Raw genomic sequence first — 70,676 nt, 5'->3', positions numbered from 1 at the left:
ACCCTTGTCTCCCAGCCAACAGGTACTAGGGTTCCTTTAAGAATTTTCTCACTGTTGGGGCGCCTGGGTGGCGCAGTGGTTAAGCATCTGCCTTTGGCTCAGGGCGTGATCCCAGCGTTCTGGCCCCCATCAGGCTTCTCCACTAAGAGCCTGCTTCTTCCTCTCCCACTCCCCCTGCTTGTGTTCCCTCTCTCGCTGGCTGTCTCTCTCTGTCAAATAAATAAATAAAATCTTAAAAAAAAAAAAAAGAATTTTCTCACTGTTGTCATTTTAAGAATAAAAAGGATAAAGAGGCAGGCAGCAGGGGCTTCCTGGTGGTCTGGGTCCTGATCCCGGGAAATAGGACTCTAACCCCAGTGGCCCAGGGCCATGTGCAGGGCTAGGCCTGGCCCCAGCTCTGCAATGCACACCCTCGAATCTGTGCGAGTCCCACAACCTGTGAGACCCAGTGCTTCGGCCATCAGATGCCAGGCTGACTCCAAGCTCCTTCCTTCCAGTCCATCCAAGACTGGGGGTGCTTCTTGTGCCCCCCACCCCCATCTCATCTCCTCTTGCAGCTCAGTCTTCTTCACACCCACTGCCCCACTGCCCGTGACCCTGGGCCACTCGGTCTCCCCGCTCCTCTCCTCCCCAGCCCACTCCGGCCTTACGGGCCCCACCTGGGAAAACCAAGGGTATACATCAATCTGCTAACTTCCATCGCTACCCACACGGCACCCACCTCTCCACACACCCCACACACCCCGCCGAAACGGCAGGCGTTCCACTTGGGGGAGAAATCATCTTCCTGCTCTTCTCTGTGCCCCTCGCGAAAGCGTCTGCTGCCTCCCTTAGTGACTTAGGGCCACGCTCATTACCAAGGCCCCCCATGGCAGCGCATGGTCAGGCTGGAAGACTGCCCTATGTACCAAGCAGACTCAGAGGAAGAAGGGGGCACCGGTCACACACCGTCAGTGGTCCACTGTTAGTAAACCCGTGTGCCCAGGGGCCAGGGGTCTTTACACCAAATCTCTGGAATTTCTGAAACTCCAAGACTCGTTTTTACAGTTTGAACTCTACTTTTGACAGCGTTGGCCATTTCAGGTTCGTAGCAGCGGTCAGCAGAAGGGAGCATTAATAAGCTCGCCCGCAGGAGCCCACTTTGCCAGCAGCTCAAACGACCGCAAATCCATTTGTTCCAGCCTGCTCCCAGGTTAGGCTCCCTTGGTGTTCATTTCCTGCTCCACAAGGCTGTGAGTCATCACCCTGCCTCCTCTCCTGCTTTAACTATTGCTCTGAGACCAGAGTCTGCAGAATGCGAGGTCACATGGAACACTGTATTTAGTACGGAAGTCCTCAACCTGGGGGAGGGGGAGCACCACCAGCAGGGGCAGCTAGAAACAGCCCCCAGAAGCTTCTGAGAGCACACCTGAGCTGACCAGCTCAGGACAGTTAGGAATTCCTGGACTTCTCAGAGGTCCACTGACATTCAGGACTCTGGAGCACTCACTTTGTCGCCGGCTAAAGGATGCCTTGGCGCTGAGATCAAATTAGCGAGCTGGCCTGCAGCTCGCTGCTGGTAAAAGCCAGACAGCCCAGGAAAGTATCCCCGCTTTAAACTGTGAGTTGTTGCCTTCAAGGAAAGGGATGCTGTCTGCCATGTGTCCACCAGGTGGCGCAGCACGCCTTCCCCGCCAGCTCCATCAGGCCGCGGCGTTTCACTGTCAACCCCGCAGAGATGAAAGATGAACGCGGCAAACTGGAAATGCCCCCAGGTGCAAGCTATAGCTTGACCAAATACCGCAGCAGTATCATGTTTTCATTAGAACTAGGTTCAGCTGAATTTAAAAGAAAAAAATACAGCAGTGGCTTGATGAGAGGTTTTATTTGTTTCTCTGTAAAAAGCAGCCCAGGGCTGGGATAGGAGCTCCATGAAAGTGTCCAAGATGCAACCTCCTTTCTTTCCACTGCACCCACCTCAGATATGGCTCTCAGCTTTCTAGTCCAAAGTGGCTGCCAGAGCTCCAGCCATCGCATCTGACTACCAGGCTGTAGGATAGAGAAAGGCATGGCCCTACGCTCCAAAGAACTGTCCCAGAATTCAGAGCCATTACTTCTACTTACAACTCATTGGCTACACAGGGAGGCTGGCGCCTGGAGTCTTTTACCTGAGCATTGCTACCCCCCAAATAATGTCAGGGATCAGTTTGGAAGAAGAATGTGAGAATGGAGAGCTGAAAGGAACTAGCAGTATCAGCCACATAGTGTATGCCACTGAAAATTCCTTTAGACCATCAGAGCTTATTTTCCAACCCCTGGAAACTGGGATGACTGAGGACTCCCTCACTGCCTAGCTTCATTGATGACTCCCAAATGCATGTTCCATGTCCAGATTCTCCTCCTAAACTCCAAGATCTGCATGTCCGGTAAGAACCTCACCTCCAACATGTCCAAGCCAGCTCATCCCTCCCGGCCCCATGCCCCAGCCACCTGCTCCTTCTGTGCTCCTCGGCTGGAGGATCTCATCGTCATGTCCCTGTCACCCAAGCCAAGAACCAGAAGCTGTCCAGAGCACTTCCCTCCCCTCCACACTCCATCTCTTTAGCCTATAGACCACCTTGTTAACGTTTCTTGAATTCACACCACCTTGCCTTTCCCACGGTGACTTCCCACTCACCATCCCCAGCCTGAGGTGTGCTCCTGTCTCACCCTCTCCAGACCATCCTCAACTGTGCTCCCAGAGGGATCACCCTAAATCCAAATCAAACAATGTCACCCTTCCGATCGAAGCATCAATAGCTCCCCACTGTCCTCGGGGAAAAATCCAAACACGAAAATCTTCAACATGATTTATCAAGACATTCGGGATATGTCCTGTCCTTACGTCCTCCCAATAATGGTTAGCACCTAATGAGCCCTCACTACCATGTGCTCAGACAAGTCCTGACACCTCTCATCCCACAGCAACTCTCTGAGGCAGTGGTACTAGCTGGGTAATTATTCAGCAAATATTCACATTCCTCCAGGATGCACTCCCCCACTCCACTGACACTGAACTAGACCACGTGACGTGCGTTGGCCAGTGGAATGTTAGTGGCCTGAACATAAACAGAACCATTAAATGTGCTGGCTCCTTGCCTGCTCTCCGGAAACCCAGGGTGATGAGAGCCTCCTCCAGAACGCCTTTAGCCTGTGTCTCAGAACTGACAGGGGGGTCACACCTGAACTCAGTCCAAACCCAGGCTACCCACAGCCCACCCTGGATCAGCCAAACCACAGTCATCTGAGACCCCTGAGTTTGAGAAGAAAGACTGGTTCTGCTATCAGTCACTGAGTCTGAGGACTATTTGTTATGCAGCATTGTTATGATAATAGCTGACTAATGCAGGTAGGTATTAGTATCTGCATTTTCCAGCAGGACCAAAGCCTTGGGCCCTTTGTACCTTCCATTGCCTCTCCTGAGTCTGCCTCCCATGGCCTTTTGAGTAGCTGGTCCTGTCCCATTCTTTAGGTGTCAACTCAAATGTCACTTCCCAAGAGGCTTTCTCTGTGGAAGCCGCAGCTCGACACACTGTCAAAGCAGCCTACTTTCCTCATCCTCACCTTCGGAAAGTACCTACCCTCCTTTCTCCTCCTCGGTCTGCGTGGGCCTCCCGCCCCAGGAGAGCGGGGCCTGGAGAATGCCCAGCCCTCTGCCGCACTCCCTGGGCAGCCCGTGTTTGCCTGGCCACTCTCACCACGCAGCCCCCGTTTCCTGGCCTGCTCAGCTGACTCGTTGCTAGGCTGAAGCTCAGGGCTGATTCTGCCACCCTGGGGGACCCCTCCCAGGGCTGGAACAGAGCAAGCACTTAATCGATGATGAATTTCCACTCTGCTCTGATGTCTCCAGCTCAGTGATGGGCAAGATGGCTCCTTTCTGCGCTGGAGGGAGCTGCCCACCTCCTCCTGACCCTCAGGCTGGACAGGGGAGTCCCCGGCTTAGAGATCTCTCCAAAGACCAGACAGCTCTTACTCCTAAGGATAATTCCCGGCCCCCAGCTCCAGGGCCTCCCACCCAGGACAGGTCTGTAACAACAAAGCCCCCGCAGAGTGTTAACCCTGGTCCTGGCACTCACAGCATGCCCGGCCATGCCCTGGCTGCCTGGCCACACAGGGCTCAGTGGCCTTTCCTTCCTTCCTGAACCCCGTGGGTTCCTTTGGTATTTGCAGAGAGCTGTGGCATCCTGGCTCTAAACCACACTAGAGGTCCCAGCCCTTGAAGCACGCGTGGCTTCGTGGGAAGCACTGATTTCTGAGGAAATAACTGGAAATCACGGTAGAAAGGCAGAGACTCTTCCTCCCCAGGTATTTGGGTGCGGCAGGGGTGCAGCTGGCTGTGAAGGAGGGTCTGGCAGAGAGTGTCTCACTGACTAGGCAGAGCAGATCAGGCAGGGAGGGAAGGGTCCAGAGGGTGACAGCCTGAGCAGAGACCCAGAGGAGAGAAACGTCACACTCTGAGCCTCTGAGCAGGGAACTGTAGGAACCGGTGTGATTGTGGAGGCTGGGAGGCCCATGGCCTTGGTCTCGGGATTGACCCGGGGCTGCTGGGGTGCTTGGCAGAGCCCTCCCCAGGGCAGAGGCACGATGGGATTATAGAGTCTCACTCGGGAGGGTGGGTTTGGGAGGAACAAGAATGGAGGCAGAGAGATCATTTAGAAGTCTGAAAATACTCAAGCAAGAGATGACGAGAGACTAAATGGGAGCAGGGGTGAGAGGCAGATTCCAGAACAATCCAGAAGGTAAGGTACCTGGGTGTGTTGAGGGGATGTAGAGAAGGAAGGAGAAGGAGCAGCTGTTGGGGCTTCAGCTTGGGTCTGGAGGTGGTGCCAGCATCCCTCCGGGGAGGGGAGGTCTGTTGTTGAATATTGGGGAGGTGGGAGTGGGGGAATTGACCCCAGATGGGAGAAAGTGGGGCTCGGGAGTGGAGGGTGGCAGGTAGGCTGGGCAGGTGAACTGAGAAGCGGGGGGACCCAGGGGACAGCGCCTCTGCTTGGGCAGAGGAAGAGGCAGGTGGAGAAGGGACCTTGAAAGGAGAGGCCGAAGTCAGATACTGGGTCTGAGAAAATGAGAGAGAGAGAGACAGAGACAGTGACAGAGAGACAGAGAGAGAGCCAACAGGGAGAGCGCACTCTAGCCAAGGCACTGGCCCTCTAGGGGACACATCTTCCACGAGGTCCTTCACAGGCCACCTTCTCCCCAGAGCCTCTCATCGTAGCTCTTCTTTACCGTTACCATCTGTCATGTTGCGTGACTCAAGACCTCTTTGGCGGCAAGTGATAAAACCAGCCTGAGCAAGGTTAAAAAGGAAGAGACGGCTTTGAAATGCCATTTGGGCACCGCTCCCGGGGAAGGCAGGTTACAGGACCAGCTGGTAGAGAAGGACAGATGTGCTGTCTTCCAGAGCCCCGGACCTGGCTCTCCACTCGCAGGGCTCAAGGCCCCCGGGGGGTGCTGCGGGCCCAGCACAGAGGGGGTGATTCTGTGCCCGGTGCCAGTCTGCCAAACTCCCCTGAAGGACACCCACTGGCCAGACCCAAGGACCCGGGGGCAACGGGCAGGATCTCTAAGAATTCTGTGTCTCCGACTCAACCTCTAGGTTGGGTGGGGAAGCGCAGTGTCCGGAAGTACTTCCGTGCCAGGCATCAGGCACGAGAAAAGCAGCGGATGAGCCAAGGTGAGACGGGCTTCGACAGAAGCCCCCTCCCCGAGCTGATATTTCTCTCCCTCCCTCCGTCTGTCTCTGACTCCCTCCCCATCTCTGCCTCCCTCTCTTCTCTCCCCTGTCTGGCCGCCCACCCGGCTGGGGCTCCCCTGCGGCTCCCAATCCCCGTCCCTGCTCAGCCCTGCTTTCCTCTAGATTTAGAGGCCTTTGAACACTTGGCACGTTCTTGTTCGGCCGTGACATTTAAGGTCCCCATGGTTACCTCTGCTCAGGGCAAAACAAAACGCCGATCTCGACAGGGTCTGGCCGGTGTCAAACCCTGCGGGTGTACCTCGGACTCCGAACACCCAATTCCCGCGAACTCGGCCAAAGACCGCGCAAGCCTTCTTGGCAGCCTGGATGGCTGAGTCACACTGAATTTTTTTGTTTCCATAAAACATGTTTTAAAGATTATAAAAGTAATCATGGGCTCATTGGAGAAAAATTTGAAAACACAAAAATATAAGCAGATCATTCAAAATCACCTATAATCCCTCATTTCCGTATATTTCTCTTCAGTCTTTCACTTATGCGAGTTTCTAAACATTTTTATACTGATGTCATCTGTGTGTACTTGCCCTTAACCTTCTATCAAGAGCATCTTGCATGTCATTAACAATTCTGTCAAACTACTACTTGAAGCGTGCGAACGTTCCTTCTCGGGGTTACTAAGACAATAGCTGACAGCTTCCTCTCTCTGCTGAAGGCTTTTGTGGATTTCACAATTCGCCCTGGCCTTACCTAAAAAGCAGGTGCTGGTACTTTCCCCCATTTTACAAATGAGGGGACTGAGGCTTGGAGGGGTTACGTGGTGCACCACGGCCACACAGCTAGTAAATGGCAGTCCCAGTTGTAAACTCAGGACAGCCCGATGCACAACCACATTCTCTCACTGCCGCCCTTGGGTCTGCACCCCATATCCCTCAGGTGTGCGCCCGCGATGTCTGGGTGCAACAGGCAGGTGTCACCTCTCTCCAACAGGGCTAAGCCAGGTCCCTCCAGGACAGTGATGGAGGATGCTTCCCATGAGTGGGGACATCCTATATGTAAAACCCTGTATGATTTTTAAAACCTTTACGTCATGAAGTAGCAGTGTGGGGCCAATGTCTTGAGTGCGCATGCGTTTGGGCTGCAGCAGCTAGCCCACAGCTTGTGGGGCGAGGGTGGGCAATAAAGACCCTGTCTTCCAAACATGGGGGCTCTGTGCTGTGATCACTGATTGCTGCTTCCAATCAGAGTGCAGACAAAGAGGCAGGTGGCCCTGTAATGTCCCACCTCCCCCCGGTTGTTGCAAGCCCAGCCCCCTCTAGCTGAAGTGACTTTGGGAGATTTAAATGGTAAGTCCCACTCCCCTACCACCACCCTTGATTTTTCACCTTTTTGCCTTTCGGGAGCCAGACGTTAAAGACGAGGACATTCAGAAACAACTGGTATAGGGAAAATTAGAAAGTGACAGTACATGTCCAGGGAAAGGCTCAGAAAAGACCTGAGAAGACATTAAGTTGACACCTCAGGCTGATCCTTGGTACAGGGTCAACCTACAACAATCAAAAAAAACCACTAATGAAATCCAGCAAACCCTGGAGATCAGGAGATTTCCAGAGTTACCATATTATTAGATTCAGACATCCAGTGTTCCAGGAAAAAAAAGGAAGGAAGGAAGGAAGGAAGGAAGGAAGGAAGGAAGGAAGGAAGGAAGGAAGGAAGGAAGGAAGAAAGAAAGAAAGAGAGAAAGGAAGAAATCAGGAGGTATACAAAGAAATAGGAAGTATAGTCCGTTCAAAGGAAAAGAAGAACCCAACAGAAAGTGTCCCTGAAACAGCCCGAAAGGCAGACATACTAGACAAAGACCTTAAAACCACTGTCTTGAAGATGCTGAGGGAGTAAAGGAAGACGTGGGGAAGGGTGGAAACTGGTGTGCGAGCAAAATGGAAAAGCTTCACAATACTGATTTTGGCACTGGCTTCTTGGACAGGAAGCCAAAGTCACAGCCTTACAAGAGAAAAAATAAACCAATTGGAGTTCATGAAAAATTTTTAATTTTGTGCATCAAAACACACTATTAACAGAACAAAAAGGTTCTCCAGAGAATGGGAGAAAATATTTACAAATCATATATCTGATAAGGAGTTAATACCCAGAATATGTAGAGAGCTCCCCAAACTAAGAACCAAAAAACAAACAACCTGGATTAAGGACTGGACTAGATGTTTCTCCAAGGATGCAGGACTGGCCAGTAAGCACATGAAGAGATGCTCTACTTCGCCGAGCATTAAGGAAACGTAAAAAGAAACTACCGTGAGGTACCCCTCACACCCATTAGGAGAAGATGGGAAACAGTAAATCGTGTCAAGGGTGTGGAGGAACAGGAACCCAAGCACTCTTGGTGGGAACAAAATGGTGCGGCCGCTGTGGAAAACAGCATCGTGCTTCCTCCAAACTCAAAAGTAGAATTCCTCTAGGATCTGGCAATTCCGCCCCTGGGTGTGTACCCAAAAGAACTGACATCAGAGTCTCGAAGAGATTTGTGTGCATCCATGTTCCAACAGCAGCATTACTCACAGCAGCAAAATGTGCAAGCGACCCAAGAGTCCGTCAACCAAGGAACGGATAAGCAGAACATGGTGTATACATATGGTGACCTAGTATTCCACCTTAAAAAAGAAAGCCGTCCTGACACCTGCTACGACAGGGATGAAGCCTGAGGACATTGTGCTGAGTGAAATAAGCCAGTCACAAAAAAGCAAATACTGTGTGATTCCACTTCTATGAGGCACTTGAAGTAGTCAAAATCATAAACACGGAAAATACAATGATAGCTGCCAGGGGGCTGGGGGAGGAAATATGGGGAGTTAGCGTTTAATGGAGACAGGGTTTCAGCTTTACAAGGTGAAAGAGTTCTGGAGTGGGGGGGGGTGACGATTGCACAATGTTATGACCGCATTTAATACCACCGAGCAGTAAATACACTTAAGATGTAAATTTTATGTTATGTGCATTTTACCACAATTTTTTAAAAGAGGAAAATGCAAAAGAAAAGAAAATCTCCCTTTGCTCTTATCCAGGAAGAAATGAAGGGAGCTGATGTGCCAAGGACAGGAGATCCTGCAGAGGCGGTGGGTTGGGGGATGGCCGTTGGCCATATGCCAATGACAACGTTTCCTTCCCCCGTGAATGTATGGATTTTGCAAACCGTGGCTGAGAGAGGCTGGTACCCCCAACGCCTAGGCTGCCATTCCACAAGATACTTACGGCCGATGAGAGCAAGCAAATACCGGGGGCACAGGGTGCTCTTCGTCTTAATGTTTTACATTGTGTCGTTAGAAACATTTGCATGCTAGCTGCTCTCCAAAACTCTGAGCGAACAGAGGAAGACTCCTTCTCCGTTTCCTAATGAGGACAGGGACACTGAAACCCATTGTCATCACTGTCAATCACCTTGGGCAGAAAGAGAGCAGGCAGCTCGCCTTGCTGGACAGAAGCCATGGTTATAGCACTGAGGGTCCTGCAGACTAACCCCTTTCTGTCTGCCTCTCCGGAGCGGGGAGGGGTCCCGGGCTCACAGAGTCCTCCACGACAGAGGGGCTGAACACCGATGGCCACATCCCGTTGTTACTTAATGTACCCTTAACTGGAAAATAAAGGGGCTTTCTTGAGAAAATCCATTCTGACTACGGTCTCCCTCCGAAAGCTGAGCCTTATAAACAGAGCCCAAATTGAGCCGAATTGGGGTCTAAAATGAAGGAGACCTCTACTGAGAGTGGTCCCCAAAAAAGGGGGGATGGGGGTTCTCTTAGCTTCCTGCAGCCGCCATAACGAAGTGCCACAGACTGGGCGCTTTATACACCGTTCACTACCTTACATTCCAGAGGCTCGAGGCCCGAGATCAAGGTGTCGGCAGGTTGATTTCTTCTGAAGCTTCTCTCCTTGTGCTGTAGATGGCCCACTTCTCCCTGTGTCCTCACGTGGTCTTGACTCAGCGTGTGTCTGGGTCTTAACCTCCTCTTCTTCCAAGGGCACCGGTCATATTGGACTAGGGCCCACGCGTATGACCTCATTTTGTCTCAATTACCTCGTTAAAGGCTCTGTGTCCAAATACAGTCACATTCTCAGGTACTGGCTGTTAGGATTTCAACCTACTAATTTGGGGGAGGAGGGATGCAGTGCAGCCCATAGTAGGAACTTAAGAAACCTGGTGGAGGGGTGCCTGGGTGGCATAGCGGTTGGGCGTCTGCCTTCGGCTCAGGGCGTGATCCCGGAGTGATGGGATCGAGCCCCGCATCAGGCTCTTCCGCTATGAGCCTGCTTCTTCCTCTCCCACTCCCCCTGCTTGTGTTCCCTCTCTCGCTGGCTGTCTCTATCTCTGTCGAATAAATAAATAAAATATTAAAAAAAAAAAAGAAACCTGGTGGAAACTAGAACAACTGTTAGGGCATGTCTCGGAGAAAAGGCAGTGATGAGGCCACCACAGAGCTGTGTCAGCGTCCATTTGAAACGAGAGAGCTTAGACATGTAGAGGATAAATCAGCAGAGAGCAGTGACCTTCTCCAAATGACCTTGAGATGCAAGGATCACACAGCGGCAAGCGGTGTGCCTGGACGGCCCAGGTGAGGCCCAGGGATGTTGTCCGATTCTCAGAGTGAGCACACCCACTTCTAGGGATTTCTCCTTTGAAAATAATCAGAAAAGTGCTCAAAGATGTTTACCCAAGAGCTTTCACTGCAGCCCGGTACATAACATCAAAAATTAGATACCGGGGCCCCTCGATAGCTCAGTCGGTGATGCATCCAACTCTTGATTTTATCTCAGGTCATGATCTCAGGGTCATGAGATTGAGCCCCAAATCGGGCTGCATGCTAGGCTTGGAGCCTGCTTAAGGTTCTCTCTCTCTCCCTCTCCCTCTGCCCCTCCACTCACACTCACACTCTTTCTCTTAAAAAAAAATAGATACCAATTGAGGATTAGTTGGCTAAATTTTATAGTACAACTGATTAAATAATAATATTTAAATATCAAAATAGCTAAAATTGGTAATGCAGGTCTGTATGTAATCGGACAGGAGTAAGAATTGGTTTTCTTAACAAAATTGCTGAAAAGATGTCCACAACTGTTGAATAATGGTAAGTTACAAAATGCAATCCCATTTATGCAAAGAACGTATTATAGAGAGAGACCCATGGATATCTGGGAAGACTTCACTACTGTTATCTCTGGGAGGCAGACTTGAAAGTGATTTTTTTCTTTATTCTTTATGATTTACTGTTTCAACTGAATTTTCACAAAATATATGAGTTATATTTATGATCAGAAGTAAAAACAAGAGGTAGCCTCAGGGGATTGTTTCCAGGACCCGAGGCACAAACCCAGCTCCGCACTCCCAGCTGACCAGGTTCGGCCACTGGCCACCGACAAAATCCAAAGGCAGAGGGCCGAGCAGTGGTGACACAAGAAATGAGTTTATTTCAGTGAGGCCGGCACCAGGAAGACAGTGGACTGATGTCCCAAGAATTGTCTCCGAAGTGCTAGGAATGGTTCTGAGTTTATAGAGGGGAAGTGCAGAGCAAAGGTCAGTGGGTGTGTGCGGCTTTGCAGGAAAGGTCAGGTGGATCATTGTCTCGGGGTCAGTCACTCCGGGTCTTGCTGGCGTCAGGGCAGCCGTTAACTGCTTGACGGGGTGGTTTCGGTTCCCATCACAGGATGTTTTGCCTGCCGGTTCCTCGTTTGAGTTAAAAGATACACTGAAGAGAACGGATCAATGAGAGGTACAGGTACAGGCTGGAATCTAAATGGAGGAGGTTAAAGCGATAACCGGATCGTCTCTCAGGAGGACAACCAAGAAGCATCATAACCGCATCACCTCGTGAATTAACCACGTTCTAGAGTCTTACTCTCAGCTTTGCTAGCTCAGAAGCTCCACTTAGAAACTGTATTACTATTCTGCTGTAAACAGTAGAAACCCCTACCAACCTTGGCTTACACACATAGGGATCTACTCTTCTAACAATGACCGAGGGAAAGCAGTTCAGAGCTGGTGCGGCAGCTCATGGATGGCATCAAGAAGCCAGACCTCTCTCTAGCTTCTTGTCTGACATCCTTGGGAATGACTTTTGTCCTCATTGTCACAAAATGGCTGCTGCACTTTCAGGCCTCACACCCATGTCCTAAGTAGAAAGAAGAGGGAAGGAAGGGCAAAAACGCTTTCTCCTAGTTAGGCTTTCTTTTTGTTATCTAGAAAAGGAACACACACACACCCCTCTCCAAGGACTTCCATCTACATTGCAGTGGTCAGAACTGTGGCAGCAGCTACCTTTAGCAGCTAGGGAATCTGGGGAAGGGAGTATTTTTAGCTGCACACATGGGACGCAATTAATAAGGAATAATGGAAAGTAGACAGGGATGACAACTGTCAGTGATGCACAGTACCCATGGGTGATGACCAAAATCCTAATGTTTCCCACCAGAACATCAGGGAAGCCAGGAAATAAAATAATTCATCTAAACCTGATGAACCTGGAATCTGATCCAAGGCAGGCAGGTAATAGTGGAGGCTATTTTTGTGATGAGAACTGATGGCTATCCTTGCCCAAGCAGACCAGTTCTCTGTGACCTGATTGCTCATGTCACTCAGATTCAAAGTCCCAGTCCACCAATTGTACTGGACAGACACTGTCAACCTCCGTCTCTCTGACTCCCCATTTTGTGGTGTGTCTCTGCCCAAATCCCCTTTTCTTTCATCACATTCTTTCTTTAGCTCTGCTAATGACGTCTCTTTGGCTTGTGTTTGGCCCAGAGGTGCTTGTCTCTTACCATTTGTGTTGATTTTATTGGTCAAGCTTTCAGAATCTTGAGGGGCCCCTATTTCCTCCCTACAGGGGTGACCAAGCGTTGAAGCTCTACAAGCTAATGAAACCCGCGACCTCGGGCCAACCAGTGAGGGTGGCAGTGCCATTTGTTGTCAACGTCTCAAAATCACGTCCTACGAGGAGTGGTTGAAGTATTGGGGGTTGTTGGCCTGGAGAAGAAAAAGCTGAGAAGAATGAGCATCTACTTAGCACCCTGAGTCATTGTCAGGGGGTTGGACGTACGTGGTGGCCGACAGAAGAGACAGGACCAGTGGATGGAGCTTGCCAGAAGACAGATTTAGCCTAATAATAGATATTGTCCAATAAAGGAGAACAGGCCCCATTCCTGATCAGAGGTCCACCCAATCTGGGATACGGTAGAGGGAATTTTTGTTTTGTATGGATTCAATGGAATATTCTGAGGGTGAGCAATTTATATTTACACTAGGCCCACTTCTTTTCCACTATCTTAAAAACTGTTTAATTTCTCTAACCTCTTTCTTATTTCCTTTGTTTTTCTACAAAATTTAGTAATGTCTTTCCTGCTGCCAGCCTCCCTGCCACATCCTCTAGGGGACTTCTGGTCCTCCCCTCAATCCTGGCCTGAGTGTGAAGGTAGGAAAGCCTCCTTCCCTGATATGACAGCTGACACAATGTTGGGGCACACGAAAGGGATCGTTATGAGATCATAATTCAAAGGAAAATGCAGAGGCGAGGATTATTTTGTTGACAGAGTGAAGAACTGAGATGTGTGAGTACATAGCTAGTGCTCATGCCCCCTTCCTTCCCCAGCCTCCTGTGTTTAGGTGGGGCCAGGTGGCTAGCTCCAACCAAGGCACGAAGAGCTGATGTGCCTCTCTCGGCTCTGCCTGGCAGCAACTCTAAAGACCATACAGTAGAGGACGGAGCCACAGCAATCCAGACCCTGTCGCAGCACAGGGCAGAGCTGCCTAGACTTTGAACCAACAAGAAATTAACCACTGTTGGGTTATGCCTGTGGGAGTTTCAAGTTTGCCTGCTCAGACAGCTAGTATTGCTTAACCTAACTAATGCTTTGCCAAACTTTCTTACATATCCTTTGCATTTTCATAACCACACATGGGGAGGCAATATTACCCCCATTTTATAGGTGCAGTCACCGAGATTCTGAGACTTTAAGCAACGTCCTTAGGATCACACAATCAGCACACATTGGAGCTCATATTTGAACCCAAACCCATCTGACTCCAAAGCAAATGTTTTCATCACTCCCTTTCTTAGACGAGTACAGTTCTGAAATGATTTTGTTTGCTGGGAATTCTTTCTCCACTCTTAAACCCACCTCCACAACTTCCTATTTACATTGAGTGGGAAAAAGAAAGTTGAACAAAGTCATTTTTTTAAGTTTTATTTATTTAAGTAATCTTTACACCAAACAGGGGGTTTGAACTCACGGCCCTAAGACCAAAAGTCACATGCTCCTCCGACTGAGCCAGCCAGGTGCCTCACAAATTCATTTTTTTTAAGTTTGCAAGGTTGATTTTTGCTAGCCTGGAATGGCCCAGGACCCTAACCCTCATGAACCTGCTGAAAATATCTGGTTCAGGAAAACTTGCTTGCTTCAAAGAAGGGATAATATTTAGATCTGTATAAAATTTATACAAGAACTCCATAGCATAAAAATAAAAGAAAGAATGGCAGACGAAGACACACTTACCAAAATTTGTGCTGCAATGAACAGATGAAAATCGTAGCTAAATATTTTGCCATGAATTTTTTAAACTCAATGAAGCAACAGCTCAAGAAAGATGTGAGAGAACAGAAGGATATGAAAAGTGAGCTGGCAAAATTCAGGAAAGAGTAGAATCAGAAATAAAATCATCACAGTAATGAAGAAAAAACCAGAAGCAGCACAAGAGAGAATAGACATCTCTGAATACAGATAGGGACAAAGGACATACATTAGAAAGGGAAGCAAAATGAACAGCAAATAAGGAGAGAATGTGGTAGATCAGAAAGAAGGTAAAAGAGCTCCAACCTACACATAATTGGAGTGTCTGGGGGAGAAAAAGTAATAAAACACAAATAGTTGAACGCATAATTCACTTGTATTTCCCTAATGAGATAAAGCACTTTTTTCTATGTTCTTTGGTCATTTGGCGTTCCTCTTTTGTAATGTGCCTGTTCGTTCTTTCAGCCATTTTTGTATTGGTTTGTCTGCTTTTTTTCTTATTGATTTTTAAGGATTCTTTGTATACTCCAAATGTGAGGCTTTTGTAGTTTATACACATTGCAAATATCTTCCTCTACTCTGTGGCTTGGCTTTTTGCTCTCTTAAAGATGGACTTTTTAGTAAACTTTTTATTTTGGAGTACTTTTATATTAACAGAAAAGTTGCAAAGATGATTCAGAGAGTTCCAAATACTCTTTAGCCAGCTTTCCCCAATCTTAACATCTTAAATTACCATGGTACGTTTGTCAAAATTACAAAGTCAAAGTTGTTACAATACTATGAATTAAACTATATGCTGTATTCAGATTTCACCAGTTTTTCCATTCGTGCCCACTGAGGATACCACGTTTCACTTAATCCTCATTCTTCCTTAGTCTTCTCTAGGTTGTGAGAGTTTCTCAGTCTCTCCTTTTTTTTCATGATCCTGACACTTTTGAAGACTACTGATCAAGTATTTTGTAGAATGTCCCTCAATTTGGGTTTGTCAAATGTCATCTAATGATTAGACAGGGGATCTGTGTTTGGGGGAAGAGTACCACAGAGATAAAGTGCCCTTCTCATATCTGGAGACACATGAATTCACCATGACTTAGCACGGCAACCTTAACTTTGAACATTTAGTTAAGGTAGTGTCTTTCGGGTTTCTCTGCTTTAGGGTTTCTTTACCATTTTTGCACTGGGTGTTGTGCCTGCAAACTCATCCTCAAGCCTAATCTCCCATCTTAGCAGCAACTTTATAAGCACCTAATTCTCTGTCTTGAATCCCTTTCTGATTGAAATAGCTAATTATTTCTGTTGTCTGCAACTTATGTCTGCCTGATCCCTCTACTAGAGAAAGGAAGAGAGGGGAAGTAGACTAGACAGATGCAGTTACCAGAGGATGAGGAGAAATCAAAGCGGTAAGGACCACATCCCAGAAGGAAAGTGAAGGATGGACGAAGATACACAGAAATGAATATATGCATGCGTGACAGATGCAAATGCCCGAATGGTCCAAATGCACTGTTCATTCTCATCCCAAAAAGATGCTCCATTTAAGAGTAAAAGGAAGTCAATAAGGCACCTGGCCTTGGGTTTCTGGGGACACTGGTAGGAGGTTGGGAGGTAGCCGGTTGCTGGTGTGGACCTGGGAGCCTAACTTGTTGTCAGATTGATGGGAAGTCAGCGTGATGCTAGTGGACGATGAACCAAAAATGTTGAGAACAATGAAGGACAATGTGGGGTGGGCTAGGGAACTGGGACATCCAGGGAATAAATGGCTAGCTCTACCATATCAGACTACCTCAGGTCTCCAACATCACAACTTCCAAGTGTGGTTTCCAACAGAATTAAAATTCCTGGAAAAGATTCTCCAACCCTTTAAAAATGATACATACAGGCAAAGGACACATTAATCAGGCATAAGACCATGTCAGCTAGCTAAGAAATCTCTCCCAAGTTCATTGTGAAGCAGCTGCAAAAGCTCTCCAGACAAAACACTGTCCAGAACGGAGTGGAGTCACTGTCGCTGGTGTAATAGATTGGTGAGAGGTGGACTTCTAGAGCAAACAAGGAAAGTGTGACTGCAACCATTCTCCTTGTAAGTCAAAAAAGTTCCTTGAGAAATTTCTAGACTACTGAGAATTTGGCAGGCACCCCATGCAAGAAGTAGGACCCTGAACTCTGTACATCCATTTAATTAAATAACCAATGCATCCACCTGGACGGGGGAATGTGACTGATTCACTTTGAGCTGCCAAGTGAGTGCCTGTAGGCAATGGAATAATGGCCCCAGACAGACAGAGAAAATTTATAGCTCTTGGCACCTATTCTGACTCCTTGTTTCCTTCTCCGCCTGTGTGAGGGTTTCAGGCTTTTAAAAAGAATCTCATTTGTAGGGATTCAATGGTCAGAATAGGGAGCAGAGCACTGTCCTTCTTTCCCACACCCCACCACTGGGTCCAGAGATAGAGGGCTTCTCTTTGGCAGCTTTTTGGGCTTGCGGACCTCCTAAAGGGATGGCGGAGCATTAGGGTCTCTCTGAACCAAACTAAGCCTGCAGCCTGGGGCCAGGTCCACGTGGGGATTAGCCCAGAGGAGACATCCAAGGGCACAATGGGACTTCAGGGGGAGCCCCAAGCTGACTGGAGAGTGCTCGCCACCAGTCACCACGGCCATGGCTGACCAACAGGCCACATGCCTCCTGCTTGAAGCCAGAGATGGGAAGAGGTGGCCTTCACGTTTCTGACTCTTTCTCTTCAGAGAATTCTTGTTCCTCTTTATCTAGAAAATCCTCCTAGGATGCATTCATCTGGCCTAACACCCTTGTCTTGGGTTGAACAGTGTCCCCCCAAATCCATGTCCACCCAAACTGTGAATGTGGCCTTTTTTGGAAGAGGGCCTTTGCAGATATCATCGTGTTAGGACAAGGTGCTATCAGATTAGGTGGTCCCTAACCCAGTGACAGGTGTCCTCATAAAAAGAGAAAAGATACAGACACACATAGGCAGAATGGCACGTGTACACAGAGGCAGGGATTGGAGCAATGCTGCGGGCAGCCCCCAGACCCAGGAGAGGAAGAGCCATTCTTCCCTGGAGTCCCCAGAGAGAGCGTGGCCTGCCAATACCTTTGGACTTCTGGCCTCCAGAACACTGAGAAAAATTAATTTGTGCGGCTGAAAGCCACGCAGTTTGTGGCACTTTGTTATAGCAGCCCTAGGAAGTGTTAAGACAACCTTAAATCTTTCTTAGGTTTGCTCAGTAGGTGGCCTTTGGACACATTGCCCTGAATGGGACATTTCCAACACATAGGATACAGAGATTGGTTAGTGTTTCGTTAACCCCACCAGGTACATACTTACACTTCAGATTTTTTAATAATTTCAATTCGTAAAAAAGCAGATGAATATTAATGAATAATTAATGAATATTAATGGTGGTGGTCATTTTTAACACCCCCAAATCTCCACATAAAAAGAGACCAGCACTAGAAAACAAAACCCAAAGCCCACAAACCACATCCACAGCAGACAAGGGACAGTGGATCCCCCTAAACCCAAAGCAAGGATGTTTAAGAGCAAACTGCTCACAGACACAAGATCCCAGAAGCCAGTGTTCAGGACGAGAATAAGGAAAGACAGCTGGCCCCTTCTCTCATGGGCCTGAGAATCACAAAACGGCAGCCAGACTGGGGAGGGGCTTGAAGGCTGCAGGTCCTGGGTGAGAACAAGGGCCTCCATATGGTCAAGCTGGGCCCGAGCATCCTGGCCCCGGAAACTCTCAGACCAACACAGCAACGCTCCGTCCCAAATCCAAACCCAGCACCGAGGAGGAGCTGCTCAGAGAAGAGGTGCATTTAAGAGGCCCAGGACAGTGGGGGCATAGAAAGAGAAGGCCCCACATGGTGGGCAAGGGGGTCAGAAAAGACAGGTGTCAAGGAGCAGGAGGCTGTGTCTTCTAAATTTTATGAAAAGAACAGAAACAAGAACTCTAGAGTCATGACATTCCAAAAAGTGATCTCGGCCCAACCTCCTCCTCTCCAAGTACAGAAAATTCATTTTACTTAAACATGAGCAGCCGAAAGGAATCTCATTCAAATACCATGCCGAGTCGGTCTGCAAGAAAAAGAGATGAAGAGCGCTGTAACTGGCCTCTCAGCCCAGGGAGGCACCCCAGGAGGACGTGGCCAAAACACAGAGGAAAACCAGTCACTTAAGATGTTGAGATGAGCAAAAATAAATAAAATGACAGCAGCTCTGAAAGATGCACAGACTGAAGGGGAGAATGAAAAGATGGGGGAGTGTGGGGGGGCAGGGACACAATAAAAACCATCTTAGAAATGAGTCCCCGCCAGGGGAATCACAGATGCAAACACACACGATGGATGCTGGCTCCCATGAGATGAAAAATGAAAAAGGCAAATGTTTCCTTCCAAAGGAATGAATGAGAAATGAAAAATAATTCCAGAGAAAGTAACAGGAGCCAGGCAAGGATCAAACACTTATAAAACAGGAATTACCAAGAAGAAAATCCTAGCTATAACACAAAATACTACACCAAGGGGAAGTGTGGAACATCTTTTCCTAAATTAAAAGTACTTACAGGTGCACTGAACGGGCACTCTGCATGCTGAGACTGGGCTCGTGGAGCCGTCAGGGTTTGGGAAAGAAGCCCACCTTTGTACATTGGCTAGAGAGTCCAAGTTGCTTAGAAAGGAAAGAGTATCAGGTTGCATGTAGACTTCTCAACAGCCACACTCTATGCCAGAAGACAGTGGAGTGAAATATTTAAGATACTCAAGGAAAGAACATGTGAGCAAGCCACATTGAAGGACAAAGACCATAGACAGACAGACTACTATGGACACTCAAGAGCTCAGGGACTATTGCTCTCTTGAGCCCTTCCTAAAGAATCCTCTAGAGTACAAGATTTGAATAACAAAATGACTGGAAAAACAGCACTGTATGGGCGGGCAGCAAGCTAGGTGTCAAGACTAAGAGACACTTGTAAGGGAGGCCATAGAGAAGGCCACGCCTGGGTCCAGACTCTGCAGGTGTAATACAACTATCAGAAATGGGGGGAGGGAGAAGGTGGGGAAAGGACATCAAAGCATAATCAGCTTGCAGATGGCCTCACAGGTAGAAACGGAAGGAAAAGTGTGTTACTTCAGGTTACATGCCAGGTGAGGGGGAGGGGAGGTGGAAGAAGTTACTAGCTCATTTTAATACTTCTCCTAGTAGGAAACTCATAGGAAAAAAGGCAAAACCAGGGCACTAACAGTACCATGTAACAATGAGCACAATAATTCAAACCTCCCTAAATATCGAAAGAGAACACATAAAATAGACCCCATGGAGACCTATCTGTAATTAACCAGTGTGACTGGACAGAGGCCAAGCATATCAATCATATTGATAAATGCAGTGCGGCTTAACTCCGCTATTAAAAGAAAAAAACATTCAGATTGGCTTGAATGGCAAAATCTAATACCACGCTACATATCTGGGACCCTTCTAACACAAAGAGATTCAGAAATGTTAAAAAATACATGGGTAGAAAAAAAATTAAAAGTATTTAAAAGATAGAACAGGCAAATACAAATAAAAAAGAAATCCTGAGTTGCCATCTTGATATCTAAGCAAGGTAGAATTCAGGCCAAAGAGCATTAAGTGAGCCAAAGTAGGACACTGTAAGCTTTGAAGCCCAAAGCTGGCAATTCATGATGAAGATTTAACAGTAATACTGTTGCGGCAGGCAATGACTTAGCAACAACGTTCATAAAGCAGAAATTGTAGGAGATGACAGGAGAAATATACAGAAACATAATTTTTAAATACCAACAATATCTTGTATCTCAAGTACAGATCAATGAGCACATAGATGATAAACAGATGTAGTTAGAAAACAAAATCACGAAGGCAGATCTTACAGGTGGATAAGAGACAAAGGCAGGTGCTGTGACATACCAACCAATTTCCTTCAGAAATGAAAAATTTATTCCCCTACCTACTGCGAGTGCCCTCAGAAGATGGCACTAAGCTGTCAGCCCTCATGTGGGTTTGCCCCAGCAGAAGAAACTGCTTCGTCCAAGGCCACGCCTTTTTCCAAGCAGCCCACATCCTATGGTGGGTTAACTCGAAGCAAGAGGGGCCCCGCCCGTCACCCCATCCCACCTCCAGAGCTCCCAGGGTAGGGTACTCTTGAAGTTGTTCAACTTGTCCCTCTGTCCGATCCTACTCCATTCCTGTCCCTTCCACAGGGGTTCATCCAAGAATCATTCTTTAAAAAACACCTTGCCTGGGGCGCCTGGGTGGCACAGCGGTTAAGCGTCTGCCTTCAGCTCAAGGCGTGATCCCGGCGTTATGGGATCAAGCCCCACATCAGGCTCCTCTGCTGGGAGCCTGCCTTCTTCCTCTCCCACTCCCCCTGCTTGTGTTCCCTCTCTCGCTGTCTCTATCTCTGTCAAATAAATAAATAAAATCTTTAAAAAAAAAAAAAAGCACCTTGCCTGCTAGTCTCTATCTCAGAGCCTGCTCCCCAGGAATTCGACTTGTGACAGAAACATACAGATTTAAAATGCACTGAGAAACAATTTCTCACCTACCAAATTGGGCACGAAGCCAAAAGTGTGACAACGTACTCTGCCAGCAAGGTGAGGGATAAAAGTACTTTTACACCACTGGTGAGAAATCTACTAATATCTTACAAAATTACATACCAGTAACCACTGACCCAGAAAATTTGGGAATCTATCCCATAGACAAACCAGCAGATACTTGAAAAGATGGGTGCATGAGGCTATTTATTGTAGCACAACTTTGTAATAAAAACAAAGGACTGGAAACATAACAATGAACAAAGGACTGGGTAAGTAAACAAAGTCTGGCCACACAGTGAAGTATTATATAGCTATGAAAAGGAACCAGGAATATCTCTTTCTACTAATGTGGAGTGCTCCGCAGATAGCAAGTGGAAAAGCAAGGAATAGAAAAATGTGCCTGGAATGCTTTTATTCATCTAAAAAATAGAGAGAGAGAGAGAGAGGCTCCTAGGTAGTTCAGTCAGTTAAGCATTGGACTCTTGATTTCAGCTTCAGTCCTGATCTCAGGGTCGTGGGATCGAGCCCTGCATCAGGCTCCATGCTCAGCGGGGAGTCTGCTTGAGATTCTCTCTCTTCCTCTCCCTCAGCCCCTCCCCTCTTCTTCTCCCTCCCCTTTAAAATAAATAAATAAATAATAAAATTTTTTTTAAGTAGGGGAACTAGATACATATACACATTTGCTAGCTTAAAAAAAATTGGAAGGACAAAAATAGCTGAATGGTTATCAGTGAGGGAGGAAGGGATGGAACAGCAGAGACAGGGATAGAAGCTAGACTTCTCTGAATACCTTGTTTGAAATGTTCAACTTTGGAATTAAGCTTAAAAAGCAAGCCCTAAAAATGAAAAGGGAAATTATACAAATAAACCATAATTATGTAACGTAACCACCAGTTTGTAATATAACCAACCAAGGAATTATTCCCAGTGACTTAAACACAGTAATTTGACTCTATATCCCTAGTGGGATATGCTGTAAGGACAAAAAAACTTCAAAAATATCACAAGCTGTTTCCTGTAATCATGTTGTTAGCTGTGGTGGTTCGTGGTGTTACTCTGAGACTGGTGTGTGTGTGCTGGTTTGGGGATAATGCAAACGAGTGATTATGGTGGTACCATTATGAGTCAGGATTTTCAGTGTGGGGAAAAGGAGATTAAGACGTGAGATCAGTGAGGTTCAGTTAAAACTCTGTAGTTCTGCGTGTGAATAAGTAATATCATCATGAACATGCTATATATTTTATCTCTTAAAAGCAGTACATATGGGACGCCTGGGTGGCTCAGTCAATTAAGCGTCTGCCTTCGGCTCAGGTCGGGATCCCAGGGTCCTGAGATCGAGCCTCATGTCGAGCCCCATGTTGGGCTTCCCACTCAGCAGGGAGTCTGCTTCTCCCTCTCCCTCTGTCCCTCCCCCGGCTCGCGCATGCAGGCTCTCTCTCGCGCTCTCTCTCTCTCATGCAAATAAATAAATAAAGTCTTTAAAAAAAAAAAAAGCAGTACATATTTCCTAGCTATAGCTAGGTCTGGTAGGACCTAGAGACAATGAGCAGTCTAGCAGCAAAGAACATCCCCGTCTGTGAATACATTTCCCAACAGAAAAGACCATGACCCATCAGAGAAATGGTTATTCCCAAGACCAGACAAAATCGTTTGCTTCAGAACATCTTGTCAAATCATAAAACAAGGAAGATGCTCCGGTCAAAATAACTCAGGAGCCAACCTGAGTAAGTTCCACCAGCCAAAGACGAAAACATGCGAGCATCGATAAGGAGAGTAACTACAAAGGACTGAACACTTTTTTCCAATCTGTGAGTTTATAATGCTAATAAAGAAAACCCATTCTTCACTTTTCGGCCATGCCAAGGAACTATATTTTAAAAAACTGGCAAATAAAGGGAAAGAGTCAAGCTCTGACAGTGACTTCATTGTATGAATTGCAGTTCTGAGTAACTGAAGAGTCTCAGAGACTAAGTTTCTTATTATAAAAGAAGTCCAGCCAATAAATGGAAAAGGGGAGGTAGAATTAGATTGTCGCCATTTTGCAACCCTAAGGAATGAAGGGATTTACGCAATGTCGTTGATGCCTGCTAATATGCGGAGAGAGAAGCAACCAGGTATTTATCTGCCTCCTGACGGACTAACACACCACCAGCAGGGAATGGTTCTGCCAAAAATTTAAACATGAGTCTGATAAAGATTTAACTACCCACTCGTGAGAAATATAAGTAATGGGAAAAAGTTTAGGGTGACTGACCATCCTGATTTGCTCAGGATTTCCCCAGTTTTGGCCCCGAGCAAATTGGTTGGTTGTCACCCTAATGTTAAGCTACATCACACAGAGGAAATTACCAAAATCCAGGTGTGGAAAACTCTAAAAGATGAACAACCTAAATCCTTTGACCAAAACCCAAAACGCAAGGAAAAAATATGGAGAAAGATACTATAGATTAAAAGATATGTAAGAGGGGCGCCTGGGTGGTACAGTCGGTTGAGTGAGTTGGTTGAGGGACTGGCTGTTGGTTTCAGCTGGGGTCCTGGTTTCGGGGTCATGAGATCAAGCCCTGTGTAGGGCTCTGTGCTCAGCACGGAGTCTGCCTGGGATTCTTCCTCCCTCTGCCCTTCCTGCTTAAAGAAATAAGTCTCTAAAAAAAAAAAAAAAAGAGTCCAAGTACCAATTGCAAGGTTTGGACTTTATTTGGTTTCTGGATTTGGGGCTTAGTTGGATCACTAGCTGGATATTTGATTATATTGAGGAATTATTAAATTTTAGGTGTGGTTATGCGATTGTGGGCTTCGTAAAAAGTCTTCATCTTTTGGAAATACTGAAATACTTACAGACGAAACTACACGGTCTCTGGGATTTGCATCCCAGATTTGCAAAATCATCTGATGTCAGGGGAGTGGATGGTATGGGTGAAACAAGATTGGACACGAATTGATAATTGTTGAAGTTAGATGATAGATTCATGAAGAGAGGCGGATTATCCGAGTGGGACCATCTCCTCAAAGACAGTAGCACCTCTGGAGTGGCCTCAGCACAGCCCCGCCCCAGTCCCAGAGAAAGGCTCCCAACACAGGCTGTCTGACGAGAGTCCAGTACGTTACCTTCATGCCCCAAGAACAGCCTGGGTTGTATGAGGGTTTGTCCTAAAGGTGGGAAGCTCATGAACTGGGCATCTGGCAAGATAGAGGGACCAGAAGCCCTGTGTGCTAGACCTGGCATTGACACTGATATCTGTGGGACATCCAGCAAGCCCCATGTTCTCTCTGGGGCCCAGTGGCTCGGTCTCTGAATGGATGGAGCCACGCTGTACCCCAAGTCTTCCAGCTCTGACCTTGTGGCCCCATGAGCCTATTTCCATGCCTTTCCCGGCTCCTTCTCTATCACTCGTGGAGTTTTTCCACAGCCCACTTTTCCAGCCTTGACATTTTCAATCATCCAACCAGCCTGCGCTGAGCCCAGCCCTGTGCCAGGCTCAGTGACAAGTGACAAGGACAAAAATGGACAACATGAAAATGTGGAGCTTTTGTTTCCCACACTCAGGGACAGGGGATGCAGGAGTCAGGAAGCACAGCTTCTCTCTGGTGAGAGACTTGCCCTCCCGTCCTGTCAGCTTCAATCTCAGCCCCTCTTCAAGGAGTTTATAGTCGTGTCAGGAAGACAAGATTACACAGATTTCTATTTCATTTGCCAAAGGTGAAAAATGCCACCTTCTCCACAACAGCAACCAGTAAAATGTATCCCCAAAATAACCTTGTTTATATCAGGTCTGTTTCATAATTTTTAACCCTTAACATGGGCTTTTAAATCCTGCTCTAACTATGAAAAGAACAAATCCATTTATTTATAGCTCTTTCTTCTCTGGCCAAGGAGCGCATGGCTGTCTGGTGTCCTGCTACAGCGGGTCCGTTCTGCCACGAAGTGAATGCTTGTGTCCCCTCCAAAATTCATATGTTGAAACTTAATGCTGAAGGGTGATGGTGTTAGGAGGTGGGGCCTTGGGAGGTGAGCAGGTCCTGAGGATGGGGCCCTCAGGAAGGGGGTCTGTGCCCTGATAGAAGAGACTCCGCTGTCCCTTCCGCCATGTGAGGACAGCCGTCCACGAACCAGGAAGCGGGCCCTCACCAGACACAGAAACTGCTGTGCCTTGATCGTGGGCTTGTCAGTCCCCAGGACTGTGAGAAATGAATTTCTGTTGTTTGTAAGCCACCCGATCTGTGGTATTTTTGTTACGACAGCCCATAGGGACTAAGACTCCTCCAGCACCTCATACTCCTCTGGGTGCTGGAGCCTAAACTCCTGTTGGTAGCCCCTCTCTCTGGCAGAACGCCCCCCTCCCCGAGCCACAGCTCCTAGCGGCCCCTCACGACTGTGCGGGTCGCTATCATGTGTGAGTGTGTGATTTACTTTGCGTCGTCATCAGACCGGCCCATCTGAGGAGCGGGGGCACAAATGGGACCTACCAAATTCAGATGTCATATTTGTGGATTCCTCCCCTAAGTGGGAAAGGATTCAGAGAATGATGGGGCGTTGCTGTGACTACAGAAGCCCCTTCTCAAGGTCCCCTCTACAGGAAAGAGAATACCGTGTCAGCCCAGAAAACTCCTGCCCCAGCCATTTCTTTCTGAGCGAGAAATGCAAGTTCAGCCCTTGCTAGAGTCATCTGGGGCCCACCACCTGGGAGTGGGAGCGTGGCCACAGGTGAGATCAGATCTCAGGTAAGCGGGTGGCACACAGGTGGCTCTGAGCAGAAATGGCTTCTAACTCGAGTTTACCTGGGTCCCAAGCTGTCATTCGCGTGGACCCCTGGTCCGGCAGGGGGCAGCTTCCAGCTTTCTTGTAGGGAGAAAGGATGACAAGGACTGGAAGCAGACACATCACAGTCAGAGGGAGCCTCCGTTACTGGAGACTGAGCACTCCCCCCACATTACAAGCTGTCCTTGACCAACACAGAGATGGACAAGGGGCAAGGTGCTGACACGCCTCCCCAGGAGTCAGGAGACGTCCTGCACTCAGGGGAAAACCCAGAATTGAGAAAACTGGGAAGTGGTCACAGGGCAGATAGGCTAAATGAGGGGCGCCAGCTCTTTTTTGCCACATTCTAGACAGTTCAGCCCCGTCCCCTCCCTGGAAACCCCACAGGTAGCCCCTCTATGCAGTAGAGCTGAAAGGACGTGCCTGTCATCAGCCAGGAAGTCTCAGAATGGACATGTCATTAGCGAGGAGAGCATCTCCATCCACACTAGAGAGCTGTTCCTCTAAATTCCAGCTCGGCTTGGCCAACACAGTTCTCACAACCAAGAGCTGGCCCAGGACAGAGGAGCATGGAGTGTCACAGAAATGTCACAGAGGGTCACTGGCAAGTCTTCATGGGGAAGGCCACCGGCGAGGCCAATCTTGGAGGACAGGAGGACTCGACTCTCGGTAAAAGAAGTTCTGCGGCCCCTCACAGGAGTGGGGGCTTGCTTACCCCTCACGTTTCCCTCCCGTGTTTGCAGCTGGACCAGGAGAGGCTGAAGCGCATGGTTGGGTCTCACGCTACCATCCTTGCGTCCAACACGGCTCCTGGCCTGCGGGGGGGCTAGCCCTTAACACGCGGGTCTTTGGCAACTTCGGGCCCCATTCTCCTCCACTGAAACTTGAGGGGGATAAACTCTGTTCTCTGCGGGCCTATCCTGGCTCTCTGCCATTCCAGGTGGAGCTCGAGAAAAATGCTTGAATTGAAAACTATTGTGCTCTTGGTCGAGCTGTAAAGTCAAGACAGGGGAGCCTGGACTGGCGACTGCTGCAGACAGTCCAGTCTGCTCGGCCCAGAGTGAGACGGAAGGGCAGGCAGTCCAGTAGCACTGGCCCCGGCTGCCGGGGCTACACCAGGGTGTGGAGCCGGGGAGATGCTGTCCTGTGAGGTTGGTGTGCAGAGAGGGAAGTGCTGGTCCCACTGGCATCGGTTACTTCCAAGCCACCAAGCACTGAGTCAGACGAGCTGCCTCTCTACCAAAGCTACTTGCAACTTTTCCGCATTTTATTCATTTCCAAACCACTAATTTGACAGTGACCCAGACCATTCAACGTTTGCCAGTCAGCTGGCAAAAAGCTAGCGGGGAAACCATGAGTCCATCCCCGGCAAGCAAGGCTTTGCCCCCAGCCCTGCCTCAGGACCAGGTCTGATGCGACCTGGGTCTCTAATCAGCAGTGGCACTTACAGTCCCTCCCAGACCCAGTTCCCTCACCAAACACGGGAGGTCCCAGGAGAGTGACCTCGGCTGGAGCTGTACTTTGTGCCTTTGCAAGAGGGAAGCTAACTGGCTCATGAACAAACTTTCCTAAGACCTGGACTGAATAGCCTGGACTAAAATCAAGCACTATCTTCATGTCCTTCAGGACTGCCTGTGTGGGCGGAGCCGAGACAGCCTCAGATCCGGACCACGCTCTGTTCTCTTGGGCTCTTTGCCTCCCGTTCTGCCGTGCATGCTCTTCGCCATCTAAGTGCCCAGCTCTAGAGCTCAGTGCCTCATTAGGAATCACTAAGTGTTGTGGGAAAACTGCTCTCTAACCAGGAAGGAGGGAGGGCAGGGATGAAAGGAGGAAGGGGGAAGGAGAAAGGAGGAAGGAAGGAAAGGGGGGAGGGAGGAAGGAAAGAAGGAAGGCCGGCAGGCTTTACTGCAGCCACCTCTCCTTTCTAGGACCATGGTTAGTTCATCTCTGGGTCCCTCCGATGTATATCTGGATAGCGTCCCAGGAGCTTGGAAGGGTCTCTTGGAAGGAGAAGTTTAGAGCCTTGGGCAACGTCTGCTGAGAGGAGCCTGGAGAGACATGAATGTATCTGCCCAGACCGTTGAGGGGAAATCTGAGTGTCTGGGAGCAAGCCAGGGAAGTGGGAAAAATAAGAGGCAGAGAAGTGTCTTCAGAAAAATGGGAACCAACCAAGAGGGTCTTGGAAGAACTAGGAAGGAGGTCAGCCAGTGAGAAAGGCACTGGGAAGGAGGCAGCCAAGAATTTAGAACTGGAATGTCTGAGATCATCTTTTCGGTTGTTTTCCGGGCTGTGCAGTGAGATGACTCCCCCCAGCACCCACGGCAACCCCACCGCCTCAGTGATCATCTGCTACACACGACAGCCTTCGTAGTGGTGCTTGGGGACAATGAAGCGGGTCGGGGGATGTGTCCGGCTTGAGTCAGGGTGGCATGGGGGAGACTGGCAGCAGACATTGGGGTCCACAGCATGCTTACAAGTCAGGTGCCTACAGAGACACGTATCACAGGGGGATTAACCCAGAGCAGAAGCCTCACCCCTCGGACCTCCACAGAAACATGGGGAGACACTGGGCTTACCCTTCTCTCCACGGGATGGGGCATGACCCATTTCTCATCATTTTAAGGGAAGCGCTCCCCGAGAGCTGGCCGACAGAGGACAGCTGAGTCAGGTCACTGATGGCTTCTCAACCAATCCTCATTTCCCCACGCTCTTCGCACCAGCCCTGAGAATAACTCTTCTTTATGATCACTCGGTGCCCCACATAAAACCAACTTCCCTGCAGGACAGTCACAATTCCAAGACGCCCAGGGCAGTCTGACATTAAAATGAAGCACTCTGCGGTCATTTTCCCATCTGCTAAGAGTTTTATTCCACTCCGGCTGCTTAAGACCGCGAGAACAGCCTTATTTGACCTTCCTAGTGTCCCTAATCATCGAGTTCCCTCTGATTCTCTGGCTGTCAGCTTCTGGTAGAGCAGGAAGGGGAAGCAAAGCCGTTACACGCGGTGGCTTGCTGTGCGAGCCCTCTCCAGTCTGTTTCCCTAATGACTGATTTTCTTGCCAGTTAGCATCTAAGTCTTTTGCAGCCAGACCTTATGCTAGTGCTAATTTTAAAATAATGGTAAGACAGTTGTGCTAAATTCTTCTGCTCTGGTTTCTTAGCAATGGCTCTTCCAGACTTCCGACTCACTTACAAGGTGTGATTATAAAATAATGAAGCCGATTAGTTAAACAAATGTCTGAGAATATATCCTCCTTTAATTTGGAAGACAGAAGTTAACAAAAAAAAAATCAAACTGTACTTGGACTTTTAGAAAATAGGGTAATAGGAATCACTTTATTGAAAATGCTCCTGCATTGATACGTCAAGAAAAATTGAGCTTTTGTAGGGTTTAATATCGCGCACGCATGCAGCTTTAAGAGAACTGTTACTATACAATCTTTTACTAAATCATCTTTAACTTTCACACCAGCCACTCTTTTATGACATATAATTATCTAAAAGTGTCTCAAAATAATCACCTTAGAAGACTCTGTGCTTCAAATTTGTTTCAGTATTTTTGAGGACTTGAGATAGACTGACCCCCTGCGTGTCCTTCGTACGGTCCCCATGCGGTGAGGCCAGCAGGACGCCAGTGAGGAAGACGCCTCTTACCAGAAGCAGGTAAGGTCTCACCTGAGCAGCGTTTGAGTTCTTTACAGTTCCCACTGGACTGTCTGCCACCTGGGAGAAATATGTGTCCCACGGACCAGAAGTTAGAACTGAAAAGCCCTAGGAAGCATCTCCCTCAGCCTTGACCATCAGAGGACTAATGGGCAGCCACATGGAGAGCAGTAGTGGGAGCCTGGAAGTAGTGGGAGGTCAGCTGGAAACTGGACACACTGGAAGCAAGACATGCTGGCAAAGTCTCTCCAGGGCCACGACGAAGGCGTCTTGGAGGAGATGTAAAGATGACAATATTCAGCCCGTCCCCTTTTGGAAAATAGACAAAACAACAGGTGGGGTGTGGTGGGGGCTCTAACAAGGTCTGAGGCCAGAGCTATAAGGAAGCTTAGGTCCACAGAGAAGCCCAGAGAAATGTCCTGCAGGAGGCAACATCTGAGCGAGGACTTGAAGGATGGATGGATTTCCCTAGACCAGGAAAGACAGAGTCTGCATTCCAAGAAGAGGGAAGGATGGAGCAAACGCAGGGGGGACCCGAGCACAGTTAACAGGACATGATTTCATGTGGCTGGAGTGTCAGGCACAGGGCAGGGGAAGTATAAGGGCAGGCAAGTCTGGAAAGGACAAAGGGCCCTGTGTCATCTCTCCCTTCAGGGCCTGAGCACAGTCTGGTCCATGTGCTCACGCAGCGTGGGCAGGTGAGTGGCAGAAAGGGCCTGACATCAGACCTCCTTCCCTGACCCTGCAGAGAACAGACCCTAGAAAAATCAGCCAGGCTGTAGGGCTGCCTCTGAAGGTTTGGCCAGATTCGGGTCACGGCACCCGAGAGGGTAGTGCTGAGAAGCAGAGCAGGGGCTCCCCAAAGCTCAGGATAGCAGTGGCCATCACGGGATGTCCAGATGTGCCCTGAGATGCCCACCAGCAGGGATTCCAGCCCCAGAGGGCACCAGACAAGGTCCCTAATTGTAACGCAGAGCAGGAACCCAACCCCAAGTATTGAGCTGAGCCAAGCGAACAGGGTGGAAGACGCAAAGAACGTGGACGCTTAGGCGCCACCTCCTGGGTACCAGATCCATGTCTGCTCGTAGCTGGAGAGACTCAGGGAGTGCCAGAAACCCCGAGCTGCTTGCTCAGCCCTCGTGCCCCAAGCCTAGAAGACACAAACCCCTAAAGTCAAGCATGCAGGCCCTTTTGACGTTAAGGATGTTATTGCTAACCGCTACCCAAATCCAGAAATGTTCCTTTAGGAAATTGCTCAGTGTCTGTTCTGGAGAAGCCGCTTTGCTTGGTGCTGGGCGGAAACAGAGACACAGTGTAGCCAGAGACAATAAGCCCCCCCCCATCTGGCAGTCCAGTGTAGGGAGGGGAGAATGGGGAGAGGGGAGGGTGCTGCAGTAGCACAGAGGGGCCCCCAGCCCCAGGGAGGAGGTGATCCAAGTGTTTCTTCCAAGAATCACCTAAGGACCATCAGGAATTCACCAAACAAAGGGCCCTCCAGACAAAGGAGCAGAAGGTACAAAAGTCTGCAAGGGAGAGAAGGTTCTCGAAATCCCAGACCCTTGCAAAGACACCGCCCTTAGAGCAAGGGCTGCAGTGCGCCCAAGAGTTAAACCAGCAGGTAGAGCCTTGGCCCCCCAGGTCCACACTCCGCTCCACTCTAGAGCTGAGGATGTCTGGCAAGTGACTTCAGCCTCTTGGGCTTTGGTTGGAGGCAGTAGGAATAATTCTCACCACAAAGCATGCTCAAGGCTCATTGATCACTCTTATTTGTTCATGAAGTGTGAGGGCTGCCCCTGTCTGGGCTGAGCAGGGGCGAGAGTCCAGAGAAGGCCAGGTAGGGGGCAAGCTTGCATCTGGACCCTGAGCAGTGGCTGGATTCCCAGGCAAGGACACACCAGCAGGGCCTCACTTGGCTCCTGGACCGTCAGTTGCAGAGGCAGAGGTGGGGGGAGGCAGCCTGGTCCCATCCCGTCTTCAGGTCCTATCCCCAACACTGACCACATTCCAGCTCCAAGCTCTGCTACCTGCCTTCCTGCCCAGATCATTTTCCAGCCTCTTCCGCCCCAACCCCACCCTTCTGGCCCTCTTGGTTTGGAAGAACCCTCAGCTCTGGACCACAAATCCCCAACACCCGGGTGCCCAGCTCTGCAGGAGAGGAGGGGACTTTACTCTCACCTTTGCCTCTCCCTCTGCCAAAGTCCAGGTGACAGGGGAAGCCAGGGAGCGGGTCTGGGGCAGTGAGCAGTTGCCACAGAGCTGTGTCGAGCAGACGTGAGGACTGGCATGGGGGAGAACTTGGTGACGGGGTGGGGGGGATGGGGAGACACAAGGTGAGAGGAGAGCCCTGGGAAGATGCCTTCCTTCTGCTTCTGCCAGCCATGTGAGACCTCCCCCGGGCCTCTGCCTGTCCAACCCAAGGGTCTCTGTCCCAGAGAGGGCGGCAGTGTTTGCATCTGTCCGTCCATCCATCCATCCATCCATCCATCCATTCAGGAAACACTGAGCACATCCCCATGCCAGGCATTGTTCTAGGCCCTGCAGAACGAACAGGCCCCACCTCCATGGAGCCGCTGCTCTCTATCTACTGTCTCAGGCTAGAGTGGAACAGCCTAGCGTGTAGAGGGCTGTGCAGCACTCCCAATGCCTCCTTCCTTTCTCTCTTTCTGGGCTCCAGGAGTGATATTCCTTAAGCACCCCTTCTACCAGGCTCCCAGGCTACTGACTTCTGATGGCCCTTCATCTCCCTTCCAAAGCATTTATACTGAGGGTTTCTACAAAAAATAAAATAATAAAACAAAAGGAAAGGAAAGGAAATAAAAGAACAAATAAGATGAGGTGGGCATTGAAAGAGTGGGCGATGCACAGAGAGCAAGGGTGGCCCAGGAGGGATGCAGCCTGCCGTTAGGCTGTACTCCCAGCTGGAACACAGGAGCTAGAGCTCCACCCACCCCTCTCCAACACACCTGAGAACCCTCAGGTCTCAGGGACGCAACAAGGACCCCATAAGGTGCAGCCAGCTTGGCGCCAGGGCCCCACTCTGGGTGGCCATGGCCGCCTCTGCTTTGGGCGGACCCTGCCCCAAAACTCGACTTTCCTCAGCCCAGCAGAGAGCTCCAGGGCTGCAGGCACAGCGGTGGCTTATGGCACTACTCCTGTGCGCTGGGCAGAACAGACCCGGGCTGGCAGGAGGAGACGGGACGGCCAGAGCAGGCCGGGAGCAGGAGCTGGGGGCATCTGCATGCAAGACTCCCAAACTGGGCTGCACTCCCAGTCACAGCACCCCCGCCTGCCTTTCAGGCCCCACTAGGCCCAGGTTTGAGCCTGCGCCCTGTGGGTAGCGAGTGTCAGCCCCGCGCTGTGGCCGGAGGGTCGCTGTCCCTCCTCCCACGCAGTCTGAAACTGTGCACTGTCACCCGTCAGCAGTGGGAGCACCTGCCAGGCACTGACCATGCTGAACCTTCATCTTCCCACTTGGTACCCGTACACCTAAGGGTTAAATGACGCACACCCCAAGCACCTAGCTGCATCTGGATGGGTAGAATGATCCAGTAAATGTCCTCCACCCACCATCGAACCTCAGCAGTAGCTCCCAGCAGGGGCCTGGCACGGAGCATCCTAACCACACTGGCAGCTCCCCCATACAGACTGAACCAATTGACCCCTGGGACGTCCATGTGCTTTCATCGCAGACAAGCGCCAAAGCCTACACAGGGCCAGTGGCTGACTGCGGGGGCTGGCATCGTGCTCCCTCCCCACCAGGTGCTCACCAGCACCAGTCCTGACTCACTGGGACGGCCCCCAGCCCCTCCCCAGGCTCCCCCAGCCTCCACCCCTGCACGGGGGCAGAGTGGTATGAACCGTAGCTGAGTTCCAGGACAAGGATACTCTAAGGCCAAGGGCAGACGGTAACAAGGATGGAGCCAGCAGCAGAGTGCACTCTTGGCCCAGCTCGTACGGACCCAGTGAGCCAGGTGCACTGAGCTGTCTGGACATTACTTCTCACCAGTAGCTGCACGGTCACCTCTGCCTGGCTCTGTCTCTGCCCCGTACTGAGGGGGTCTACTCACCACCCCCACCCCCACCCCCAACATTGCATACATCAACCCACCAGGAAGCCCTGTGTGTGAACTCCCAAGGGATGAGCAGGTGCGGCAGATCCCGGGAGGGGAGCCAGGGCCCTGGGGCAGAGTCACCTGGACAGGGGGAGATTCTCTCCCTTCTCCCCTCCCTGCCCTGAGCACAGCAAGAACCCTCCAGGTTGCTCACAGACCAGGGTCTCTGCTCCCAACACCCACCCCACCCCAGGCACAGACAGAACAGCCACATTTGATTTTAAAGCAAGGTTAACAAACCCACTTCAAAGGGTCAGGGGTTGTGGGGATTAAGTGGGAAACTGCTCCGTGGGCTCCGGAGGCCTGAGGCAGCACTGTTGCCTACAAGCAGAGCTGGCCACTGCCCATCGGCTCCTCCTGCTGGCCAGCAGGTGCCTGCCACGGTCACGGCCAGCCACTGCTCCAGGAGGCTGTGTGTCTTCGCAAGACCAGCAGGGTGTGTGTGTGTGCGTGTGTGTGCACGCACAACCCTTCCCTGGCCCCAGGATGTATGTTCTGACTTGTTTCCCCAGTAAGGCAATGAGCCACCCAAAAAGTTCCACCCTCTCTAGGCAGCAACTCTGTGATCAAGGGTCACAGGCGCTCAGGAGATCATAGTGACCAAGTGAGGCCCATGTGTCAGACACCCGGAGCTCTGGCCAGGGCTGAGAAAAGCAGTGTGCCCACACTTGGAGTGCTGTGGGGGCCCAACTATACAGGGTCTGCGTGAGTCTGGGTTAAGGTCAAGATAAGGCCAAGTCAGGGGATAGGGGGATATGGACCAGAATGAAGCAATACAGCCCCAGGTTAGGGTCAGCGTGGGCTGGGATTGTGAAGTGTGTAAGGCGACAAGCCAGTGTACAGCTGCGTTACCAGCCCGTGGGGCCAGCTTTGGGAGCCAGTATGCCACCTAGCAAAACACGACCCTGAGGGGCTGGACCCAGGACTGCATCCCATTAGGACGTCCTCTCTATTCAAAGCAATCCAGGCGGTTCTTTGCTATCCTGAATCCAGGGCCGCAAGGAAGCAGGGCCCCACAGAGGCAGGAATCCCCGGAGGTGACCCTCGGCAGCTCCCAGGGAGCACCCCTGTATGCACACTCCACACCCAAGTATCCTGGCAGCCCCTGCAGGCCCCGTACACGCAGACGCACCCGATCCCCAGAGACCCCGGTGCACGTGTGCACACGTGTGTGAGTGTGAACACAGGATACAGCCTATGCCGACGGCCCCACCCTCCCAGCACCGCTGGAGTCTCCTCAGGATAATTATTTATTATTCATGGTCATCAGCATCTTCATTAATTATTCATATGATCCTTAATTATTATCCTTAACAGTAAGAGCAGTAAATAGCAGAAAAGTCCTTGAGGTGCCTAAGGCCCAGGGCCGGGTGCCTCCGGGCAGTTAGACCAGCTAATGCCCCCAGGGCAGTGGGGAGACCACAGACCCCCGTCCACTGCCCGGCCCTGTCCCTGCCCCTGCCGCTCCCATGGCGGCCCAGGGGACTGCAGGAGGAGATGGTCCCAAGGGCTGGGGGAGGGGCTGTGCCTTCATGTTCCTCTCCCCTTTCTCGGCCAGGGCCTCCTGGGCAGGGCCTCTGAGGGGAGGGGCCCAGGCAGTGCGCTGAACCCTGGGTGAGCCACGTGTCCACACCGGGCAGCCCCACTAACTGCCGGGGTCTGAGCCATGTCTGTGCAGGGGCTGGGAGGTGAGGGCCCCCAGCTGGCCCGGCAGGGAGAGGCGTCGAGGGGGGCCATCTTGGGGGAGCTCCGGGGCCCCCGGGGGGAGCTCCTCGAACGCCATGAACTGGGAAACCTGCAGAGAAGACAGTGTGAGCAGACGAGGAAGACTGTGGAAGGGGAGGGAGGGGAGAGAGGGGGCTGTCAGGGGAATAAAGAGGAGGGTCAGAGGACAGAGAAGGTCAGGAGAATTTGGTGACAGAGGACTGGAGGACAGAAGAGGGTCGGAGGTGACAAGAAGAGCCGAGGCACACAGAGCAGCACTTGGGGTACGAAGGGGAGGCGCTGAGGTTGCAAGCAGAGAAGTGCACTCTCCATGGGCAAGAGCCAAACCGGGCAGCCGGGAGCCCTGGGAGCTGCCCCTGACGTAGCGGAGAACTCCAGGCTACAGCCACTCCCTTCCCCGGGGAATATGGCAGATGAATCCAAACCCAACCCAGAAAAAGGGGCCCTGAGTTGGGGCAGAAAGAGAAACGAGGCTCCTTCCTCCAATCTAGAAAGAACTCGGGGACCTAGAAACAGAGGCAGGCTGGCGGCCAGGCCTCGGAAGGCCAGGGAGAGTGCCAGGGCAGGCGGGAGGGGTTTGTGGATGCTGACGAGTGTGCTGTGAGATCTCCGCGGGGGAGGCCGTGAAGGGAGACTGGCACATTTGCTGACGTGGGCCCTGGTGTCTGCAAACAGGAGCAGGCAGCATATGGGAGGGGGAGCAGATGCCAGAGGAAGGGGGGGAGCAGATCCCAGGCCACCTCTGGGAGCCAGAAGAGCCCCCTTCCTGGGGCCCAGGCACAGCTGTCTTGTCAGAAAGCTGGGAACACACATGTCCACTCAGGAGAGGACAGAGTGCAACGGCAGCCCACTCCAGCAGAAGAGCAGAGATGCAGGCCAGAAGTGCTACCCTGGGGCTTCGCCAAAGCCCTCCAGACAGCCCGGCAAGGCAGCCAGTGCGAGCGCCATCGGCTGGCAGTGGAGCAGGGGCTGAGCAGCGCCAGTCACGGCAGGGAGCCAGGACCCTGTCGCAAAGGTGCGCTGGCACGCAGGCCCCACCACCGGGCCCCAGGCTCACCCAGTCCCCTCCTCGAGAGACCCCTCATGGCCATGACACAGACACCTTGGTGGGTCTGGTCATTTAGGTGACACCTCTCAGCCTGCTGTCTTCCTTGGCCCAGCTTTTGGGGGGCTTTGGTTTGGGGGCCTGCAGCTCCTGAAGAAGTGTTCCTCCAGGAGTTCGGTCCAGGACGAGGGCAGAGACGGGGGTGGGAGGAAGCTGAGGCCCAGCGCCGAGCGAAAGGACAGCAAAGCAGGTTTGGGGTGGAACCGGGTCAGAGAAGGCAGGGCCAGGGTGCCTTGGGCAGGGAGGGGGCTTTGGAACTTACCTGAGAAAGCGAGTCCAGGGTGAGGGTGGGAATGGGGCCGACAGGCAGCAGAGAGGAGGCGGAGGTGGGACCAGGCCCTGGGGTGGTCACAGCACTGTAGGCGGGTGGGACCAGAGTCATCTGCCTCTGCAGCAGCTGCAGGACAGTGGCCATGTCCGCACTCAGCCGGGTCTCCAGCCTGGGGCAAGAAGGAGGAGGGTGCTCTGGCTCTCGGGGACGTGGGGACACCAGTCACTGGGACCTCGGGACCACCTTACGGACCAGCCAGCTGGTCAACCCCAGGCTCCCTCTTCACTCTAGGGGTGCGGCCCGGGTCTCGGCACTGAATGGAAGGAGGAGGTCAAGGTGCGGCGCACACAGACAGGCCCACACAGAATACACCCCCCCCTTCTCCGAAACACGGCCACAAACCCGCAGATCACATACCCCCTGTCACGCTCACCCCCTCGACCATGGCTGGGGGCACAGCACGATCCCAGGAGCCACCCTCACCTGTTGAGCTGCCTCTGAAGGGCATCCAGCCTGCTCTCCACGTCGCCCCGGGGCCTCCGGCACGGGCTGGACAGAGGGATGTTCAGGAGGCTGGGGGTGGGGGCAGGGCAGCGAGGCAGCTCCTGGTACTGGCGGCCCCGACTGTCCCCCCAGAAGCTGAAGATGTTGGACACTCCTGAGAAGGCCCCTGGAGCCAGAGAGCTGGGTTGAGGCCTCGTCAGATGCCACGCCCCACCCACCTGCGATGGCCCTTACCCTACCTGACAGCGGGTTACAAGTGTCACTGCTCTTCTCACCATCCTCCGTCAGGGGCTCCCCACCCGGCGGCTCTCCGGGGGGCCTGGGGCTGGAGAAGGGCACCAGGCGGAGGGGGCTGGAGCTGCGGCCTGGGCCCTCATCCTCACTGCTCTCAGGGCTGGAGGGGCCACTGGATGGGCTCTCCCCCCACGGCCCCCCTGGCCGGACCCGGCTACTCGGCCCTGCCCCCGCCCGGCCCGGCCCCAAGGCCGACACCTCCCCTGGCTGTTCCGGGTCTGTGGGAAACAGAGAAGGGCCTCAGAGAAGGAAGGAGGCGCAGAAGGGGAGGGGAGGGGACTGAGCAGGCCTGGGACAGGGCTGTTTCTTCTGCTCTTTTCCCCATGCTCAAGAGGACTGAGAGCAACCAGGAGCGGGGCCAGGTCTTCTCCGGCTGCTGACTGAGAAGCACGGGCAGTGGCACTAATGGGCGGGGCTCTCTGGGACCCCCGTCGTCGCTGCTCCCCTCACCCTCCTCTGTGCTGTCTCTTCGCCCCATATCAGTTCAAGGCAGCGCCAGAGACACCAGCCGCTTGGAGCCCAAAGAGGCCGGCACTCTCCCGCCCAGGAGGGTGGAAGGGGGCCTCCCGGAGGAGGTGCCAGTTCAAGTGGGGATTGGAGAATGGACAGCATTTTACGCAGGTGGGGTGAGACAGTGGGGATCACTGAAGGTAGGGGCGCGAAAATCTGCAGAGCCCAGGCGCAGCTGACACCGCCAGACCCTGCGCTCTGGCCCCCACCCCACCTCACCTGGACCCCACCCACCTCGCCCCGCCCCACCCCACCCCGCCCCCGCCTCACCCTTGTCGGTGCGCCGGCGGAAGGACAGCTTGCGCTTGCGCTGTCTGTTGAAGCCGCTCTCCAACTCCGCGCTGCCCGGAGACCCGGGAATCATGTTCGTCTAGAACCAAAAGCGGTGTCAGGGCCCTTCTGCGCCCACCTGCCCGGCCCGGGTCAGCCCACACCCCCTCATTAACATAGAGAGAAAGTGGGGCCCAGAGCATCCGCTGTGAGGAAGCGCTCCCACACAGATGTCACCCCTGCCCAAGGGGGAGGGCTGAGTGCGGCTGGGACTTTGACACCATTTGACAGGCAGGGAAATAGGCCCAGAGAGGTCGCACAGCTGGGGGCAGCCACCAGGGCGAGGCCTGCTCAGGGCAGCGCACTCACGTCCCGCAGGTTGAAGGTGATCTCCAGGCTTGACCAGAAGTGGTCGGAGAACTCAGGGTACATGTCCAGCACCTCCAGCAGGTCATCCCGGTGGATCTTGTGCAGGTCGCAGTAGGTGAGGGCCCGCACGTCCCCGTTGGACTTGCCAGGCCGAGCGTACAGGTTTAAAGGCTCTCCAAAGATGTCATTCTTCCCTGGAGGCCACCAAGAGTGGAGGTTCAGCCCCTGGGCAGCAGCACAGGCAAAAGGCACCTGTCTTCTGGGCCTTCTCACCCTGGGCTGGGGGCCAGGGGCCTCCCCTCAGTGGGATCACTCACCCACCAGCCCCAGCCCCCAGAGCCAGGGAAGCCTCAGCCAGCCCCATCTCCCCCCTGCGCCCAAAGGCAGGACCTATGAGGCCTGGTCTCAGTGCCCTGGGGTAGATGGGGGTAGAGGGCTTGGACCTCCCTGCCTTCTGACAACTGGAAACAGCCAGCAGGACCAGCCTGGATACCCCCTCTCTGCCCATGATCCTGGCTTCCTTGGGTTCTGAGTCCACTTTTACCCCCCTCCAAACCCCATGTCCCAAACACCCTCCTGGCCAATCACTGCGCCCTCGGTGTTCTTCGAGCTTAGATCATAACACAGTAGGGAAACAAGACCGGCGTTTTGTTTGCCAAAAAAAAATAGGCTAACATAACTGATCATAGCGCAGGACAGATAACACCAGAATGTATCACACATAGTAAAGTTAAGTGTTGTGTGGTGAACCTTTGGTTTTACTTGTGTTTGGGATGTCTGTGGAGTGAGTATAGGTATTTGTGCTGAACTGAGAAATAAAAATCGAAAGTGGCCCATTGTGACACATTTGCACTAAGGTGCAGCTGTGCAGGGGCAAGGGGAGGACAGGCAGAGGGCAGGAAGGCCCTTGCCAGGCACCCCTGCTCTGTGGACAGGTAGGATGGAAAGTTAGGATGGGAGGAGAAGAGGGGCAAGGCTCCCTTGCTTTGGAGATGGTGCAGGCTGGGCTGGGCTGTGTCCCGTGAGGCTGCAGGGGCTTAGTAAACTTCCTTAGCAAAATCATATGCATAACGTCCCTCCACTGCCCACCTTGGAATATCCGGTTTGGTCCTGCTTTAAAAGGAAGCAAGAGTGTCACTGCCTGAGGGGGAGCAGAATCCAAGAACCCCCCTCCCCCGAGTTCAGCAGCCCCACCCCATCTAGGGCTCCTCTCCGCTGTCCCCCCCCTTGGAGGGCCTAAGCTTAGGTGAATTAAAGGAACTCAAGGTCCTCTGCAGGCACTCCTGGGTCCACAGCCCCAACGACTGTGTCCTCGGAGAGCTCAGACCTCTCTCCAGGCCTCGGCAGGCACTTCCAGCCCAGCACCCGGTCCCCCCTGACCCAGCCCCGTACCCAGGATGGCCACGACGACGTCCCCCCGCAGGATTTCAATGGAGCCCCGGGAGATGAAGTAGAGGGCGGTGAGCAGGTCCCCAGCATGCACCAGCGTGTCCCCTGGCGGTGCATGGGTCGTCTTGAACTTCATGGCCAGGGCCCTCAGGCAGCCCTTGGTGGCCCCTCGGAAAGGCTTGCAGTGCTGCAGCAGTGAGCGGTTCAGATGCAGACAGATGTCCGCCTGCAGGCACTCGGGGAAGCCTTTCAGCACCTGGGGGTTGTGGGCGGGCTCAGCACCCTGTCTTCAGGCCCCCGGCCCTGAGACCCTGGGAGGAGCATCAGAGGGTCCACCCCTTCTAGCCGTGCGCTCGCGGGCATGATGACGCCTTGCTGCTCTCGGCTTCATTTTCTTGGGTACAGTGTAGAGACCGATCCCTGTCTGGGGCTGTTGGAAGGTTTCCATGCTTCGCCTACGTGAAAGGGCCTGCTTTGGCCTGCCTCGTGGTGTGAGTTCTCCCGGTAAATGAGCTCCATTATCAAAAGGAGGAGCACACCTCTCTCAGGGGCCTTCTGAGCACTAACTCGACCACCTGAACCACAGAGTGTGACACTGTCAAGGGTGCTTCCTGCATCCAGAGAAATCTCTGTGACCTTGCTCCCTCCAGCCCGCCACCAGCCCTCCTCGAAGTCCAGGGGCCTCACCGCGTTCATATCGATGCCGTTGGTGTAGGACCAGGCGTGCTGGAAATACTCCTCCAGGCGCTGGCGCAAGGGGTTGGGGATCTGGTGGAAGCGGATGAACTCGCGCACCCGAAGCATCTGCGTGTGGTAGCGGGCGGTGCCCGAGTACAGCCTCTGGATGATGGCGGACACGTTGCCGAAGATGCTGGCGTACATGAGAGCTGGGGGCGGGGGTGCGCAGCCCGTCAGCGCGCGAGGGACCCCGCCCGCCCCGGCGCCGGGTCAGTGACACACGCAGGCACACCTCCGCATAAGCACACGCGAGAGACGCACAGACACAGAAGCCCAGGTCCACGTGCCCTGGTGTCCCAGTTCCCAGACGTGTCCCGATGGTAGTCCCGGGAGCCTCCACGTCCCGGGGCCCCAGTCTGGCCCATGTGGCATCCTCCCTCTCCTCCATCACGGGCTCCTCCCAGACTCTAGCCGCCGCCCGCCCCCAGGGACACACTCACAGCCAATGAGCATGACACAGATGGAGAAGATCTTCTCAGAGTTGGTGTTGGGGGAGACGTTGCCGAAGCCCACGCTGGTGAGGCTGCTGAAGGTGAAGTAGAGGGCCGTGACGTACTTGTCCTTGATGGAGGGGCCGCCCAGGCCGCTGCTGTTGTAGGGCTTGCCGATCTGGTCGCCCAGGTTGTGCAGCCAGCCGATGCGGGAGTCCATGTGCGGCTGCTCCATGTTGCCGATGGCGTACCAGATGCAGGCCAGCCAGTGCGCGATGAGTGCAAAGGTGCACATGAGCAGGAAGAGCACGGCTGCGCCGTACTCCGAGTAGCGGTCCAGCTTCCTGGCCACGCGCACCAGCCGCAGCAGCCGTGCCGTCTTCAGCAGCCCGATCAGCTGGGGGTGGGGGGCGTTCAGTGTGGGGGCTAATGAGGAGTCGTGGGGCAGTGCAGCCCTCGGGGTCACTGAAGTAAAATCCCCAAAGACTTCCCCCAGAACCTCCCAGTGATCAAAGCCCCTCCCATTCCCTAAGCCCAGCACGGAGTCCCATTCATCTCTGTGCTAGCTCTGGGACAAAGGGCTCACGGGGACCCCTGCTGAGACCGGGACTCAGAAGGGCACAAAACCCACCCTAAGGGACCTGGACAGAACTCCCACTGGTTCCCAGGCCACTTCTACGTGCTTAGAACATGGCGGCCTCGTTCGATAGACAAACAGAAGAAGGCGGCCCCTCCGGACCCCTACCTGGCGAGCGGCTCATGTGGACGGGGCGGCAGCCATGGGCTAGCTGGGGCACCTGCCATGCCCCCTTTCTCTCCCTACCCCCTGGGCCCCACCACCTCCTCTCCTTTTCCAGGTGCCCTCCCAGCCTCTGCCTCCCTGCCGACTTACCTCCTCGGAGCCAGAGCCGAAGATGAGCAAGTCGAAGGGGATGGCGGCCACCATGTCGATGAGGAACCAGCCCTTGAAGTAGTGGACGGCGATGCGGCCGGGATGGCTGACCACCTCTTCGTTGGCATTGACGTAAGTGGTGCGGAAGTTGATGAGGATGTCCACGATGAACATGATGTCCACGATGAAGTCCACCACGGCCAGGGGCTGGCAGGCATAGCCACAGTCGGGGGCCGCGGGGCCCTCTTCTGTCTCCTTGAGCAGGAAGGCAGCCGAGTAGGGCGTGAAGACGGCCGTGTAGATGACGAGCAGCAGGATGAGCCAGTCCCACACGGCCTTGAACGGGCTGTAGTGCAGGATGGTCCAGCGGTGAATGCGCGGCGCCTGCAGCTTGTACTCCGGCAGCACGTCGGCGCCCAGGGACAGGACCTGGACGGGCGGGGGGGGCGGAGGCGATGGAATGATGGCGCCCTGGAGTCCGGGGCCGGGGAGGGTAGGCCACGGGCTCTCCAGGGTGGGAGCAGGCGTCATCTCTGGGGGGGCCTCCGGAGAAGAGACCGAGCAAGTAAGGGAGAAGCTAACAAGAGTCCATCCGGATGCCCATCCCTCAGCCAGAGGCCACAGCCCCTGCCTGCCGGGGCAGCCAGGCACTCCTCTTCCCCAGGCAGCACGCGGACCTGCTGTCTGGCTACCTGAGCTCAGGGCACCAGGCAGTGACATCCAGAAGGACGGCTCCCCACCAGCCACGTGCACCCGTACCTCTGGTTATAACTCCACCACACGACCCTGCCCACAGCGCCCCCCAAACACCACACAGACACCACACACACACACTCACACACCATGATTCCAGTAGAGAAAATGCTCCAAGGGCTTAGACTCCAAGCCTGGGTGATAACCCCTGGAGCCATAGCTTCGACACATAAAACGGTGGTGGTCCCTGCCATTCCCATAGCAGTGCCATTCCTGGTGGCCCAGGGACTGAGAGCCTAAAGGTCCGTTTGCCACTGGTGCAAGGGTACCAGCCACCCAGACTCAGGCCCCTTGGCCTCCCTTGGGAAGTGACCAAGACACACACCCCCGCCACTCCCCAGGCCCCCTGTCCCCAGACCTCAAACTTTGCCCTCCCACACTCCTACAAAGGCCCACAGAAAACCTAAGCCAGCCACAGATGTACCCACATGCACACAGACGGACGTGCACGCAGGCGAATGTGCAGAAGTGTCCTACCCAGCCCTGCACAGGCTCAACGGTCAGGCAGAGGCAGGCCTGCCATCCACAGCAAACAGCAGCAGCCGTGCCATTCTCCTCCCAAGCCAAACTAGGAAGAACTGAGGCCAGCTTCCCCGTGCTGGGCCAGGAGCCTGGCTGTTCTCCGTTGCCTCCCCCTGCCCCCTAGAATCCTCCCTCACAGACATCTGACTCAACCCCAGACTCTGTCCCTAGGCCCTCCAGGCCTGGCGCTGCCATCCCCAGGCAGCCAAACCCAAAGCCTCACCCACACCCTGAGAACCAAGGTTCCTGGCCTCACTCCAGAAGCACTGAGTGCCAGGGCCCCACATCCTCAGGTCTCTGGGCTGGGAAAGAGTCGGGGTGGGTGGAACCCCCAAAGATTCCCATTCATACTCAAGCCAGGGATCCCCTGGACCCACCATCCCCAGATGGACTGTTTGGAGAGCATCCCCTCAGAGGAAGTAACTGGAAGTTAACGCGGGCCATGGTTAGGGGTTTGGCCACCCTCAGGGAGTCATGGAAGCTCCAGACACATCTGATGGCTGGGGGAGCGGCTGGGGCCTGGGGAGGGGAGGGAGCATGGGGGCTTCCAGGCCCCCACTTCTGCCCTGCCTTCAGCCCAAGCTGCTTGCTTCTTAAGGCAGACAGCATGAGGCAATGGCCTTTCAGGGGTCAAGTGAGGACTCCAAAAAGAATGGACCAAGGCTCCCACAGACAACTGCCCCTGGATGGGGCTCCTCCCCGAGCCCTGGGGGCTGTGTGGGACCACACCCACAGCATGACCCTGCCCCTCCCCGAGTCTGCACCAGCAAGACCAGCACGGTGCCAGTGCACAAACGCACACTCGTGGGACAAACCCAGGACTCAAGGCCTGGATCCACAGACCTCAGCTTACAGGGGCCAGGCCCTGCTCTGCGACCAGCTGCTTACCGTATGGCCTTGGCCCAGGTTTGTAACCCCCCCTTGACTTCCTGTGCCAGAGAATACTGAAGCTTATTTAAGCCAAATCCTGGGTCCTCACCTGTGGGTGGGATTCTCCCCCGCACACACACACACACACACACACCTGTTCCCCAACTAGGAGGAGCGCAGGGAGTTCAGGGGGATTCTCAGACACACTCCCAAACCACCTCCAACTGCCCTGAGCTGCTCCCCACTACAGAAGCCCCTGGGGGCAGAGAGGTGACTCCCAGGAGAAGCCTGCAGAATAACCAGCGGGGGGGGGGGGCTATGCAGCCACCAGCACCTCACACCCCAGGGAAGCGGTGATCCAGGTGGCTGAGCTCCACCTGCCCTCATCGCCATCCGGTGGCCCCTGAACTCACACTCTCCTCGGCCTCAGTCTCCAAATCTGGACCCCGGAAGCAGCCCAAGCCTCCCTCCCCCCACACGGTGTCCACGCCAGCCCACGGCAAGGAGCATTAGGGTCCCAGAGCTTTTCTGGCAGGCTTCTCACTTTCCCACCATGTTCCTCTCCTCCCCGTTCACTCACCGTCATCCTCTCTGGGCACCCATTTCATCCCTGTTCTCCCTCTCCTTCTTTTGTATTTAGAGCCAGGACTGTGGGCCACGGAAGCCTTGGGAGAGGGGAAGCCCTGGCAAGAAAAACACTGTCCACCCAGGCCCAGCAGGCCTGGAGGAGAGCGATCAGGGGCCAGCAGTGGGATGAGCAGAGCTGCGGACCCCACGGCTCCCCAACCCGTCCTGCTTCTCAGAAGCCCTCTCCCGGCCCGGCCTGGGAGCCAGGGTCCTCCAAGCCGCACCCAACTTGCCAGCGCCTGTCTCAGTGCCCCAGCCCAGGGAGGGAAAGGGAGTGGCTGGGGGGGTGGTCACCTACCTCCTGGGCCACCAGGCTGGAGATGCGCACGGCCCGCCTCACCCGGCCTTTCTGGGCCCTGGGCTGCAGAGCCCCTGTCCTGCTCGCCTTCCCTGCTGGGGCCGCCATGGAGGACTTGGCTCCCCCCAGCCTGACTGCCCTGGAGCCCGAGGGCCCGGCCAGCGCCTCACCTGCACCCCAGCAGCAGTCCCAGCCCAGGCTGCGCCCCAGAGGCTGGCGGCCTGGCTTCCAGGGCAGCCCCTGGCATGAAGCCAGGGTTGCTGGGGCTGGGCCCTGGGGCCGGGGTCACCCTGGCAGTGAGTGTGGACAGCAGCCCGCCTGGCTCGGGCTGCCCATGGCCCCCTGGTGCGGGCCCCGCTGCCAGGGTGCTGCGCTCTGCCCGCCGCCAGCCCAGCAGCAGCGCCGCGGTCGGAACCTCAGCTCCTCAGCCAGCCCCTCCTCCCAGGTCCCCACCCCCCACCCTGCCACACTGGGCTCCCCCGCCCCGCCCGTGCTGGCCAGCGGCCCCCTCCCCCGCGGCCCGATCAGGGCTCCTGCTGCAGCCGCTCCCGCAGCCCGCGCCCCTCCCCCTCCCCCCCCCCCCCCCCCCCCCCCCCCGGCAGCCAGGCCTGTCACCGCAGATTAATGGTCTCCCCGACACCCCCCGCCCCGCCGGTCCAGTGCCCAGCCAGCCAGAGTCAGACAGACACCCAGAGATGGAGAGACCGCCTGGTGACAGGCAAAGCCAGGAACACACACGCATGCCGCTACATACAGACCACGCACAGACCACACCACGACAGGCACACGCTGCAGGCCCCAGCAGCAGGGCAGACACCCAGGCTCCAGGTGGAAAGAGAGGCAGAGGCAGGAGGGGGAGAGGGGTAGGCAGCCAGATACGGGGCTTGGGGTGAGGGGGAACATTCTGGAGTCAAGGCCAAGGGGCTGGAGACCTGGCAGGAGCCCAGAGAGCCAGAGGCAGTGGGAGCAGGGCCAGGAGGAGGGCCGAGGAGGCTGGCAGCGACAACAGCGAGCGAAAGGGGGGCAGCTCCCTCGCCCGGGCCAACTCAGGGAGCTACCGTGCAAGGGGCAGGAGGGAGCCACGGAGACTGAGGCTCAGCAGGTGTGGGACAGTGGCCCCCACTGTCCCAAGCTCCTCACCTACTGCAGGGATCCCCACTCCTGACCCTCTCCCCTGACCCCACCCCGAAAGCCAGGACATGAAGAAGGAGTTGGACCGGGCCGCAGGGGTGGTGCCAGCAATCTTGCTGCCTGGAGGGGCCAGGAGACCAGGCCCCAGACAGCATTGGGCAATGCCCCCAAAGGCTGGCGGTCTTCTCTGGCCCTGGATTTGGGGACCTCATCCCTCTGTATCTGTGCGCCCACCATCATACGCTCCCCTCCTGACATGGGAAGACAACTCCCCTGTCCCATGGTTTGGGGACAGGGATGGGCACCTCCAAGCCATTCTGGCCCTAGCATAGGATCCCCACCCTCCACCTAGCTTATCACGTTGGCCTAGAAGAACTGGGGGCCCTGACCTTGACCTCCGTGGCCCCTTCTAATTTGAAGTCTCCCATAGGTCTGCCCCTACTCTGCCCCATACCTCCTTCACCACACCCTGTGAGCAGACCCCATCACACCCCTGTGACTGTCTTCTCCAGCCCACCCTGCCTCAACTGCCCTGTCCTCCCTGTGCCCCATCAACCTGTTCTCTGTATCTGTCCTGTCCCAAGTTCCCTTCCCTTCCTCTCTTTCCTTCCCCTCCCCTCCCCTCTTCTCCCCTGTAGTCTCCCTTTCTCAGGACCTCTCAGACTTGTTCTCTCTCACCCCAGTTCTGGAACTCCCCCACCCCCACCTCCAGCCAATGGGTCTGCCCACCCTCAAGAGGCCATTACTGACTGGAGCCCTCCACCACCCTCCTTTGACCACAGCCCACTCCCACCCCCTCTAAGCTCCTCCAAGGTGAGAGGAGAGGCAGGGAGCCAAGCACCTACCTGGGTGACCTTCTCAGTGACATTGTGGGTCCGCTCCTTTATCTTGGGTGCTATGATCTCCCGGTCACTGGTGGGCGAAGCCAGGAAAGGGTCCCCCTTGAGGTCCACAAAGTTGAGGGTGATTTGGGGAATCTTGCTAATGGTACGGTAGCGCACGAGGTCGGAATCTGACGTGGAGTTAAGCAGGCCGCCGCGCAGGGGGTGCATGGCCCCTGGAGTGGTGGGGAAAGTCGGGTCAGGGGGGCAGGCAGGGGGTGTATAGCCCAGGGGTGGAGGGGAGAGTCGGGTCAGGGGGGCAGGCTGAGACAGAGACCAGGCCCTGTGTGAACCAGGCCACAGGATACCGTGAGTCAATGAGGTCAACTCAGGAGACAGGCCATCACTGAGAAATAAGGCCAGAGTCCTGCCCACTGGAAGGAAGCATGCCATGGTGCAGCTAGGAGAGGACGGAGGGAGAAGACCCTCCACAGGATCTGTTCAGTGGGCACTGGGCGCCGGCCAGAGGGCCCGGTGGTACCCGGGGCCCCAGAGGCCTCTCCTGCCCTTCACACTCCCCATGGCCATCCCTGCTCCAGGCCATGCTGGGAGAGCAGCTCCACCAGCCAGCAAAGGCTCTGTGAGTGGAAGAATGTAATGGGATGAATGGACATTTAATGGAGTAAAAGGCCACTTAATGGGATTAAGTAAGTACTTAATGGGATTTCCATCTCCCAGGCACACAGGCCGGGGCTGAGAGGGGGAAAGCTGAGGGCCCCGAACGGGGCAGGCCTGGCGGGTGGGGAAGCGTCGGGGCAGCTCCCGCAGGCTCAGGCTCACCGGTGCTGGCGTGGCGCGGTGGCGGGGGCAGCCCCGCGCGCATGGCTTCGATGTCGTCCGCGGACGAGGCGCGGCGCACGCTGGCGCAGCTTTCCCGGGAGCGCGTCCGGGCCAAGCTGCAGCTAGAGCCCGAGGCGTCGGGGTTGAGGCTGTGCGCCCGGGGTGACGGGTGCGTCTCGGGCGCGCTGGCAGGCGGGGAGCCGGAGCCCACCAGCGCGCGCCGCTCCTCCGCGGGCCCGAGCCCTGCCACGTGGTTGTCCATGGCCGGCACCTCATCCAGGGCCAGCGACTCACGGCTGGGCGCCGCAGGCGTCAGGTCCACGTCCACCACCACGGCCCCCGGGGCGCCCGCACTGCCCGCACCGCCTGGCCGCACCGAGGACTCCCCGGGCGGTCAAGGCCAGCAGCGCAGGCAGCTTCAGGCGGAAGGTCTTGGCTCGGCCTGCGGGGAGAGGAGAGGCACGTGGCCACGGGACCGCCAGGAGAACAGCCTAGAGCAAGGAAGCCTGGGAGCTGGAGCCCCCGCCAGGAGGGGAGGGAGGTGGGGAAGCGGGAGCCCTGGCAGCTGGCACCCCTTCACCCCAACTCCCACTGCACAGAACTCAAGCTTCAAAAAACCTCTGGAACACAATCTCATCTAAGGCCCGGACAGCAATAAACTACCATTTCTTGAGCCTCACAGGTCATGGTGGGCTCTCCATAAACCATGCGTGACTCACAACTGTGCTGGTGGGTATCATTCTCCCCAGTTTAGACTCGAGTTGTGTTGCGACCTAGAGGCCACACAGTAAGTGGCAGGGCCTGCATCTGCATGGAGGAATAATGCTGTGGCCTTCCGGCCATAGCCTGCCATACCCCGCCGCCTTGTGACCGGTCCCTGGAGAGCAGGTAAGGCCGGTGTTGTTAACATGGCCTTCCTGGAGCTTGAGCAACCAAGAGGTGAAATCTTTCGTCAAGACTCTGACGGAAAAATCAAAATTAAACCCAAAAAGGATGTCATGGGGGAGGAGAGAGCCTTTGTATTATGGGAGAATGAGATGAGGCCTCCGTGTCTCCAGCCATGGTGAGCATTCCCCTCAAATCCTCTTCCCAATCAGCCAAGGCCAGAGCAGAACAAGGCCCAGGGGCCAGAAGCAACACAGGGAGGGAGCTGAGTCCCTGAGAGCCAGAGCCTTCTGATGAGCAGGGGAGCCACTCCGAGGTGGCCGGGGCCATGTGGGAAGGCTAAATGCCCTGCTCCTGGGACTTGACACAGGACTGCTCCAGGAGATGCTGTGGTAAGAACCCAAGCAGGTAAGGCCAGGAAACCAGGGGCATTCCTGTCCCAAGGACCTGTGAATCTGGGCTCAGTCCGTCACTCCACTCCTGTCTGTCCATCCTGAGCCAGACAGGACTAGGCCATATCCTTGGTGTTCTCTTCCCAACCTCTGAAAGGAGCACCCCCCAACATCCCTTCCTGCAGAGCACTGGCCTTGGGGAGCCTCGAGGCCTCAGGAAAGGGACCTGAGAGCACGGCTGCACTTACCTGGGGCCAGCCAGCTGCTGGTGGGGCCACGGTGATTGGTGTCATGGGCCGGGGACCCCACCATGTCCTTTTCCATCACCACCTCAAAGTTGAGGATAAACATGATGACAGCTCCATCTTCATTCTTCACGGGCACCACGTCCACCAGGCACAGGAAGCAGCTCCCTGCAGAGCAGAGGACGTGGCCACTGTGGCACCAGGGCCCCTCAGGTGGGCAGAGCAGAACCTGATGGCGCCGAGCCACGCCTGCCCCACGGCCCCCGTACCCATTTCCTGGCCCCTCCTCCGCAGTGTCTCCTGCCCGGACCCCTCCTCTGGCCATGTGCCTGCCACTCTGAGCTCCTTCCCTCCATCTGTCCACTCCAGCGTGCTGCTCCTTGTGAGGGCCTCTCCGCTTGTCCCTCCCTAGCCTCTCGATCTTTCCTTGCTGTCCCTTGTACCAGGCAGTCTAGCCCCACAGGGAAGCCCACAGACTTCAGGCCCAGGACCTTGAGGCTCCCATTCCAGCTCTGCTGCTTCATCACTTATGCTTTTTTTTCTCCCTTAATTATTTATCCTCCCTGTGCCTCATCTTCCCTCTGAAATGAGAATGATAATGGCTCGTTTTTCACGCGTTGTAAAGATGAAACAAGTCAGTACGGGCCAAGTGCCTAGGGCAATGCCTGGTGTGGCCTGGACACGGTAGAGGGGTTAGCAGTCCCTCTGTCTCCGACTCTGCTCTCCCCACGTTAGCACCGCGTGCTACGCCCGTCCACGGTAAGGTGAGTTCAGAAGTTGAGGGCAAGAGTCTCAAAACCATGACCGCAGTTTGGTATTGGCGCACTATCCAAGCGTGGGACTTTGTGTTTCACAAAAGGACTGGTCTGTGACATAGAGAAATAAAGTGATCTTTCAACAAAGAGTTGAGGAGCACTACTTCTAGAACTTTCATTTCGGTTTCTCATTTTTCTCTCTTGTTCCTTGACTTTTTTCTTCCCCTCCCATTCTATCTCTCTCTCTCTCTCTGGCCACCAGAGCCCCTATTCCAGGTGAGGTCCGTCCCCCAGGCCAACTGCACCCAGTCCACCTCTGCTCCTTGTCCAGAACACCACCCCCTCACCCCTCTCTCTGTCGCTTTCTGAAAGTGACCCTGGCAGTCTCAGCCTCTGCCTAAGGCCCAGTCCAGAACCTCCACAGGAAGCCCTCCTAAATGAAACATCCTGTCCCTTCTTTATGGACCCTACTGGGACCACACATGTTCCTCATGTCCCTCTCTCTCTGGGGCAGAGACTTCTTGCCTTGCCTTGGCTCACCCGTGCTCATCTGTCTTCTCTGAACTGTAGGGGCCTAACTCCCCAGTGTCTGCATACCCTCTGAAGGGCCTAGCACCTAGAACAATGCACCAGGAGCAGGCCCTGGCAGCAGGTGTAAGGGATGGGGTACTGCTGACAGTGGGGGAGGGGTCAAGAAGGAGAAGCGTGGAGAGCAAGTGTGGGTGGTGAACTGAGTCAAGGAAGAGGCCAACAAACTTGGAGCTGGCAGCCTCGGACTCAGGCTAGTGCTTGATGCCTGCCAACGAGGCGCTGGGGGCCGAGCCTCAGCTGAGCAGGCCAGGTGCAAAGGGCCTGAGTCCTGAGAGATGCTCCCTGGCTTGGGGAGGACTAGCTGGGGACAAGGCCAGGAGAGGCAGGCAGATCGGCACGTCTAAGGGCTGTGGGATCAAGCTAGCAGAAGGAGATCCTCTGACACCAACTGGAAAAGGACAGTACTAGGTTGAGGGGGGCTGGGCCAGGGGAGGGGCTGGCCAGGAATTCTCCGCCCCACCCCGAAGCCCTTCCACTCACCGCATCCTGGACCTCGCGGCTTGGCCTGTGGGACCTGAACTGGGGGCTCTGTCTGGGTCTCCCTGCAGCAGCTGTCCCCTGACCTCCGGCCTCTGACATGGCCTGGCTGAAGCCAGGCTGTGGTGTTGGGCGCCGCAGGGGGCCGGGCCCAGCTGGAGACCGTTTGGCACCCAGACAGCCCGCCTAGAGTTTATGCCCTAATATGGTGATGGCCGGCAGCGGCCTGAACAGGGACTGGCCCTCATCAGGACTAAGGAGAGGCCAGAGACCAGGAAACCTGAGCCCTGGAGACCCCCAACACCCACCCCTGGCCCCCCAGTGATCCAGGCTCCTGATTCTCATTCCTCGCGAGGAAACTCATCTCAGAGAAGTCCACGAGTCTGGAACCCAGATGAGCCCAACCCTTCAGGATGGCCTGGGGATTCTGCCCCCAACACAGAGCCCCAGGAGTCTGAACCCCGGCCTCAATTGCCCAAGCCCACTCCGCTTAGGCTTCTCTGCATTCTGCATCTCAGGCAGCCCGGGACCCTGGCATCCCAAACTGCCACCCCACTGCCTGCCGGGGCTGCAGAAACTCCAGCCGTGAGCCCCCTCGCGGTACAGACCAGCTCCCACTCCAGACATACACTCACACAAAAAGCCCCCTTGGCCCTCTCCCTTTGTCGACATTCAAGGAATTTTTCCTTTCAAATAACCCTGTCAAAGCCCTGGTTATTCCAAAAATGTGAACTGGAGCCCTGCCTGAGGGCTGAGGGGATGAGGGTGGGGAGGTAGGCTCCAGCTGCTGTTTTCAAGGGGACATGGACGGAAGGAGAGCCGGTGGCTCCAAGTCAGCCAGGGCTCTCTGGGGCCCCACCTCCCACCACCCTGCCAGGTGGGCTGGGTCCTCCACGGACTGCCCCATCACCCATCCCCAGCTCTTCGGCCATCCCGTCACTGGCTGGCATTGGGGGGGGGGGCATCGCTGAGGACAGCTGAAGGGCAGACAGGACCGGAGTGAGGCACAGAGACGGCCAGAGCTGGGTATCGGCACAGAGCAGACTGCAGCTATGGGTCGTGGGGCTCTGACCTTCACACAACTTCACGGCAGAGAAGAAACGTCCAGAGTCCGCGGCTCAGCTGCCTCCAGGGGAGCCCGGGGCTGGCACTGCGCACACACAGGATGGTACCTCACCCTCCCCTAGCCCCGCGCCTACCTACCCCTGGGCCCTGCCCATCGCTCTGCTCCTCTTCCGACCTTGGTCTGCCCCCAGGGCAGGCAGCTCCCCCTGGAGCTGAGGCGGACAGGGCCCAGAGCTGGGCCGGCTGCAGTTCCGCCTAGAGCCACTCTGTGGCAGGCACGGCCCACTCTCCCGAGGCCGCCGGCACCAGAAGCACGCCAGGAAGGGACAGACTGGAGGGGAGCAGCAGGAACCCCACACCGCCCACAGAAGGGCCAGGAGGCTCCCCGACACAAAGGGAGAGCGCAGGCTGTGCAGTCAGGTGGCCTCGGCTCATTGCTTCAGAATGACCTTGGGCAAGTCACCTGCCCTCCGCGAGCCTCTGGTGCTCCTCGGTGACACGGGAAGATCACGCCCACCCCACGGGGCTGGAGGAATGAATGGCATAATATATGTGAAGCAGGAGCTGGGCCCAAGGGAGGACTTGATAAACGGGAGAAGGAGGAAAGGGAGAGGCCCCTGGACCAGCCTGGGTTCACGTGGTTGATGCCGAAGAATACCCCTCTCACATCCTCCCCAACCCCCAGCCCCAGCTGAAGGCTCCTGAAGGCTGGACATCCAGCCTTCGCCCGCCTCCTGGAGCTCGGGGCACCCTGGGCCCTGTGAGGATGGACACGAGGAACAGGGAGGTCATCAGTGATTGATTGCCATCCTCTGGCAGGCTCCTCTGTGCCTCGGATCCTAATGGCCCATGGAGGTCACGCAGCACCCCACGAATACTAAGGAGGGGAGAAGGGATGGGGGGGCACATTCCAAGCACAGCAGGGACAGCTCCTCCTGACCCCCCCCCCCCAGTCATCCACCAGCACACAGCACTGGCCGGCTTCGCTGGCGCCGCCCCACACCCAGGAGGGCGCCCAGGGAGGACTTAATAAATGTCCTCCATGCTCCCTGCCATGCTCCCAACCCATCCAGGGGTCTGGGACCCCACCCACAGTCCCAAACCCCATTTCCCACTTCTGGGCACCCCCAGCCTTGGCGCAGCTCCAGGCTTGGCTTCAACAGGGGCAGGCCTTTTCTTCTAGGGCAGCACAGGGAAAGGGAGGACTGCAGGTGACCCTGAGTGTCCTTGGACAGACTCCTCAGGTCAGAGGCTCTGCTTGTTTATCTATAAACTAGATGTCGGGGTGCCTGGGTGGCTCAGTCGTTAAGTGTCTGCCTTCAGCTCAGGGTGTGATCCCAGGGTGCTGGGATCGAGCCCCACATCGGGCTCCCAGCAGGGAGCCTGCTTCTTCCTCTCCCACTCCCCCTTCTTGTGTTCCCTCTCTCGCTGGCTGTCTCTCTCTCTGTCAAATAAATAAATAAATAAATCTTTTTAAAAATAAAAAAATAAAAAATAAACTAGATGTCATCCCTGCTCCTTGGAGCGTGACTCTTCGTTCCCCACACACGTTCCCCGAACATATGCATGTGAGCATTTAGGGCGCCATGAACAAGACAGGCCTGGCACCTGCCCTCACTGAGTCAAGGAGTCAGAAGGACCCCAATTCAGAGCCCAGCATGAGATGGGGGAAGAGAGAGTCACTCAAAGGGAGGAGCCCACGGAGCCGAGCTGATCTGCCCCAGCCAGCAGCTGGGGAGACCCGGGCAACTGCTGTGTGACTGTGGGCAGGTCATCCACCTCTCTGAGCTTCAGTCTCCCTGTGTGTGCTGCAGGGACAAGTGATTCCTGCCCTGGGTGCCAGACAAAATGACAGATGGCCTTGTGGAAGCATCTAGAGCTGTAACGAGGCAGGGTGCTGGGTCCCTGCAGGGAAGGTGACCTCGGGGAGGCGGTCATCCTCACCCTGGTCGCCTCCCTGCCTGGCTCCCGGCAGGAGGAGCTGGGCCCAAAGTCACACTGAGGGCAGGAGGCTGGGGCTCCAGTCCTCCCTGTCCGCCCCCAGGCAGAGAGGCTGTCTCCGGCGGCCCAGGGCTGTGCAGTGTCAGGTTATATTTAGCCTGGTGGCGGCGACAGGAAGATGCAGCAGGAGCTGCTCCTGGCCAGGGGCCACCGTGTCGCTCACGCCGCTCTCAGGGGCAGCTGGGGGCCTAGGGAAGGCCAGGGACATTGCAGGCCCAGGGGACAGAGTAGGGAAGCCTGAGAGGCCAACCAGTGAGTGTATGTGTGTGTGTGACAGAGACAGAGACAGAGAGTCCTCTGCCCCTGAGCCCAGGAGCTGAGCAATGCAGAATGCCCACTGCAGGGCAAGAACTGGGGAGCCATGATATAGACCCCTCCACTGGCCCTTCCAGCTTGACATCTTCCCAGGGATTTATAGGGTCATAGAAAGGGCCTCAGGGGCCTCTGCGCAGTGGTCCAGACCACCCCCCCCCCACAAACCCACTGTATGTGGTCTGCCTGGGCCGCTTTCCCCAGGGACACTGGAGCAGCCTCAAGAAAGGAAGAGTCCTTTCTAGACAAGCTCTGGGTCCCAGCCCTGTCGACCTCCTGGGACACAGCCACATGTCTATAAACTGGGAGCCATGACCTTGCCCTGCCCCCAGAAGCCTTAGGAAGGTGAAACAAGGCCATGTTCACGTGGGGAAGGCTGCTCTCCAATTCCATTCTCTTTCCCCTCCTCCAAGCTTTCCCTTCCCCCCCCCTTACTTCCTGGGGTCTGCCCCTCCACCTCCACCCCCACCGGAACCCTTCAGAATCCCCCTGATCCCAACCATGTCAGACCTTTCAGCCCGCCCTCCCGTCCCTGCTGGGGCCCCCGTGCTCCCTCGGAGCCCCTTCAGTGCACCCCACCTGGCACTCCCACTCCCCAGAGTCCCCAGTCTGCTCCCCTCCAGCTCCTGCCATCCTGCCAGGACCCGCAGGACTCCCCTCTACAAAGATGTTACTGACTGCTCCATCTGGCCCCCATGATGTTTCTCTTTGAGAATTTCTAAACTATATCCCTAATTTAGGAGATAACTGTATACTGGCATCTGGGGTGAGCTTCCTTCTTCCCAGCACCCCCACCCAAGATGGAGCCCTGAGGCCAGGGCCGGGCTGGCTTCACAGGAGGTACCGGGTAAGCAGGTGTTCAAGGACTGGTCGTCGGGGTGGTGACCTGCACTTAGGTGGGTGTGCACAGGGCAATCTCCCCACCCTCCAAGCTCCGTTTCAGACCCAGGGAGACTAACTGGCTTTTCACAACAGAATCTGCCCATTTCAAACCCATCCTGAGTCTTGACTATAGTTGGAACCACTGTGATAATCACGTCTTTTGTGGATATGCTATTAAATCTTATCAACACAATGGAGGGGCGCCTGGGTGGCTCAGTCGGTTAAGTGTCTGCCTTTGGATCAGGCCATGATCTCAGGGTTCCAAGATCGAGCCCCATGTTGGGCTCCCTGTTCAGCCAGGAGTCTGTTTCTCTCTCTCCCTCTGCCCCTACCCCTGGTTGTGCTCTCTTTCTAGCCCAATCTCTCTCTCTCTCAAATAAATAAATAAAATCTTAAAAAAAAAAAAAAAAAGACCAGAATAGAACAGGAAGGCTGGTGGCCCGGGAGCCAGGACAGGGGACCAGAGCAGAAGCCTCAAAGGCATGGTGTTTCTGAACCTCAGACCCTACTGGCACTCTTCACTGTGACTCCCACAGAGCCTGCCACTGGGCAGTAAGGGCACACAGCCGAGGTCCAACACGAACAACCTGGGGTTCCTGCCCGCCTCCAGCGCTCTGCAATGCAAGCTTCTAGAACTCTGCACCTACCTGGGCTCCCAGCGTACCCCAGAGAGCCAGGGGATGCCTTGAGAACACCCATCCCAATTCCAGCTCTCCTGTCAGTCACCCAGGCAGCCACCACTTCTCAGTCATCGCTGGGAGAGCTGTAATCCCTCCAGGACTCCCCCAGCTCCCAGGATGCTGGGACACTCCAAAGAACAAATGCAAGTGCGTGTGGAATGTTCTGAGAAGTCATATGCAACGTTCCACCAGCAAGCCACACAGCAACGACCCACACATAGAGAAAACCGGCATCATCTGCAAATGATAGGACCATCTCCCCAAAGAATCAACAAAATCAACAGATAAACAATTAGAACAAATAAGAGAACTCAGTGAGGCTGCCAGATGCAAGGTCAGCCACAAAACACACAGCATTTCTCTCCACAGGCACAAAGCTATTAGAATAGGTGGTCAAAAATAAGGTCTCTTTCGTAATAGCATCAGAAACTGTAAAGTAACTAGAATTGACCAAGAATGCACTAAGCCTCAGGGCGGGGTGGGGGGGTGCTTTAAACTAATAAAGCATACTGAAATGATCTGATAAATGGAGAGACAGTCCAGGCTCTTGGTCGGGACAAATATTATATAGATGTCAATTCTCCCCAAATTAATCTATACAAATAACCTAATTCCAATCAAGATTCTAGTGGGGGTTTTCTTTCCAGGAACTCCAGAAACTTTCTCTAAACTTCATAAAGAAGAAGAGAAGTCCGCAAATACCTAAGTCAATCTTTTTTTTTTTTAAGATTTTATTTATTTATGTGACAGAGAGCCCGCGAGAGAGGGAACACAGCAGGGGAGTGGGAGAGGAAGAAGCAGACTCCCAGCGGAGGAGCCTGATGTGGGGCTCGATCCCAGAACGCCGGGATCACACCCTGAGCCAGAGGCAGACGCTTAACGACTGCGCTCCCTAGGCGCCCCCCCAAGTCAATCTTTAAAAAGCAGAAGAAAGAGGGAAGATTTGCCTTTCAGATTAAGATATACTAAATGCCATAGTTGTTGTTCTAGTGTGGTTTTGATGCAAGAGCAGACAAATAAATGTTTGGAACAGAACAGAGAGCTCAAAGACAGACCCATGGATAGATGGGCAATTAGCTTACGATAAAGGTGGCCCCACAAATCGCTGGAAAAGAACAGGCTATTTACTAGGTGTGTTGGGAAAATTGGCTCACTACGTGGAAAAAAATACAACTTGATCCCCACTTGACACCACAGACAGAGGGAGGCTCAGGATGGATGAAAGCCGACCGAGAAAGGTAAAACAATTAAATTACTAGAAGAAAATGGACCCCTCTGCAACCTCGGGATAGTGAAGTATTTCTTAAACAAAACTTCCAAAGCCCAAACAAAGCTAAAAATCAATTAATTTGTATCACTATGAAGTGTCTTTGTTGGATAAGTTTAACAGATGACAGAATGGGAGAAGATATTTGCAATATCTCGTTTCAACAGGAATTAATATCTAGAATCCATATATTGAATATTTAACTGTAAGCATTTCTTTTTCTGGAATACAAAAGCAACTCCTGCAAATCACCGAGAACAAGAGACAGCAGCTTCACTAGAAAAGTGAGCAAGCATACAAGCAGGCAACTCACAGGGAAGTCAACCAGAAAGGCGATCAAGCTGGAGATGCCGGGACTCACACAATATCAAAGAAATGCAAATTAAAGCAGCAAATTATCACTCTCACCTCTTAGATTGGCAAAAATTAGAAAAGTGGATAACGCCATGTGTGGCAGGGCTACGGCAGAGGGGGTGGGGGGCCGGGAAGGACTAGGAACCTGGTGCTCCATTTAGGAAAGTGGTGATGGGGGGGCGCCATGCTGGTTCCCCATCTGACAGTGCTTAGTTGAATCAAGTGTCCACGTACTCCGTGATCCAGCAGTTTCACCCCTGGGGGTGCATCCCAAAGACCTCCTCACATGAGTCCAAAAGGAGCCACGGCTGAGGATGTTCACTGTAACATTTTTATGGAGGAAATCTGGAGATGGCTGCCCAGGAGAGCGGGCAGGTAAACTGAGGTGGGTACACATCATAGAGTACGAAGCTACGGGGAAGCCTGGGTGGCTCAGTCGGTTGAGCGTCTGACTTCGGCTCAGGCCACAATCTCAGGGTCCTGGGATCAAACCCCACATGGGCTCCCTGCTCAGTGGGGAGTCCACTTCTCCCACCCCGGCTGCCCCTCCCCCCACTCGTCCTCTCTCTCAAATAAATAAATAAAATCTTAAAAAAAAAAAAAAGACTATGAAGCCACAGACTAGGTGCCAAGTAACAACCTGGATAGACTCAAAGGCTTACTCCCGTGTAAGAACAGGGAACAGCAGAATATAATATATAGCACATATCATTTACATAAGTTACACCTATATGTATCCAGACGAAATACACATTTTGTGAGAACATAGGCAAACAACACATTCACAGTAAGTTCATCTGAATGGTTGCCGAAGGGAAGGGTAAATGGACCGGGGAGCAAGATAAAAAGAAAAGTGAAATGAAAGAGAAAGAACAAGAACAGGAACACAAACACGGCTTCGGTGATGTGAGGCAGAGGCAGGAGCTGGGGCCAGCAGTAGCCTGGGGAAGGGTGGGGAAAGGCAAGCACGGGTCTCAAGCAGGGGGCAAGGCACGGAGGGGAGCACTGCAGGGAACACAGATGCTGGCCAGGACCTGGGGACACACGGCTGATGGCCAAGCAGGTGCAAGTCTGGAACCAAGCCAGACACTGTTCCAAGTCACTGACTCCTAGTACAGGGCTTCTGCAATACAGCACACTGCTCACCTCGTCCATTCCATTCGTTTGTTCGTTCGTTCGTTCATTCGTTCATTCATTCAGCTAGTATGGTACGGAGCTCCGGGGAGCACTAGACCCGGATACAACAGAGAACAAAACACGACTGCTCTCTGCCCTCATGGAGCTTATACTGTAGTGGGGGGAAGTCAGACATGCCCCCTCATCCAGAACTTGAGTGAGGGACAATATGGGCCAAGGAGGAGACACTTCCTGGTCCTCAGGGTGCTTCTTGTCCAGCAGACATGTGACCCAAATGGAGAGGGGTCTGTTCGAGGCAAACCACAGTTCACAGCATGGATATTTTCATGGGCCCCTAGACTAAGGACAGGAAGGGACTTGGGGCGACAGCAGCTCATCCAGAGCCTCTCCCATTCTTGTCACCTGTCCCAGGTGAGCCAACAAGCCCCCTCTTCAGGCCCTCCTCCCCAGGTCAGGGAGGGAAGTTTCTCTGAAAGTCCCTCACACTAAAGAGCTGATTTCCACATTCCTCCCTGCATACAAGGGAGGGTGATGAGAGAGAACATGTTTTTCAAGAACAAGGCTCATTCTCCACCCAAGCCAAAGGTTCGTTCCCCTAATGGAGGCATTTTGGGCACCAAGGGAGATGTTTAAGTGCAAAAGGGCTTTCTTGGAAACCTTCAAGTCACACTGTCCTGGAAGGCACTTCTGGGCAGCAAAGAGGCTGAGTCTCACCCCATCTCACACCCCCACGCTGGCCCTCCCGATGCCCACAGCCCCCCTCCCCAGAGCCCAAGGCCACCGTCAAACTCTGCTCTCACTGCAGATGGCGACGCTCTGCACAAATATTTACATAGCTCCTCTCCGGGGGCTACAGCAGACACAACACGGAGGAGCCGCCCTCCCAACACTCTCCAGACCCCAGAGCGGGCCAGAAGTGGTGGACACCCTCCGTCCTGGCAGACTACCTCACCCCTGGGCTGGGGCTGGGACAGGAAGCTCCCAAGCAGGCCAGGACACCCTAGTCCAGCTCAGGAACCCTTCCCTGGAGCCCTTGGAGAGAAAGTACTATCTGGGGACAGCAGGGCCCCTCAGGCCCCTGTGCCCGGCTCCTGGCGGCCATGCAGGGGCAGGGGCTCTCACTGGTCCCATATCCAAGCCACCCAGGCCCTGAATGGAAGGCCCAAGGCAGAGGGAGCCCCCCTGAGAAGGATGCTACCTGTGTCCACCCTCATTCGCCAGGTATCACTCTGCTCTGCTCCCATCACAAGGATGCAGGACACACCTAGGCCCCCACCTCTGTCTAACCTGCCTAGGCACCCAATCTATCCAGGGGCTCCTTCACCAGCAACCCAGCTGATGGGGGTCTAGGGCCTGAGGATCATGACCCGGCAGGGCAGAGGGGATGGGTGTCTGAGCCTGGGAAGGGGTCAGCCATGATGGAGTAGGGAGGAGTGGGGGAGTATCACAGCGAGGAGTCTGATTTCAGAGGACAGGGAGGAAACGGAGAAATGGCCTGGGGTATGTGGAGGGTGGCTGGTGCCAGAAGTGTCTGCCCATGCCCCTGGGAAGCTGAGGTCTGAGTCTGGGGACCACAGACCAGTGGGTGGGGTGCCACCATTGGGGCTCTGGCTCCCCACGGGCACTAGGGACACTGGGGAGCAGGCTGGCCCCATGGTCTCCACCCCTCCCCCAGCCCACAGCTCAGCTGTTGCAGTGGGGGCCCTCTGACCCTGTTACCACGGCAACTGGCCTGCAGCTGGAGTGGAGAAGCCGACAGACTCTTCTCTAGAGACACCCCCATCCCCACCCACGCACAGGCTCCTGGGGACACAGGGACATGGAGACCAGGCCAGAACACACAGAGGTACGGGGAGCCAGAGAGAGATTTCCAGCTACAGCCCAGAGGGGCAAAGGAAGATCGGCAAGAGGAAGGCTCAGGGGTGCTGAAGGGAGGGAAGAAGAGAGACAGGTGCAAGGAGAAGGAGGTAAAGACCAAGGGGGCAGGAGTCCACAGGGAGACCAACACTGGGAGAGGAAGAAGGGCAGAGACCAGGAGCGCAGGCAGACCGGCTGAGCGCAGTCAGAGGCTGAACTCGGTGGGAGGCGGGGCACAGAGAGATGAAAACAAAGAGCAGAGAGAACAAAAGAGACCAAGAGCAGGGCACCTCCCCGATGCCCGGCAGAGGAGGGGAGCAAGGGAAGAGGAGCCATGCTCCAAGGGACCCCCAGCTCCCCACTCCAGCCATGTAGGAACACAGGTATGCAGCCGTAGCACCTAGCACCGCTACCTGAACCTGGCCCCGGGGCCCCGCAGGGGTGCAACCGCCTGCCAGCCCCATGCTGCTGGCCCTAGTCCCAGTTGCACCTTACTCCTGGGCCTGATGCTAAGGGGCACAGATACAGGGCCAGTGAGTCTTTCCCTCCGGCTCATATCCCCCCCCCCCCCAGTCCGGCCTCCCCACCTCCCAGCAGTCCCAGCACCTAAATAATGGGGCTGTCTGGCTCCAGGCCCTGATACTGCACAGAGCTCGGCTAGAGGCACCGACACAGCACAGCTGTCTGCAGTGGCGCCTGCCAGCAAGAGGCCTCGCCTCCTTCCCAGCCACCCACCTCCTTGGGGCGGAAGCCCAGGGACCCACTCTCCTGTGGTTGGCCCAGGAAGAGACCCAGAAAAAGGCCTGGACAGAAACAAGGGTGGCACGGGCATTGCTCACCTCTGCCTCCCTGTCCGGCCCATGCACGCAGGTGTGAGCTCCCGTGCACACGCATACATAGCGCAGGCCACAGGGATGCGCCCAGGGGACGAAGCATTTCAAGGCAGAGGGAAGGGAGGCAGAGGAAACTTGTCTGCATCCTAGACCTCAAGTGCCAGGACAAACGGGGACCCACGTGACCTGAGGGTCAAGGCCAGCCTGTGGGCCAACAGGAGAAGCTAGGGGAGAGCAGACAAGAGGGCAGGCAGAGATGACTGGCATCTGACTTTCTGGGTGGCAGCCCCATTTGGAGGAGTAACTGGAGGGAGGAAACAATCTGAACTTGGGCAGGGGGCCTGGGTTCTAGTCCTACTTCATCCACTGATTAACTGGTAACCGGACCTCTGCTTCTCAGTTTCTCCATCTGTAACTCAAGTGGGCTGGATTAAGTGACCCACAAGGTCACCAAGATCCCATGACAGCACTCTGCAGCAGGGGTCTCACGGCTATCTTCTCCCAAAGGAGCCAGCCTCGGGCAAGAGGGAGGGCTTGCTCCCCAGACACTATGTGGAAGACAGAAGCACCCAGGCCCCTGCGGCCGAGGAGTAGAAACAGGGTCACAGCAGTAACCAAGCTCCCAGATGACACACTTTCTGCTGTTGGACCTGCACCCTGGACCTATGTCTCTGCATTCTTTCCATTATACCAATAGCTTGCAAACTTTCAAAATAAAATTGTACATAAATTATGTGCAGTATATAGATGCCCCTGTAACTACTTGGGGTCACTTCTGATAGGTGACTGCAGAGCGAGAACGTGTACGGCTCTGCTTAGACAGACATGGTGCCTCCCCCAGCTCTGCCACTTTCTAGCGATGTGACTTTGGGGAAGTTTCTTAATTTCCCTGAAGTTCAGTTTCCTCATCCATAAAATGGAGATAAAAATAGTATCTACTTCCCAGGGTTGTTGTGAAGATTCCACGAGATAATGTAAGTGAAATATTTAGCCCGGCGTCCAGTACACAGGAGCCGCCCAGCCATGTTAGCGAGCACTCGATGGCCCAGCAGATATCGGCAGATATAAAGACAGATCTGCTCTGATTACGGCTCTGGGGAGACTGTACTGAAAAAACGGACAGAAGGCCCTGCCCTCAGAGTTTGCATCTAGTCTCCCGGGCCCCTGCCTCCCAGCCAGAACCCCAATTTTCTATAAGGACACTCTCCTCCACAGGGCCCCAGTGATAGTGCCCCCTCTAATGCTGTCCAGGGATGTCACAGGCCGTGTATGCCTGCGAAAACAGGGCCAGGGAGAGAAGCAAGCCTTTTACAGGGCAGCGCGAGCCAACTCTGAGTGTACAGGGGCTATTCCAGGGACAGGGACAGGTGCATACAAGGACGGCCGGCTCACTTTGCCTGCCCCCAGGTGAAGGCAGAGAGTGACCTGTACGGCAAGTAAGCTCCCTTCGGGCAGTAACCACATCTGGCTAGTTCACTGCTCTATCTACAAGACCCTAGCACTGCCCCTGGCTCACAGGGGTTCAGTAAACGCTCGTCAGACACACACCAGTGAGTAGCAGAGTTTGGGCATCCGTGGACCTCCGATGGCACTTCTGGAGCCCACCTCCCCAGCCCTCTGATACCTGCAAGGCTCCCAAAGCCTTTTCACTACCCTCTTTGAGCAGAGCCCACCCCACCCAGGGCAGGCATAGTGCGGGGAGCAGCCCCGCCCAGGGCTCTGTTTATCCACTGTCCGGAAGCCCAGAGCAGCTGGGCTGGGAGGTGGTGGCTGAGCAGAGACACCTGGTGCAGGAGTGGGTGGTGGGCGGGCACTCATTAGATGAGACAAAGGCAACTGAGGTTGTGGGGAGAGCCACACACCTCCCACCAGGTGCAGTTTAAGTAAAGAAGAGAGAGGGGCCTGAGAAGGGCAGCCGAGAGCCAGCAGAGTCCTGCATGTCCCCCTTGGCTCGCCCTCAGTGACATCTCTCAGGCCAATCACCTGGCAGGGGCTGCCCTAGAGTAGCTAGAGGCCCGTAGCCAGTCGGAGGTGAGTGCCCAGCCACCAACCTGGCCTTCTAGCCTGACTCCGTCCGCGCACCTGCCATCCCGACCCCGTCAAACTCCAGCCCACCTACCTCAACCTGCCCACGTTTGTCCAGGGAGGGAGAAACCAAAGGCGCCAGACCCACAGCCAAATAGACCCTTGGCCACCCCGAAAATCATCCCGCCAGAGTGCGTGAGGCGACGAGACCCACGCCAGTGCCCAGCCCGCGCCTGCCACCTGACCCACAGCGCTCGCCCGAGTTGGGGTCACGCCCCCAGGGGACTCGCCGGGACTCCCCCCACCCTTCTACCTCCCGGATCCCGGTGTCTCTTCCCCCATGCTGGTCCCTCGCAGCCCCGCCCCCTCGCCGCGGCCCCGCCCCCTCGTCGCGGCCCCGCCCCTGCCTACCATCCTTCCGGTAGAAGGCGATCTCCACTTTGCGCTCCTCCGCGCCCAGCAGGGCCTGCGCGATCTGCGCGGCCGCACGGCGCTGCGTGCGCGGCCCGTGCAGGAAGTCGCAGGTGCAGGGCCGCTGCATCACCTCGGCCCGCGAGTAGCCGCACAGCTCGCAGAAGCCGTCGTTGCAGTAGATGACGGCGCAGTTCTCCACCCGAGCGTTGGCGATGATGAACTTGCGGCCTGGGGGGCGGGGATGAGCAGGCACGTGAGCAGGGACCCCTACTTCGGGGGCTCCCAGCCCTTTCCCTGCATTTTCTTGTCACACACAGCCACCCGCCTGGGGACTCCCCGCCCCAGGGAGCATAGCGGGGACTGGGGTCCCCAGCAGGGGGCGGACGCAGCTGTGCCCCTGACACAGGTGCCTTGGCCGACCAGGCCCGGCGACGCGCCCCCTCCCCCGCCCGGCCTGCGGGCTGGCTGCGTGGCTTCCCCCCGGGCAGCCTGCCAGCGGCCCCCCGCCCCCTCCGCGCCCGGGCCGAGGCCAGCCTGGGCGGGTGTCAGCAACGCGTGTCAGCAGCCGCGGCGGAGGGATAAACACTGGGCCTGGAGAGGCAGCCTGGGAAGGGCCAGAGATGGCGACTAGCTTCCCTTTGCATCAGGTCCTCCGGCTTCTCTTCCTGACCTCTGCTCTCTAGACATGGGGGGGGGGGGGCGCGCTCACTGGGCACTCCTCACCCCCGGGATCCTTAGGAAATCACTCCCCCAAGTCTCTGCGGACCCAGCAGGTCAGTAGTTCCCGGGACTTACGCGCCCCTCCAAGGGCAGTCAGGGGCTGGAGAGTGGGCTCTCTAAAGGGGACAAGGGAAGTACCACGCGAGCAACTGCGATGCTTTTTCTTATTTACTACTCCGACAACCCCATAAGGTAATCATTATCTTTTTTCTTAGATGAAGAAACTGAGGCTCAAAGTAAGTTCAGAGCCATGCCCACATCTTGCAGCTTGTAAAAGAGCCAGCTTTTGAAGCTAGGTCTGGCAGGAGAAGAAATACACTGAGGGTCACAGGCAAAAGCCCAAGGTCATAGGGAGCAAGGAAAGGGACCTGCTACTCCAATCCCTGGAAATACGGGAGCCTGGGATGGACCTGAGACAGTGGCCGACTTGTAAGAAGACAGATCCAGGAAAGGGACCTGTGCCAGGGAAGTGAGGCCCCATCAAGGAGAGGTGCCCCATTAGACCCATTTCAGCTAGACTAGACGTGGCTCACCCCCTCCACACCTGCCCCAAGATCCAGGCTGGCAGGTGAGCCACAGACAGGCAGCAGACCCAGCTGGTGCCAGGGAAGATGCTCTGGGATAAGAGCTTTTTATAAACACAGAAGTTTCCGGCCACATTAATGCTGGGGCTTTGGGTGGCAGTTGGAACTCTGCCCTCTCCCTTTCCAGTGGACACAGCCCTTGGCTGCAGCCCTGGGCAATCCCATGGGCAAGGGTTGCAGCTGCAGCAACCCCCCCACCCCACCCCAGGGAAGGCTGCTTTCCTAAGCCCTCCCCTACCCTGGCTCCAGAAAGTTACTTTTTGAAGTTGGGTCATCTTTAGGTCAGTTTGCCAGGCCCCCAAAACTCCCAGGCAGCTAACAACCTCAGGAGTCGGGGTTCCCTGTCACATGAAAAGACCCCTGACTTGGCCTCCATCTCCACCCGAGCCCAAGGCAGTCCAGACTACCAGCCACACACACCAGCTTTGGAGAAGAGAAACCAGCTCCCAGGCCCGGAGAGAGAAGAGCGAGTTTCTTCGAAGGCAGGCCCTACCCCCACCCCTTCCCTGAGCTCCTGGAATACCCCCACAGAAGGGATCTGAAAAGCTCCTTGGGCCACCCCCGCCTTTCCAGATGTGGAAACTGAGATTCCGACAAGGAAGAGAGTCACTCAAGGTCACATGGCAGTCAGTGGCAGAGGTGGGGCCAGAAGCCAAGCCCCCAGATCCTAGCCCAGATTCTTTCCATGCCTAGCTCCTTGGCCTTCTGGAGCTGGCAAGAAGGAAAGACCCCACCTTGTGGCCCTCCACCGTGTCCGTCTCCTCCCCCTCAGGATCATCGTGTTCCTCTGCTTCAGACAATGCTGCCCATCCAACTGATCCCCCCTCCCCCCACCACAGTTACAAGCACACGTTGTCCTGTGCTTACAGGGTCATGGGCAAGGAATGTCACCCGCTCCCTGCTCCCAGGGCCCTTGGCAGTCACACCCACCATGGCACATGCAGCCTTGGAGACAGACACACGCATGCTGGGAGGATCAAACACCCACGCCAGAACATTCACCTAGCCTGGGACACTTCTGGAAGCCTCCCCTACTGGGTCAGCCTAAGGGGTGTTGTATTCCCCCTAAAGGGACTCAGGACAGGAAAATCGGCACTATGGGGGCACTACATCAGGCCTGTTAGACCCTTAAAGCCCAGCGTCAGGCCGTGACACCCTCTCACCTGGGAGTCCACACTTTGTAGCTCTGTCAAAGATTCCTCCCCACTGCCCATGCAGGACCGAACTCATGGGTAACACGTACACAGCCGAACAGCATGTTCGGCACTCACTCTAAGCTCTTGGCTCTCAGTCTCTCAAAAACACAATCAAGACGGCTCAGACACAGTACTTAAGGTCTCACAGTTCGGACCATATATACCTTCTCCTGTCCCTGCCCCCACACGGCCCCATCCACATCCAGGCACCCAGAGTTAGGGATACCTGCACACTTGAGATGTCACACACACTCCCGGATCCCGTAAGCCTGAGCTGAACCTCCGGCCCTGCGCCCCAGTACAGTCCCCTCGGCCCCAAACCCACGGTCCCAGGCACGAAGCCTTGCCCTCACGACCCCTGGCCCGCGGCTTGAGGCCAACAGCCCCCACTGACTCGCACTAGCCCGATGCACAGGGCCTCGGGCACGCCCCTCCATTCACACTCGGGAGAGCTCGGCCCGCCCCCAGCGCCCCCTCCCCGTCGGCCCCCTCCCCCACTCACTCTGGCCCTCAAACTTGCGGATGATGGTGTCCAGGAAGGTGTTCTGCGGCGCGACATGGCCCCTCCGCACCGGCATCCTGAGCCCATGGGCGGGCCGGGCGGGCCCCCACCCACCCCGGCCCGGCCCGGCCCAACACAGGCTTCGGGTGGCCCGGCCCGGCCGTGATCCCCGCACCCCGCGGCCAAGCAGAGCACGGGCGGGGCCGGTGCTAGGTTGCGGGCGCGGGGTCCCCGCTCGGCTCCCGGCTCCTGACCGCGGGCCGGGCCTGGAGCCGCCTGAGCTCGGGCCGCCCGGCCGCCCGCACACCTGTCTGCCGGCCCCCGCCGAGCCACGGGCCCCGCTCCGCCGCGTCCCCGCGCTGCGCTCCGCCCGCCCGAGCGCCGGGCTCCCGGCTCCCGCCCGCCGCGCCGACAGCCGCTCCGGCGCCCGCGGCTCCGGCTGCGCCTGCGGCTCGGCCCGGCGGCGGAAGGGTTAACGCGGCGCGCGCCCCTCGGGCTCCGGCCCCCGCCTCCCGGCCCCCTCCCGCCCGCCGCGCGCCCGCAGCACCGCCCTCTCCCCCCCCACACCCCGCGCGCCCGCCCTTCCCATTGGCTGAGCGGCGCCAAGGGCTCCCCCACCCCAGCCCCTCGCTCAGCCCTGGAGCCCCCGGGACTGGCGCGCTCCTAAGAGGGGGAAGGGCCCCTAGGTAGGGGAACAGTGAGGACAGGTGCCACGACTGGCCTTGAGACGGCCAGGGAGGGGACTGGGGGTTCCACCCCCACCCCCAACTGGAAGGGCTGAGGAACCTGACTTGGAGTGGTCTGGTCCCTTAATGCCCTGGTCTCCCACCACGCTAAGCACCGGCTGGGTACACACAACATGCGCTCAAAGCCTGCTGTAGGTGAACCGGGCGAGACCTGGGTCCTAGGAGGATGAGCCCAGGGTCTGGGGAGAACCGTGAAATGTGAAGGGCAAGATCATCTGGAGGCCCCGGGTGGGGTGCGATTTGAAATGAGGATGGGTGAGACTTAGGAGGGGCATGCACCCTGAGCCGGGGCGACCTCCCAACACACACACACACACACACACACACACACACACACACACACCCCTCTCCGGGGTTATTCGGGGGCCCTCCTGCATAGAGAGGTAACATCCTGACACGAGCTGCGGCCTCCTAGCTGCGGGATCAAAGATAGGCCCCTGAGCGCGAGGTTCCAGCCTGGGGATCCCCTTGTGCGAGTGGCCCTCCCTCCCTCCCTCTGCAGCGCGGGCCAGCCTTACAGGCCCAATCCGCGGCGGGCTCGGGGCCCTGCGGCGCTGCGGCGCCCAGCCCCTCGGAAAACCCTGGCCTAGCCGCAGGCCCCTCCCCCCCGGCCAGCTGGCTCGCTCCAGCTGCAGCTCCCTTATTTAGGCAAGGAGGCCTGAGGATGCTCAAGGGCAGGCAGGGTGTCTGCCCGCCGCCTGCCCACCGCCTGCCTGGGTCTGAGTGAGGGTCTCTGGGGCGCGGTGTCCCCGGCCTGAGCAGCCAGGCCGGGCCCTGCGAAGGCCAGGGCAGGGAGGCGGAGTGTTGACAGCTGAGCTGACCGGTGGGGAGGCGTTGGCAGCTGATCAGCCAGCCGTAGGTCCCCTCCCCTGCAGCCCAGATCTGAGACCCTTCTAGATGGATGGGGCCATGTGGGGGCCCCTGAGGGCTTGCAGCTGCCTCTGTCCTTGGAGCAAGGGGGTGGGTCTTGTCACCGGGGAGAACCATCATGGGAAGTAGGGGGAGGGGAGGAACAAAGGGCAAAGAAGGAAGCAGAGTCTGGAAGGAGAAAGGCCCAGAGGAAGAGGTCTTGGTGAGACCACCCTACCCAGACTCTCACCTTCCACCCAGGAACAAAAAGATGCAAACATTGGGGCCAGATGGGGCCATTGGCCAGCAGATGACACCTCTTTTTTATTTGCTGGTGGGTGGGCAGTGACTCAGGGAGGCAGCCAGTGGGAGAGAAGGAGGTGGCTCTAGCAGCTGATGCTAAAAAAGACCAGAGGCTCTTGCCTGTACAGTCATCCCCTCGGCCCTCTCCACCTCCCTCCGGCAGCTTCCTCACTCCCAGATGCCCCGGGCCTTCCGTAGCAGGACTCCCCTTCTTTAGTGACCTGGTATCAGGCACATCAACCCATCTGGGTCCTGCCCAGCCCCTCCCCACCCCATGACCACTCCTGCATGCTGGTTGCCTGCCCTAAGTCCAGGCTGATTTCAGTTTGAGTTGGGTGTCTTCCCCTTCAGGCTGGGGGTTAGAGAGAGCGGGGCAGGGCCTGCAGCACAGACAGGCACAAGGAGACAGGACATGGAGGGGGGACATCTGCAGCATTCCCTTCTCTCCAGAATAAGGCCAAAGGGAAGGGAGCTGGTCATCTGGCCTGGCCAGCTGTCCACGCTGTGGTACCATGTTCCCAGGACAGGCCTCTGCTCTTATCCCATGGTAGGATGAAGAAATCAGAGGGACCCTAGATCCTCCCAAAAGAGAAGAGACCAGACACAGAGTAGCCCTCCTCCTGTGTATAGAGGCAGGTGAGAAGAGAGCTGTTCCCTCAGGCTAAGGAGAGGCAAATCTCTCTCTCTCTTTCTCTCTCTCTCTCTCTTTCTCTCTCTCTCTCTCTCTCTCTCTCTCACACACACACACACACATACACACACACATACACACACACACTCACTCAGAAGTCAAGCCGAATGCAGGTTTCTGACTTCCTGGAGGTTGAGAGGAGGGTCTGAAGGCAGTCCCACTGAGCCACCCCACAGCCAAGGATGGGGATGAGGAAGAGAGGCTGTGACATGGGGGTGAGGTATCTCCAAAGACATCCTTCTTGGGGCCACAGGTACCAGGGACCAAGAGGAAAAGGGCAACAGAGAAGCTGATGGAGAGCAGCTCCCCCACCCCGTTAACCATCTTCCCACCTCCATTACCCCCAGATCAAAGAGCAAGAGGAAAGTGCCCAACCTTAAAACCTAAAGCAACCAGAATCCACCCACCCCACTTCAAGCTCACAGAGCCATTTGCAAGGACATTTCAGGGAAGAGCTCTCTCCCCCAGCCTGTCTGTGACTGAGGGAAGGGAGAGGCTGTATTGACAGCAAGACAAGTAGGCTCCTCCCAGCTCCCAGAAAGAGACAGTTTAGGGAGAAAAGTCTGCGGGGAAAACATCCTGCCCACCCCACTCTCTGCTCCTGCTCAGTTTGAGGGAGTCAAGCCAGAACATCCTGGAAGGAAATGAGAAATTGAAGCCTGTGCTTGCTTGGTGGACCCCCAAGGAGCAGGCCAGGCAAGACACAGCCAAAATAGGGCCCAGGAGAGCAAGTGACAATCACAGGGGACTGGGAAACAGTTCCAGTCAGATGGGTGCAGAAAAGACATCTTATGGCAGAATGGTTCCTCAGAACCCCCGGGGAGGTAGAACACGGTACAGCCCTTGCCATGTAAGGGGAAGCTTAGGCTGCACGGGGTGGGGCTTACTTTTCTGTGCAACTGAGTCCTGAGAAGGGGGATGTTTTCAGATATGAACTGGGGTTGGAGGAAAGTAAGATCAAAACAGCAGCATGTTGTGCCCCCAGAAGCAGGGACTCAGGGCTTGCTGAAAGCAAGGAAGGCAGGGAAGGGAGGGACAGAGCAGGGAGGGCAACCCCCTCAGACCTCTAGCCCAGAGCCAGAGCTCCCTGCAGTCACTGCCATCTGCAGGCCCCCCAGCAGCAAAATCCTGTCAACCCCCAGCCCATAATCAAGGTCTCTGGCAACTTGCTAC

General features: G+C 55.2%; 1 protein-coding gene across 1 annotated transcript; it reads right to left on the bottom strand.

The window, feature by feature from the left end:
* Positions 1-34,621: 34,621 nt before the first annotated feature.
* Positions 34,622-67,192, bottom strand: KCNH2 (potassium voltage-gated channel subfamily H member 2). The gene is given in 16 exon segments (XM_087860700.1): positions 34,622-35,175; positions 36,473-36,650; positions 36,965-37,151; positions 37,225-37,497; positions 38,060-38,159; positions 38,429-38,622; positions 39,821-40,073; positions 40,505-40,704; positions 40,996-41,383; positions 41,879-42,307; positions 46,925-47,136; positions 47,741-48,125; positions 48,127-48,182; positions 49,266-49,430; positions 63,910-64,140; positions 66,915-67,192. Coding segments are annotated over 16 exon segments (3,477 nt in total). The 5' UTR covers positions 66,991-67,192; the 3' UTR covers positions 34,622-35,025.
* Positions 67,193-70,676: the final 3,484 nt, after the last annotated feature.

The sequence above is a fragment of the Ursus americanus genome, chromosome 3 (assembly GCF_024610735.1).
Source record: "Ursus americanus isolate L20-20 chromosome 3, mUrsAme1.1.p, whole genome shotgun sequence".
Taxonomy (NCBI): Eukaryota; Metazoa; Chordata; class Mammalia; order Carnivora; family Ursidae; genus Ursus; species Ursus americanus.
The sequence above is the reverse complement of the archived record's forward strand: the minus strand, read 5'-3'. Positions and strand labels throughout refer to the sequence as shown.